The sequence below is a fragment of the Homarus americanus genome, unplaced genomic scaffold, assembly GCF_018991925.1.
Source record: "Homarus americanus isolate GMGI-L3 unplaced genomic scaffold, GMGI_Hamer_2.0 scaffold36791, whole genome shotgun sequence".
Lineage (NCBI taxonomy): Eukaryota > Metazoa > Arthropoda > Malacostraca > Decapoda > Nephropidae > Homarus > Homarus americanus.
In genome coordinates, this window is record NW_024741379.1 from 146,364 (window position 1) to 218,452 (window position 72,089).

General features: G+C 40.8%; 1 protein-coding gene across 2 annotated transcripts; it reads right to left on the reverse strand.

The window, feature by feature from the left end:
* Nucleotides 1–2,927: 2,927 nt before the first annotated feature.
* LOC121875869 (cyclic AMP-dependent transcription factor ATF-6 alpha-like) lies at nucleotides 2,928–38,495 on the reverse strand. Of its 2 annotated transcripts, none has more exons than XM_042380582.1 (14): nucleotides 38,369–38,495; nucleotides 33,888–33,946; nucleotides 29,752–29,866; nucleotides 28,879–28,982; nucleotides 27,022–27,135; nucleotides 25,475–25,688; nucleotides 22,760–22,909; nucleotides 20,853–20,977; nucleotides 19,167–19,271; nucleotides 16,589–16,729; nucleotides 14,176–14,324; nucleotides 12,333–12,545; nucleotides 8,496–8,762; nucleotides 2,928–5,052 (listed from the first exon to the last, which is right to left on the reverse strand). In XM_042380582.1, the coding sequence occupies exons 1-14, from the start codon at nucleotides 38,478–38,480 to the stop codon at nucleotides 4,626–4,628; spliced, it is 2,295 nt and encodes a 764-aa protein (XP_042236516.1). In that variant the 5' UTR covers nucleotides 38,481–38,495; the 3' UTR covers nucleotides 2,928–4,625. The 2 variants fall into 2 exon arrangements, with proteins under 2 accessions (XP_042236516.1, XP_042236515.1); XM_042380581.1 differs by having other exon boundaries at nucleotides 20,853–20,980.
* Between the last annotated feature and the right edge of the window lie 33,594 nt (nucleotides 38,496–72,089).

The following is a 72,089-nucleotide window of genomic DNA, read 5'->3' on the forward strand; positions in this document are numbered from 1 at the left end:
TATCTCAAGAGGGCACTACTCGGTTGAATGTACATACATGGAGCTGGCGGATGCCTGCCCCACAAGGGGTCACAGCCACAAGTCCAGAAAACAGAGAGGGCAAACTTTTTTGGAGTGAGAATTGTGAACTCTTGGAACAATGTGGTTATGATTATTATTACATTTTTGCCCCCAGGCCCCGATGTGGGTCAGTGACCTGTGCCCGGGTCAGTGACCTGTGCCCGGGTGGGCTAATCCCCGTAAAATAGAAAATGTTGTGACGGCACCAAGTGTGAGCTCTTTCAAGGCCAGACTTGACCAACACTGGAGCAGGTTCCGATATACAGTACAGGTATTCATGAGCCAGTTCATGCCCAGTACTTGCCAACAGTGCATAACAGACATGTGACTGACCACCCAAGTGGCTAACAAGCTTATCAGTGGCGAAGATGATAGAAGTAAAAAGTAAAGTAAAAAGTATGTCACCACTTCTGGTATGCTGCCTACACTTTGGTGGGTGCTAGGTGAAGCTCTCTTGTTGTCTCCCAAGTTCTCATCCTTTGGAAAAAAATCTGCTTGTTAACTAAATAATAATCATCTTGTTGCCTTCTTAAGTTGTGATAGGCCTAATGTCTTCGAATGAGTTTGCTGCCCCTTCGGCTTGATTAGTTAATCCCAAAAATTACATTTAAATTATTTACCACTGAATTTTTTCCAATCAAATTGATGTTCTTTCAGTCTTCCCATGGCGTAGGGATACAGTAATTTTTTATCTCAACCATTGCTTAATGACTCCAGTTCAGATGATAACATGTTTGCTACATTCCTTGGATATCTCCTTGACACTAAGGGAACTGTCATCAGCTTGCAACAAAAATTTAATTAAACACCATTGGGCATTTCATTTATATACCATAGGAAGAATAAAGGTTTTAAGACTACGATAAGTTATCGACCAGGAGGCTGATTTGGTATCATTAGCTTTAACAGTACCGGGTATGTCTCCTGTAAAGACTTAAACCAGTCAGCAGATCTAATTCCAGGAGTTTGCAGTTTTCACATAGTGTATCATGATGCATATGTCGGAGGCCTTCTGAAAATCTAATAGCAACCAGATATGGGGCTGAATTTGGCTTCGACTTTTGGAAGGTATTTTTTTGGCTAAGTTTCAGCTTCAAAGCCAGAGGCATGGCACAGGCTTTGGCTTCGGATTTTCTTCTTTACTTTCATATTGTTAATATCTGTAAACGACTGTTCATAGTAATGCAAGATATGGAATGCACTGTGCAGCTTGTATGAATTCCACCACATGTGGGGATCATTTAAATGAAATGGCTGACAAATTGGCAAAAGAGCTCCAGAAAAATAGATACTGTTAGCAATGTAAGTACAGCACCGTACAGTATAAGAATGATAAAAAAGAAAATGAAAAGAATCAGAGATGAACGAGAAAATGCCAGAAGAGAAGTGATTACCATATGTAGTGAGAGTTTTCATCATTATAGTATTTGTATGTTTTACAAAATATCAATGTAACTTATGGGTCTAATTTAACATCTATTAATAATGTTATAATGAGACTAAGATTAATATACAAATATTACTGGCAGATAAGTGGAGGGGCAGGACAGCCTTGCCAACTTTGTTATATGAGGGATGCACATATACTACTGTACAGCATTACACCTGACCCTCGATTTATGCTAGGGTTATGTTCTGCAAAACTCACACAACTCGAAATCGCATAAAGTGAATTTTCAATTTTATGAGGAAAACCATAACCATTTCAAGAGGTCCCCCAACCTTAATTCTGGCATTTTTTCATAACTAAAACACACTAAAAGACAACAGTAAACATAATGCTATATAAGGTGTGGACAAATCATTCACTACTCTAGTGTGTTTAAAAAATAAAGAAAATATAATATAAAACTACAGTATAAGATAAGAAAAATGGCAACATGCCACCTCACAGGCCACCTCATCGCCAGGTTTCCCCTTCCTATACCTTACACAGAATGCTTAGTAGCCAAAAAATTTTGCATTAAGTGAATTAGGGGCAGAAGGAGAGTCCTTGCATAATTGTTAATTCGCATATAATGAGTGCGCATAAAGCGAAAGTCAGGTGTACTTGAAAAATCCAACCATACAGTAACAGTGAGGTCACTACTCTAAAGGAACAAGTTCGGTGGATGATTAATAATAGAAAGATTAAGGTAATTCTTGCAATGTACAAAAATTTTGCACAGGTCTGACATTAACTTTATGCAAGTCTCATAGAAGACAGACAATGGCAGGAGATTACATTATTCTGTCCTTTTAATTGCTTGGGACAGAAAGTTTGGTTAATAGTGCTAGTCAATTAACAGTCTTTCCACCTTCTGGTTTTGTTAATTACACATGCCTGGAGGGTAGAGATTCACTATCATTGATCTAATTGTTTTATCTGTCTCTTGTCATATGGAGTGATTCACATATAGATGATAGCTAGTTTTATGTAGCTGCTATGTTTAACAGAAGACTGTTTGATAGGGTTACAAGCCCTATTTTCTAAGACATGTAATTTTATGTAGGTATGCAATATTTTCCTCCAGAAATTGGAAGCATAAGGTCATCGTCGTGTCTCTTTGTTAGCCATATAATTAATGTTTGGTCTTTAACTTTTCAACTATTGGAGGAATTCAAATAAAGGTTGACAAAATATGTTTAATGTATAAGATGATGTCACTAAAAACAGCCATGGCCTAGGGACAAACACCAACTGGTTCTTGTCTAGTAGAGCATCACAAAGAGTTTTACTGACCTTGATTTATAAAGAATGATTGGGAGTAATTCAGTTTATTTAGATACTGACAAACATATAAACATATCAGTGGTAATAAAGACATATTTATAAAAAAAAAAATTAGTGTGTTTTTAGGGTCAATGGTATTAAAGAATGAATTATGAAATATGCACAATTTTATTTTTATCTCCATAAGGTTAAATTATAAAAGTGCAAAAGCTTTTGCTTCTCATACATAACACTGAACAGTCTCTTAGTCCTGTAATACACACACAGCATTAAAGTAAAATACATACTTTCCAGTAAGACAGAACACTCAGGGCACCATTCACAAAGTCAAGAATCCTTAAACAATTAAAATTAAAGACAAATTACTTTACATGAATTCTCTTCACATAAAAATGCATCTTATAGCAAAAAGGTGCCTGAAACCTCTTGGAGCCCCTTGGGGGACAATAATCAGGCCCTCAATACTGTTGATCACAACACCTACAACTAGAAGAAACACTGTCCTTCAACCATTCCAGTTCAGTATTCTTGCACCAATAGTTAAATGTAAACATTTTCTATCATGAAAGGTTGTTTAAAGAAAGTACAGTATTCAACTAGTCAAGATTTTGTATGTTCAGTGTTTTTACAAAACAAAACAGTAAAATTTGTTAAACAGCAATCTAATTGTGGTTATTGTTTTGATTAGAGAATTTAAAAGTACAATCAAAATATTGCACTATTCTCTGAAACAAAATATAATGGCCACTGATCACATCAAAATAAAATAAATTCTGTAATTCACATCGCCAGATGTGGGAAAACAACAAAAATCACAGCCATAACATGTCCTATAGAAAACATTCTAACAATAAAAATAATAAATAAATATTTACATAAAAAAGCAAATAAGTTCTCTATCCTTTGAATATATTTCTACACTAAAACAAAAACCTCAATACCAATGCATTGCTGTCAACCTAAAACAATCCTGGTTTTTACACAATACAGTATAAAGTACTTTATGAAGAGAGAGAGTAAAGTTCACTATTATGAGATTATGTTTTAGTGATAAGAAATGGGTAGTTATCTACCAAAAGGAAAAGCAATCTGAAAATTAGCTTGATGATACACAAAGGTGTATCATACATCCTCATTACAAAAGAAATCATCTATCTTGTACTTCCCCATCAGTGACAGCCTTATTGTTAAACCCTACACCAGCACACAAGAGAACATGGGTGCATGTTGTTGCTTACTGTAGTTCACAAATTAACTATTCTAAAAGCACCTGAATGTAGGCACAATATAACTAGATAATCCACTGCACTAAACCAAAATAATAAAAATATTTCTTTTAATTTGCATATTTACTTATCTGATTACTGAATTACCAGCATCATGAAAGAATGGAAAGGAATGGAGAGAATTAATTCTGAGATCATGGAATGTTTTACATCTTGAAAGATTACATCATATACAACAAAAGTTTTTTATGTGTAACCAAAAACAAACTCTTTACTATCTAACAGCACTAAGCATCATTAAAATGCATGGTTAGGTAATTAAAGCCTATAAAATTGTCAACCATGTTTACACAAAAAGTTTGTACAACAATTCATCGTTACAGCTACATGAACATTCAATTCTAATTTGATTTCTAAAGATATATCAATGGTAAAAGGCTAAAATATTTCCACTTCTTCTAACATCGTGCAAAATTTTGATCAAATACTCATAAATTTCCTTTCTCTTCCTTGTACAATTTAAATAGCTGAAAAATCTAGATTTACTATATTTTTCTTTACATTTCAAAAGTAGGATTTATTGTTATGTACAATGATAATCTAATGCTTTAAAAATATCATGGAGACTATTTGGTTGGATAAGTGGGCTTTGAGAGAAAAGGCCGAGATCTGGCATGGCCACTACGTCTCTCCTGACGGTCAGTGGCAGAACCCTCCGGAGATGGGTGTGATGCGTTGTTCCCTCCGGCACGCAAATGAGCAGGCACGACTTCCTCAGACACATGGACAAGTCGGGTGTGGATAACTTCACAATCAATCTGCATCATTGCAATATGAGCATTGGGGGGTGCAAGAGACTCATTCATTGGACGAGGTGTAGGCATGAGAAGGGACATACGAGGTCGGGCAGAATCATTACGTGCAGTGGCAGGTACCAGCAAATGGTCAGGGGAAAAAGAAACAACGTAATACGTGTCATCACGACGCTGGATAGCTTCCAGGAAAGAAGACAATCTTGGTACTGTTGTCATAACTGCTGTTTCCTCTTCACTACTGTTGGAGTAAAAAAATATTAAACTTTATCTTAAATTCTCTTGAATCACTTTTCTTTACCCACTTCAACCATTAAATATATATCCATTTAATGAACAATGAATCCAATCAACACTGAAACAAAGATTTAAAATTTTGCACACCTTATAGTGGAGAGGGAATCCCTACTTAACATCTCCCCATTCATCATTGTTAAGTCCCTTATGAATTAAGGAAGGTGTCTGTTTAGCATTGCTATGATTCGTTATACTGTCATTGGCACTTGGTGTTGCACAAGCTGTATGGCAGTGCAGAAAACTTAGGAATCCTTCTCACCTAATTTTAGTATGGTTGTGGCATTGTATACATTTGTACCTCACAGAAATATGAAGGATTAGTTTCATTTTGGTTCATCTAACTCCGACATCATGACTCCAAAACATCCAGCAAGTGATATCACAGTGCCTAGCACAGTATGTATTTGTTTTACATAAAAAAATATAACACATATTAATAAAAAAGAAACATGTATATTCAGTACAAAAAAAAAAACCGCCAGCAATTAACCAAGCACACCTTTCATCAAGAAACAGCAAAAGAGTGTAATTTTAAATGTGGAATTAGACTTTAATAAATGATCAGCTCTGAGAAGGAGAATATGATGCATATATTTCTCAGTATATCCTTCATTACCATATCTTACATAATTCATTCATACGTCCTTTGAATTATTTCATACTTGCTGATTTAAAGTCAAAAGATTAGTAAAAATAGGTGTACAGTATGTGCTGGCTAGCTGATGCAGGGTGGTGGAGATTGTTGTGGGTGGAGGTGGTGATGGGTGGTCAGTTGAATACAATGTTTCTCAATAAATCTTTCATTACCACATATTATATAATAAATAATTTTATGAATTCTTCAATTTGGCATAAAAAAAGTGTTTGTCTAATTTGCCAGGCCTTTTATCAAAATACAAGTAAACTAAACCCTTCCCATTCGTGGGTTTACGATTCATGGTAAGCAGCTGGTGGCTCGGGTGGCTAGCATGCGAGCCTTTTCCCGCACCACATCGAGTCACCCCACGTGCCTGTGCCGTCTCATCTCGCTCTGTTTGCCCTCACCCAGTACCCGTGACCTCACATCCCGTGTTATACTCTCAAAACTTTTGTGTTTCTTTGTGAAAATGGCCCCGAAAGGTGCTAGTGATTCTAGTGGAGTGAAACATAAAAGGCAAAAGTCAATGATGACCCTGGCAAAGAAAATTAAATTATTAGACAAGTTAAAGGATGTTGTTTGGTGTGAATGAATCCACAGTGCGGTACATAAGAAAGTATAAACAAGCAATTCGTGATTCTGTTCAAGTGAGTGTTCTTGCAAGTGCTAAAGTGGTGCAAGTTGTTCGTGACAAGAACATAATGAAAACTGAGAAAACACCGAGCATTTGGATTGAGGACCAGCACCGCATAAGTACTCCGATTGACAGCAACATGATTCGTAAAAAGGCTAAAAGTCTTTATGCTCATTTTTACGAGTCAACAGGTGGTGAAGGGGCTAGTGCAGTGACTAAACCAACTTTTAGTGCCAGTAAAGGTTGGTTCGAGAATTTTAAGAAAAGATTCTCGCTCCATAATGTGAAGCTGACTGGGGAGGCCGCTTCAGCTGACCACACAGTTGCAGGTGCATTTCCTGCCAAGTTAAAGAAAATAATAGAAGAGAAAGGCTATAGACCAGAGCAAGTGTTTAATGTCGATGAATCTGGTTCATATTGGAAGAAAATGCCTGGTAGAACATACATAAACAAGCGGGAGAGGCGTGCCTCTTGGTTCAAGGCAGCCAAGGACAGGATGATGTTCAACTTCTGTGGCAATGCAGCTGGCTACATGATCAAACCTGGCTTGCTTTACCACTCGGCAAACCCTTCCATGGAAAGCAGCTTTAAGATGGTCCGAAGAATCAACCAGGTGTTGTTTCCCTACCAGGAAATGTTTAAAGACCTCAAAGCCAAAATGAAACAACTATCAATCACCATGTTTATCAAGAAAGAACCAGCTACTACTGCTGCCACACCACCCTCCTCCTCCTCCCAGATACCTGCCACCTCACCACCTGCCTCCCGGCCACGCGCCACCTCCCGGTCGTGTGCCACTCTCCACCAACCACCACTGATTCACCATTCTCCACCAGTAATCCTGATGATCCACCTATCCTTCAGTAACCAGATGTCTCCCTCTGTACAGTACACCACTTCATCAAGTTCCAGACTTCCACATACTAATGTAAGTAGAGTATTGTGACTTAAGTTTCTCATATACAGTAAAGGTATACCTGTATAATAGTGCACTAAGGTATTTTATAAGTGGCTATTCACGGTTTTGCCAATTAGCGCCATTTCTTGGAACCTATCCCTCGTAAATGGCAAGGGTCTACTATACTGTATAAACTCTCGAGTGATAAGTAAGCTACCTCAGCCCCCGACCAAGAATGTTAACTTGGTAAGATTCTTAAATTAAATTAAAAGTATTTCACTTGTTTTCTTTGTTTAATAATTTATGGTCATACACAGTTTATACTGTATTTCATTTTGGAGTCATCTGAGAACCAGTGTGTCATGGTTTAGTCCAGTATAGGATTATTATTGGCTAGAGAAGTATTTAGACAACAATGGCACATCCTGATGCTTATGTAAACAAAGGTGGGGAGCGGTGCTGGCACCAGCCTTAGTATCTTTACTTTATCATTAGAAAAAAAAAATTAATAGGAAAAGTTCTATTACTCCATTAATTTGGTTTATTCTTTAGACAAGAAACAACTTTTCTTCTATAAATATTTTTGTTAGGTGGCTAGATAACCCAAGGTACTGTTCTTAAATATTATGATCTTGATGTTAGTTACGTCCTCATTCCTAAAGGGTTAACCTTTAGCATGCAAGATGCAGGGTGAGTTTAGGAGACTTTTTGGAAAAAGTGGATCATAAGAGGCAAAAAAATCTGGTAAGTTAAGCAATATTTTAAAATCTAACTACAACAATTAGTTAACTTAATTGTTTAATTGGCAAAAAGTTCATTTAACTTAATCAACCCAACCCTGTAGTACAGTATGATGCAATCCCTGGGTCCACCAAAACCGGGCCACCAGGAAGCTTGGTCAATCAGTGAAAACATGAAATTTGGCACAGACAATGGATTGACAAAGAGGCTGTGTAATGTTACCTTAATGTGAATGTCATCATATCAGATCATGTAACATTAAATAATGGAATTTAAAACTGTCAGTCAGTCCTAAATTGGAAAATCTTTTAAGGATGTTACTTTTCAGGGAATGTTGAGAATGGGTAACTGTTTAAGGCACCTTTGACACACAAAACAAAGCTATTCAGTTTGAACTGGTGTGCTTATATTGTAAATTTAATTACTAAATAACTTAAAAGATTATTGTAAACGAATACAACAAATAATCAAGGTTACCTAGTTGAGGGATCCACCTGTAGTACATCTGGGTGAACATATCGGTAGAGTCGGGTTGGTGGTTGAGAGGGAGGGACCAGAGCATTCCAAACTTCATTAACAACATGCTTTTGTTTCTCTGGAATCAACTGTCCATGACTGAGGAGTCTGTTTCTTCCCTCTTTAGTCTTCAGGTGAGATGTGTGGGGCTTTTCATCTTTCTTCTTTTCAACCTTGGAAGAAGGTTTAAACTTGTGTTCAAACCAGCCTCGGAGCTCAGTTTCTAACCTGAAAGATACAGGGACTATGAAATAGAGTGAACTTAGACAAAAAATATATACAGCATACCCTTAAAATTCGCAGAGGTTAGGTTCTCAAAATGGCCATGAATTACATTTGCTGACGAAGCACATTTAAGGGAAAGGGGTGGCTTGAATAAGTACTTTAAATCGAGAAAATACTGTACCTACTACCTTTACCTGATGACTTATTTTTTACTTTCATTTACTGTATTTTGTCATTCTATTTCTTCTTTTCTCTTAAATCCAGTGATTTTTTTATGTATATCAGGACTTAGGCAATGATATAGTGAGATTTTAAACATTGTTCTGTAAGTACAGTATGCACATAAGGTATGTGTTTTGACTTAAGTACATTTTCGATTTAAGAACGTCTATAGGAACGGAACTCGTACGTAATCCAGGGACTGCCTGTATAACAAATTATAGAATGGAAATTAATGTATTACTACAGCAATAAATTCATTATAGATGCTAGCTTTGCATTCTATATTGTTCACTTTGTTTCAAATTTCACACTGTTTCTCAGAAGTACAGGTATAAAATTACAGTATTACTGTACTGCATATACTATACAATAGTCTGCTTTATGTTTATTTTTGTCTTATAATCATTGTGTGCACCAAAAATAAATAAATAAAAACATGTTTTGGGCATTGTAAGACATTCATGGATTTTTTACATAAGAATGCATCTTTGTTTTTATAACGGGAGTCTATGTGAAAGTGTGATCATATTTATGAAAAATCAAATTACAGTCAACCCTCGCTTTACGCGGTCCCACATTACGCGTTTCCACGTTTACGCGGTACCCTGCCGAAACCGGAATGTTCACTTTCCGCGGTGCGTGTACCCCTTTACGCGGAGAGCGGCTGGCGAGCCGCGCCATTTTTGGATCCAAACCTCCCGCCATCTCTCCCACCATCCGCCATGTAGGTTGCGCAGTGTGTGTCTTTGTTGCGTTATCAGTGACGTCATATGACGTATTGGACTGTAATTGGGCCATGCATCCTTACCTCCCTCCGCTGCTAGCTGTGATTGGTTTAAAGTAATATGACGTGTCCACCCGCAGGAAGGAGGGAGGAAACGCGACGCTTGACCTAGCCGCGGCAGTTTCATCCCTCCAGGCCACACCGTGTATACGTGATTCCATTGTTCTGTAAAATGGCTTCCGCCGGACCACCGCCCCCAGAGAGAAACCTTTCCTTACCTGGACCCAGCCGCCCTAAGCCAAAGAAGACACGACGTTCCTTAAGCTACGAAATTAAGTATAAGATCATACAAGAGTTGGAGAAAGGAACATGACAGGTTGATCTCGCGCGCCAGCATGGTGTTAACGAGTCTACGATCAGGACAATTAAGAAGGATGCAGCCAAGATAAAGGAGCACATGAACATCACAAAGTCTACAGGTGCTTCTATGATCAAGTATTTCCACAACCAGGTGCTTCTCAAGACAGAAAAATTACTTGTGAGCTACTTGGTGCGTCAGGCGCGACGGAACATGGCTGTGGACACGCGCTCAGTTAAGGAGTACGCACGTGAACTGTATGCTGCAGTGTCACGAAAGATGGGAATTACAGAGCCCAAACCCTTTAATGCTTCCTCTGGCTGGTTACAGAGGTTTAAGAAGAGGAACAAGATCACCAATATCAACATTGGTGGCGAAGAAGCTAGTGCTGACCGTGTTGCGGCTAGGGAATTTCCTCCGTTTTTACGTGAGATTATGGAGGAAGGACAGTACACCGACGACCAGGTGTTTAACATGGACGAATCTGGTCTTTTTTGGAAAAAGCTACCTTCCAAGACCTTCGTTGTGAAGAATGCCAGCAAGTGTCGGGGCCGGAAGTTGCAGAAGGAGCGCATCACCGTCCTGTTTACCACCAATGCCTCCGGTACCTGTAAGCTCAAGTTATCGGTGATCCACACAGCACGCAAGCCGCACGCCTACAAGAGCATGGACATGACCAAGCTAAATGTCCACTGGCTGACCGCACGTAAGGCGTGGATGTTCTCTACACTGTCCCTCTCCTGGTTTGATGACTGTTTCGTTCCCGATGTGAAGAAATTCTGTGAGCAACAGAATGTGCCATTCAAGATTTTGTTGCTGCTGGACAACGCACCAGGACACTCGCCCCTACTGTTAGATCGTCACCCCAACGTAAAAGTGGTCTTCCTTCCTCCCAACACTACGTCTATATTACAGCCCATGGACCAAGAGTTAATCTGTAATGTAAAAGCTGCATTCTCTACTAAAAAATTCAAGCTCCTGAACGACTACACCAACACCAAGGAAGAGTTGCATAACCTGAGTGACACCAACACCGATAGCGAGAGCGAAGACGACGAGGATCAACAGTTGGCAGAGCAAGAAGTACTTTTAAAGCAATTCTGGAGAACATTCAACATCAAGAAAGCTGTGGACTTCTTGGTGGAGGCATGGGATCAGCTGTCTGTAGCAACTGTTCGTCACGCATGGAGACATGTGTTGCAAGGCATTCCGGCCATTAGGCAGAGTCAATCTGTGACTGGTGAGGTTCAGACTGTTGCAGTAGCAGTGGACCTTGCCAGAGAAGCTGCGCAGAGTGTTACAGCTGCAGGCTTCTCCGAGACCACCAACGACGACATCCTGGAGGTGATAAGGGATCCTGATGTGACTACCGACGAGATGGTAGATGATGATGACGTCAGTGAAGAGGCAGGTGGTGCGTCATCCCAAGAAGAACGCCGCTTATCCCATAGTAATGTTAGGGGTGCCATCGAGTGTATCGAGAAAGCCAAGCTCCTCCTTTCCGACGACCCTGACGCAAACAGGTATGAAATCTTCACTACCCAGCTGTTGCAGACTATGGAGCCCTACATCAAGGTTTATCACGACAACATAAACACCAGCCGTCAGCAAAGCATAACAGAGTTCTTCGCCCGCAACCCACCACAGCCAGCCCAAGCCAGTGATAGTGACAGCGGTAGAGACAGTGACGATGACTTTGAGTGATTTGTCAGGGAGGCACTAGTAAGTGTGGATGACACCGATGAAGACTCACCTGAGGGCCAGTAGCCTGCCCTCTGCCTCGGAACCAGCCTCCATTCCCCTACGCCGACCCATCTCTTCTACTCACGTAAGTCTTAACCCCAGCCTTGTTTTTTCTAACCTAACCTTCATTTTATTCTTCTCTTATTGACTGTTCCCTTCTATATTATGTGTGGGTGAATACCATCATAAAGTTAAGAGGTTATTTTTAGTAAAACGTACATACTGTATTGTGTCGGGAAAAAGTGGAGTTTGGGGGTCGGCCCGGTCTCTATTTCAATTAATCCCATATGTTATGTTGTTCACTTTATGCGTTTCTCACTTTACGCGGGCCGCCGTGGGTTGAATTAACCGCGTAAAGTGAGGGTTCACTGTATGAAAATTTTTCAGGAATGGGACCCCTTTATTAATTGGGAAATGACTAACTATTTTGCCAAGAGGAAATTGATTTCAACTTAGGATCTAGACATCTGACCCAAATTCAATTTGAAGTCTGCCTTAAATTTACAAGGTAAGTTAATTTTCTTACCTTAAACTTTCTGTGGCATTGATGTACATGGGGCAAGTATGAGAGCTGTTGGTGGGTAGCTGGGGTGAGCTTCCATCCTCAGTTGATCCTATGTCATCACTGGACCAGAGGAGTGAGCGCTGATGAAATCCTGAGGTGATACTTGATGTCTTGCTCCCATGCATCATTGTCTTGAGTGACTGTAATTTTGATTCACTGCTGAGAAGAACACCGCTGCAAATAAAACAACAATATATATTCTTATATCTGGAGGTACTGTACCTATAGATTCTGTAAAGATACATAATTAAAATTTACAATACAGGGGTGTATAAGGAATGAAAAGAGGGTTCAATAGGCATGACTGCCTGTTAGGGACAGTGTGGATACAGCTCACTATTTACAACCACATCTATGGTGACTGTGACCTCAGGGATATCATAAGCATTTCTAAATTAAAAAAAAATATATCTATGTTGCCCAGTTTTGTGAGATTTAAATGGATAGCTTTAGATGATCATGATTATAGTGAGAAAGATTTATAATGGATAGTGAGGGTGATGCCGAGAACACATGTTGCTGAATAGTAAATATACAGTATACAGTAAAACCCCGCTTTACGCGGTTTCACTTAACTTGTTTCCACGTTTACGCGGTACCCTGACGAAAACACGGAATGCTCACTTTACGCGGTGCGTGTACCCTTTTACGCGGAGAGCGGCTGGCGGCCCTCTCGCGCCGCGCCATTTTTGGATTCAAACCTCCCGCCATCTTTCCCGCCATGTTGGGTAAGTGGAGCGAGTAGGTTGCGCAGTGTATGTCTTTGTTGCGTTATCGGTGACGTCATATGACGTATCGGGCTGTGATTGGGCCAAGCATCCTTACCTCACTCCCCTGCTAGCTGTGATTGGTTTAATGTACTATGACGTGCCCCGCCGCGGGAGCGTTCAAGCCCCTTGACCTACCCGCGTCAGTTACACCCCGCCCGGCTACACCATGTATATCAGTATCCATTGTTCCATAAGAATGGCTTCCACCGGACCACCACCACCACAAAGAAACCTTGCATTACCTGGACCGAGCCGCCCTAAGCCAAAGAAGATACGACGTTCCCTAAGCTACAAAATTAAATACAAGATCATCCAAGAGTTGGAGAAAGGAACAAGACAGGTAGATCTCGCGCGCCAGCATGGTGTTAACGAATCTACGATCCGGACAATTAAGAAGGATGCAGCCAAGATAAAGGAGCACATGAACATCACAAAGTCTACAGGTGCTTCTATGATCAAGCCCAAGCCAGTGATAGTGACAGAGACAGTGATGGTGACTTTGAGGGATTTGTCAGGGAGGCACTAATAAGTGTGGATGACAGTGATGAAGACTCACCTGAGGGCCAGTAGCCTGCCCTCTGCCTCGGTACCAGCCTCCATTCCCGTACGCCGACCCATCTCTTCTACTAACGTAAGTGTTAACCCAAAACTTGTTTTTTTCTAACCTAACCTACAGTATATTATTCTCTTATTGATTGTTCCCTTCTATATTATGTGTGTGTGCATACCATCATAAAGTTACGTATTGTGTCGGGAAAAAGTGGAGTTTGGGGGTCGACCCGGTCTCTATTTCAATTAATCCCATATGTTATGTTGTTCACTTTACGCGTTTCTCGCTTTACGCGGGCCGCTGTGGGTTCAATTGACCGCGTAAAGTGAGGGTTCACTGTACAGCATTAAGTAAAATAGTTTCAGTTATATGTATACTTCCTATTTAACATCAAAGTAGAAAACCATTTTAAATATTTCTTAGGTTAGACAGTCCTAAAACTTCTCACATTCTGAGTTACAGTATAGAAAAAAAAAGTACTTACGTTAAGGGCCCGAGGTTGAGAGAGAATAAAAAGATAATTGCAAACAATGCAGTTGTGGTCTTTCTGCTTGGGTTCCGGCTAACTGACTGTCGTAAACTTGCACACTGAGCCTCCAGTGAAACAACTCTCTGCTGTAGACGTGAGTTTTCCTGAAAGAAACATTATTACATCAAGATCCATTGGGGGATTTCTCATATAATCATCCCCCTTCCTCCTACAATTTATATAAATCAGAAGAAAAATTTAAAACTTCTCAAGTTTGGAAGAAAAAAAATTACAGCCAGTAATTTGAATGAACAGTATTGTAGAAAGTCCTTTCTGACTAAATGTCACGAGTAAAGTTTTCTCTCTGACTTAGTGTTTCCTTTGCTGCCACTCAACCACCCTTTTTCATAATTAAATTTTAAAATTTTCTGTTTTGTTAGATTTAAATTTAATCCTGACAGTGAGGTCAGCTAAGTTCAACCTTCTTGTGTCAGAAATGCTTCTCACCTCAGGTCATCATCAAAGAGACCGACAGGGCCTTACCGGGCACAGCATCCATTCTCCTGACTGAGACCTAACAGTTAGGTCAGAGTCAACACTTTACAAATCAGGCCATCATCAATCCCCCCATGAGATGTGAGAGCTAGTGACATTGGGGTCAACCTGTTTCCAGTCACAAAGGTTGTCACAATAATGTTGTTAATGTTGGCATCATGGGCCAGCCTGTCAGGTCATATATAATAGGGCAGTCCAAGCAATCCGCTTCAGTTTTAAGAGACATCATTGTGTGAACTTGTGAAGGTTAGATTGATAGAGAAAATTATCTTAATGTAATACTGTGTGCAATAATACCTGTAACTAGTAATGTAAAAACTGAACAGTCTCTGATTTTGAGTAAATTTGAAAAGGGGTATAAGGGAAGTGAATGTGGTTTTACCCTCATTGTACTGCTAAAATACTACTGAAACTTATAAATGATACTGTGTGAGTGACAGCTTTTCATGCTGTTCACTTGTTTATTGTGTTGAGGTCTTGAGGATGAGATGTTTATGTAAGGAGAGAATATGGCTGCTAGAAAAGGGTAGTTGTCCCGGCTGTCAGTCAAGCTGTTAGATGAAGGAGATAAATAGACACATCACGTAGAGCATCTAGTACTGAAAATATTGAATTGTAAGCAAAAATAGTTAATATTTTTTCATGTTTTAAGATATCAGTTTTGCCACCAAGTTGCATTAATTTCATCCCTTTGATAGTTTGCAAATACTAGAGGTCATGGGCCATGAATGGGGGAGTTATCATCATCATCGCTTTACGGCTATTTTTCATGCTTGCGTGGATTACCAGATGGTAGTTCTCCTTGTTGCACGGTCTCTTGCAGTCTCTCTCTTGTCAGGTTCCTAACTCTAATGTTATTTCTTACAACCTCTACCCATGTCATTCTAGGCATTGCTCTTCTTCCCTCCACATTTACACATGGGCCTCTTGTCCCAATTGGTCTTATCCATTTTCTCCACATGCCCAAACCATCTCAGCCTGCCTCTATGCAGGCCTTCTCCAAACTCTCAATACCCAGCCAACCCCTTATCTCTGAACAGGGCCTCCTGTCTTTCAGTGTCACATTTCACATCCACCTCACCATTTTCATTTCGGCTTGCTCAAGTCTTCTTATGTCATCCTATTTAAGTGTCCATTTTTCAGTGCCATACATCACATTTCTCACACCAACTACATACAATCTGCTTTTCATTTTTGAGGGAAGGTCCTCTTGTCATCAATAAAGGCAGCAGCTCCCTAAACTTCCTACAGCCACTTCTGTCTTTTGTAACTGAGCAGGCTTCAGCACCCCCACCGGCACTGATCATGTCACCCAGTCCAAGGATAGGGACCTATCTCCAATGTTGAGTTTCTCCAACCTTGCTGTGGGCACAAGGTTACCTGCACATACAGAACACTTAAAAATGAGCAAAATCCCACAGTCTACCATCTACTCCACTGCACCTCTTGTGTACTCACCTTCCACATTCATTGCATATTATTGAGCTGCTGCTGCCAACACCTTTCTTGCAGACAGCATATGGCCATTTTCCACCATATGTCACTCACCCACACCACTAATGGTCATGCATTACATCTTGTCTGTCCACAGTTTTGAAGATACAGAGTTAAAATTTGTTAGTGAGGTGCAGATGGACTAGGGGATGCTCATACACCATCTTCTGTCCATCCAGGAAGGGCAGGTTGGATGCATTTTCACAGTTTTGAAGGTAAAGCCCTAAGGGATGGCCTAAGGGATGGTTGTGTACTATCTCCTGTCCCTTCACCATACATACTGGCAGAATGCAATAATTGTGCAACTAAATCTCACTCAACTACACAAAAATTAGAAGAACAGCACTTTGAATGAAGTGGTGGATAAATTGTTAAATACCTCTTTTAACTTTTGATTTTCTTTTTGAAGATCTGTGATGTTTCCTTCAAGGGCAGTCAGGTATTCTTTTTTCTTTTTCCGAGACAGACTTGCAGACTCTCTGTTCTTGATCATCCTTTGTTGTCTTTTGAAGGCTTTCATCTATGGGGTAAATTGAAAAATTTTATACTTCTTTTTTTTTTAAACACAATTATTACCACAGATTAGGGGTAACAACTTGTGTAATATCTAAGGTGTTGGTTAATACTGTAAGTACTCTGATTGATTGGCAAGCATGCACAATCTTTCATACAGAACGTGATTTTTATTTTTTTATGATACTGTAGCAAGGTAAAAAAATTGAAGAGAATAAAAGAAAATTTGTCCCCATGAGTTAGTATGGACTGTGGGAGCGGGAGGGGGTCAAGTGTCGGTATCTCAGCCCGCCAAGCAGTGAGCTGCGTTATTGTTATTTTTCAACTTGCAACTTTGGGTAGATATACATAATTTTCCTCATTCATACAGAATGTACAAAAAATAAAAATAAAAATCATTACAGGATTAAATGTTTATTACGTGTAGTAACTAACAGAGAGCAAGGGAGCAGCGTTCCCTCGTGGGTCCGCTGTCCCGTGTGTAGTGACAAGAGTATCAAATGGCAACACATTTATTTATTTATTTTTATTTACCTTTAATATTTATTTATTCTTCATATTTACTGGTACAGTATATATTATTTTATGTCTAAGGATTAGTTTCTTCCACATGCAAACCATCCTCTGGACAATGTGACACAGTTCAACTGCTTAGCCTGGCAGTCACCGATACTGGCAGAACCTCCCACTTATTCCCCGTGGGTCGCACATGTTACGGCATTCCGAGATTGTTTCATCACATCTCGGAATATTGCGAGTGACTGTACATAATTTTTTCATAGCAGTGACAATGTAGGAAAAGCATTTGGGTAGTGACCATCAAAAAACTTATCTCTAGTCATTACATAGTGGTAAATGGTGTTAATTTTTTAACACCGTAAAATTTATCAAGGGTATAGTACAGTATGCCCCCCAAGTTTGTGGATTTTTACTTCGCCATTCTCGGTTATTTGCGGATGACACACCTGGATGTACCCAAGAATGTCTGTGAGTAGTTTTAAAGTTGCCGGCATTTTCGTGGCTGGGACAGGGAGCCATTCGTTCTAGAGACAGTAATTTCCTTTACCTGCATTGTAAATATATGTGTGTGTGCGTGTGTACACACACACACACACACAAAACACTTACAAATAAATAATAATTGGAAAATCCTCTCAAGTAATCAGAAACAAACTTATTACAAATGTGATAGTCTACCCTCGAGTCCGTGCTTTATTACTTTACTAAGAGAGCTCGGACTTGAGGGTAGACTGTCACAGTTTTAATAAATTTGTTTTGGATTAAAGTACTTGAGAGGATTTTCCAATTATTATTTATTTGTAAGTGTTTGTGTATGTGTGTCTACACACACACACACACACATATATACAATACTACAGGTAAAAGAAATAATTGTTTTAAGGGCAAACACATAGAGGGAATATACATTTCTTTGTACACAAGTAACAAATGTACACCCCCCCCCCAGTCCGCAAATGTTATTTGCGGATTTGGCGATTCGAAGCCATTTTGAGAGCCTAACCTCCATGAATTTGGGGGGCCACCTGTATATAGATCCATCATATAACAGTTGTTGCCTCTATATCTGAATTTGAAAAGGTTTCATACTGACTTGATAAAGTATTATTTAATGTACAGTATGTGGAAAGTCAACAACTCTTTCTAATGCTTTCATGTTCCAATTACATAAAATTAGGATACAAGTACAGGGTATTAGAAAGAGAGTAACCACCTGTTTATTTCCTTGACCTCAATAATGGGAAAATGTTCTTATTTACCCTCCTAAATCTACCATATAAATATTATATTTTTATTATGAAAAAAAAAGGGTAAATAGTTATGGTCAAGTTAATATCAGTAAATTATTTAATAATATTAAAATTTTGAGCGTTTTGGAGATAATAGGTACGGTTCACTGACCATCCTTTCTTGTAAACAAACTCAAGGGTAGATGACATGCAGAGTGATGATAATAATGGTGGTATTGTTGGTAATTTTGAATTAGGGTGAGGTAGTAATGGTGGTGGGGAGTGGTTAAGAGGTGGTGCTACAATGCACAAGGATTTATAGTTATAGTACAGTACTTAAAGATATTTTTGAGGCTTTACTAAAATTTGCATCTAATAGTAACCCTCATCCCTACATATCTCTTACGTACCAATAATTTCGCTTAATGTTAGGTTTTCAGGAACGCAACCCCATCGTTAAATGCGGGATATCGTTATATTCTTTTGATTAGCCCCTTCAGTGTGCTGTACAGCACTCACTTTGAAACACCAAAGTCATATTGTTAGCCATTTTCATTAAACAAGTGTATACCATCTCTGTACTCAATTTAATGTTCTGGCTACCAGGACCTTATAACAATGGACCTCTCTTGGATTCCTTCAAATTTCATTCCTCTTCCTTAGAATAAAAAAAGGACCCAGACAATGTTCACTTACATCAGGCATGCTGCCATGCTTCATGCCAGGAGCAAGGGCTGGAGCCAAAGGTGTCAGGGGAGTGGATGGTGGTGGTGGTGAAACCACTGTTTGTTGATTTCCAATCTGCAAATAATAAAAAGAAAAACTAAAATACTGACAATAGGCTACCATAGAGCCACATCTGAACACTCCTGACAATTTGGGCAATATCTAATGTTTATAACATGAGAGAATTATCAAGAATTATCAGAAGAATCCAAACCTTTCCCTCACCTCAAGCTATCAATATGTTGGTTTAGACCTTTACTCACTTTATACAAGGTGGCCAGAAACAAGAGCAGGACAGTCACTTTATAAAGTTTTCACCTCAACCTTTCAGAAAATGCTTTAAAGGCCTCAGAATACTGTTTCCAGAATGGCCCAAAAATCATACAACCAACTACCCACAGGAAGACCTGGCTCTTCTGGCCACACTTGTGACCACCTTCAATAGGATTCAGTGAACACCATCTATAATAATCATTATAGATGAAAACTGAGCTATTTGTCATATCAACTGCAACATAACCCAGGTCAACCTCCTGATTGGATTGGTCAGAAATTACAAATTCTAGTCCAGTAAGTATCTATTTACTGTACTAGAAATTATAAAAACACACTCCATCTCGGAAAAACAAAAGCAGATGAATCAATCCATTCCATGTCAGCTGTATCTAGACCCCAGTTTAAAGGTGAAGGACAAGCTAAGATTAACAAAATCATTCATGTTTCTTATTCCCAGCCACAATTTGGTGACATGACCTCTAGATTTGCAAAAAATTACCGTTTGGAGATTCACATGTCTAACAAATTGTGATGGCTGCAAACAATGTATTTGTGCACTGTTACGCTTGTTTGCTAAAGTGTCTCATTTTCAATACTTCTAAACTAGAAAGATATTACGTAAGTAAGAAACAAAATACTGTACAGTACAGTAGTCAAAGGAATATTCTTACAATATCATATGGCATGTGTCATTACCTAGAAACAACAAAATCATCTTGTGAGAAAATTCTCAGCTTATGCAGTGAATACAATACCTTTGTTGGGCATGGAATCTGAGCATCTTATGAGTACATGTGTCAAGAACTCTTCCCAAGATGAGGTGTACCCTTCACTGATCTTTAAGAACAAACAGCAAGAACAATGTATTTGCAACAAAAACAGCTGTTCAAAAGAGGCTTGAAAACTGACCACCATATCTAGACTTGCCTCAATAGTCAACAGACAGCCAAGCTGTGGCAGCTGAGTGGTACTTTCACACAGAGAAGAGACACTAGGCAACAATTTCTTGGTCTTCTTGGGTGTGGCATACAAAGGACTGGCTGCTGATTGGCATGACTGGCACTCTCACTTGGAGCTTAGCCCTGTCCTGTTGCCTGTCAGGCATCAAGGTATGCCATGACATAAATATCAATGTCCTTTATGAACAATTGTAATGAATCTAATTGCAATGCAAAATCTCATGACCCATCAAGTTTTCCCATGTGTCTTTTATTTCTTATATTTTTAAGCACATAAACCTTCTTCTGCTACACATGGTGCAGGTTGACCACACAGGTGTTGATCTCATGTTGTTCTTACACCTTTCACTGTCATAGATTTCTCTGAAAAATACTTGCTTGTATGCTTTAAAATTAAATAAAACCCTCACTTTTTACTTACTTGTGTGGTAAGGATTGATGTGAGTGGGTTGGTGATGGTGGTGGTGTTGGCAGTAACTTGGGCAGGTACAGGAGGCACCTTTACTTGCACTATTCTTGTACCTCCAGCAGGAATAGTTCTTGTTACTGCTGTGGACATTATAGTGCTTAACTTAAAATACACAATCCTTTGTAAGTTTAAATATGTCTACTGGGTCTATAACACTTAACTGATTACCTGTACATATAAACAAACGTGGCCGGACAGATGGCCGACGGACTTTTCACCGACGGACATTGAGCCGACAGACATTTGGCCGAACGGACAATAGACCGAATGGACAATTAGCAGAACGGACATTTGGGCAAATAGACATATGGCCTTTTTAATTTATTTTTTATTTTTATTTCTTCTTTGCATTGTATTTGCTTTATAAAACACAGGATTATAGGGATAACTATTAGAAATTTTTTAAATTATTTTTTTTTCATTCTATTTTTGCTATGTTAGATTTGTTAATTTCTTTCATTTTTATATATTTTGTTTATATATACGTATATTTATTGTTAGGTTAGGTTAGGTTAGGAAATGCAAGTCCAGTCTTCGACTTTGTTTTTGTTTATAGAACAACAAATTTGGCCAGTTGTCCATTCGGCCAAATGTCCATCCGTGAAATGTCTGCCGGCCAAACGTCTGTCGGCCAAGTGATCGGGAGCCTAAACAAAGGGGTGTTGGATAAGGGGATACAGATTTTGAGTCCTTTCCATGTGGTTGCTAGTTATGAATAGGTTACTAACTTTACAAATGGGAAAGTAAAGGCAGTCCAGTTCATTGCCAACCACTCTGTTTCCTCCTTTTGTGTGTGTGTGTTAAAAATATATATATACTGTACAGTAATAATAATCAAGAGACACCAGAAATCAGTGACAAGATTCTTCCACCTAGAGGCAAGGTATGTGGAAAGGATCAATTTAATCAGTGTAAGGAAATCCAGGTTAATATTGATGACTAACCCGCTGCTGCGTTATTTGTTTTGATGTTTCCTACCATATTTTCATCAGGTGTGTTGTGATACCCGTATAATCATTTCTTGTGCAAATGCTTCATTTGGTAGATAATGTGGTGCCTAGGTGCACTCTATGTGGTCTTTCTTTGCAGTGATGCGGCGGTAATGCCGTATCCTGGATGTAAAGAGCCAATTATATTGAAGTACAACATTTAAAAACACTGCGCCGCCAGGGCCGGATCGACGCCGATGCTCAGTGTATGCTTAAGAACCACACGATACTTTCTGTTTAATATACCGGGGGGCGGAGCCCCACAGCCAGGAAGTTAAGTAAGGTTAGGTAGGTTTCTTTGGTTAGGTTGGTGAGGTCTTCTAACAACGCTTCTGTAGCTTGTTTTTCTTATCGACTAAGGTTAGGTTAGGTTAGGTTCAATTTAACCATTCTTATCGACTAAGGTTAGGTTAGGTTAGGTTCAATTTAACCACTTTTTAACACATTTGCACAAACTAAGACAGTGTCCAATATCAATACAGTGAAACTGCGACATTTTTAAAATCGTTTTCTATGAAAAACTGGCAACGGGTCAGTCGTCAATAATGGCCTTGAACTTTGACCAAAACCCCAAAATATATATGAAATTTGCTCTCCCTTTGGGTTAAGGTGCCTAGGCAGTATCATGCTCACTAGTGCATGAAAACTGAAGTTCGGTGACAAAACAAAAAGTCAAACATACATCACAAATGGCAAGGGTGATGACAATATAGTACTGTACAGTATATATTTTTCAAAAATTAATCAGAGGTAAGAGGATGTAACTGAGAGAAATTGGAGCCATTCTATCTAAGATTCAGCAAAAAATCCAAATTTTTGGTAGCACTGAACTCACAATTTCCATGTTTACTATTACTGTATTGTACTTACCTGTCTTTGGTAAGGTGAGCTTTTGGCCATTAGAGGAGTTGACGATGCTAATAACCTGAGGCTGTGTTGAAGTGGTGGTGACAACTTTGGGCTGGATCTTCATTGTTTTGGTGATGCGACCTCCTTTTGTGGCTCCCGGAGCATGAGATCCTAGGTTGTGTGACAATTATTGCGTTATACATCAGAGAAAAATAGATTAATAATACAAAAAATGCAATAATTAACTTGATATATCGCTTGGTAGTTTTTCATGTCCCACCCAAAGATATGATGAAGGAGTTTGAAAGTGTGTGTACTTTAATTAACTTAATAGCAGTTCTGAATAAAAGTGAGGTGATGAATAATAGCCAGAAGAGGAATATGGTACTATAGTGCATTTTTACTCAGTTGAGAAAAGATGCCCCGTCCCCTCCTCAAGAGTTACAGCTGATTGGCCGTTGCAAACCTGTCCGATTTTGTCCTGAAGTAATGATGTACAGTATTTCTAAATGAATTTATTCATAATCTTTAAGATGACCGTTTCTGACGAGAAAGACATTTAGCTAAATTATATAAAGATACACACATTCATTATTTCAAACATAAGCACGTGGGAAGTTTATCAGAAGTATTATACATGAATTAACTGTTAAACTCTGGTAGCAAATTCATGCTTTTGGAGGATCCATTTAATATATACTTATTTTTACCCACAATAAGGCATACTAAGACAAATTATGTATCAGTAATACTACATCATGCAAAAACAACATTTTGAAAGATCAGAATCACATTGAAATATTACATGACCATCAGCAGAGGCGGGAAATATGACTGCGAACAACTTCATATTTTTCCCGCCTCTGCAAACACACAGGGAAATCACCGAGCCAATATCATAATTTGGGTGTGAAGTGTGGACTCAGATGTTAGATGGATGAAGCAGTTGAAAAGCAACAGAAATGACATAGTTGATAGCATTAGGTGAAGTGAACAGGTTGAGAAAAAAAATAAAGAAAGATGTATGAGATGGGAGAATGAAAGAAGTTGGACAGAGAGTACAGTATATCAGGGTTTGTTCAGAGGGCATAGACATACTGTACTGAGAGAATAGTATAGAGATTGGTTCAGAAGAGTAAATTGTACACATCAGAGGCAGATGGTTGGATGATAAAAGGGAAGACAATGATTGAAATGGAAGGATGGCTTAGAGGAAGTACAACTGCATTACAAATGGTGTAGACTGATACACAGAAAGCAGCCATGCACAAAAAGACAATGTTGAATGGTTTATAGGGAAATCACAGCAGTTATTGTGAAGGGTGAGCAAAAATGAAGAGACAATCTGAGTTGGCTCTTGATTTAACTATCTGGTAATACAATATAAAAGGAAGAGGTTTACAAGATTACACACACATACATATATGGTATACAGTATACCAGGGGTGGCCACACTTGCTTAACCTAAGAGCCACATACGATAATCTTCAGACATTTGAGAGGTGCAAGACTTGAAGAAAATATAAACATGTTTTTAGTCTAACATATACATTTTATTACAAAATTATGAGCAAATATTACAAAGAAATACATGTATGCAGTAATATTTACTAAGGTATGTAGTTGATAAATTTTTTAATTTTATGTTTCAATAATCAGGAGTACAAATATTTACCAAATGTTATCAAAATCTTGAGTGATGTTTGTTTTAACGGTGTTGAGCATGTTTAATACATAATGAACTACGGGCAAATCTCAGAAAAAATATGCAAGTCTGCATTTCAGTAACATTAAATGGGATTGTTGAAGGAAAAAAAAATTGAAAATATTTTCAATTTATATATTTGTCTTAGTAAACATTTGGTCAAAACTTGGAGGAAAATATAAAAGAAAAATAAGCAAACCAATAAAATTAGAGACATGTTAATCAGATACCATCTCATAATGCTGTGTAGTGAGTGAGTGACACATTGCAGATAATGCACAAAGGTTTACCTCCTTTAACAGTAAATGCAAAATCATCCTTCCCTTCTGGCTTTAAATTTCTGTTTTCATCTTCATACTTTCGCGTCTTACGACTAGAAGATATCATCTCCCTTCACAGACACTGCTATCAAATAAATTTAACAGTATTTAAAATCAACTTATTTTTATGAACTGTACCAGGTAGATCTGGACAGTTTATTGTCTTGTTACACTGAGTTAATGTGTCAGGTCATAACGTGAGGCTGTGCCCCGTGCTCTGCCCCTCCCTCCGACTTTCCTACGTAATCCCTGACCTGAAATTTACTGACCTGACTCAACACTGATGAATGACACCTGACTAAATTCTAGAATTAATTAAAATTAAGATTTAAATTCTTAAATATTTCTACCTACCTTGAATATTTAACTTATGTTTTAATCCTGTGACCTCTCACATTATAAACACAAAGCTCGAACTTTTTTTTTTACTGGTACCTTTTATATTGATCATAATGCAAAAAGGAGTTCAGCCAAGATATTTTCGCGGGCCACACATTAAGTGCAGCTCGCAAGCCGCATTTTGACCACCCCTGGTATATAATGTGCAGTATATTCATGATTAAGCACATATGTTCAAGATTGTTTTTTTTTAAATTTTCCTTGCTAAATGCTACTTATTCTAACAACAGCAACAAAGAACAATACTGTACGGTAGTGTCTAAAACTTAATATTGTGCAGTAAACCATATGATTATGTGATCTTATACTAACCATTCCTTGTTGTGATGGTAACAACTTTGATAGGTTGAGATATTTGATTTGTTGAGCCACCATTTCCTGCTTGTCTCTGTTGCTGGTGTTGCTGTTGATGTGAGGGAGAGAGCACCAACTGGGTGTTGGTAAGACTGACAGGTGACAGAGGCTGCGGACTGTGTGGGGGCGAACTCTCACTCTGGGGTGGTGTGACCGGTGGTGTGTCCAGTGCCTGTGGATAGCACCATACAATCTTGATCATTTACTCAAGGTTATCTATTAAGATATCTAACAGGTTTTGGGACAGTGACAGAGTGGGCAAAAAAGATGTAATTCATTTCATAAAGATTGGAAATGGAAGGTTCAAGGTGAATGAAATTCAAAGAACCAGGAAGGATGTCTGTGCTGATAAAACGAGGAAAGAGAATCTCCTTGGGGCCGGGTTCAGATGGGCCCGAGTTAAGTGGGCACTGGGCAGTCCCCGAGTTACTTACAGGTTATGTTCCTGGACCCTGTTCTTAAGTTGATCTGTTCGTAAATCGGTAAAGTGTTAATTCCATATGTTAGGTTAAAGCACAACCTTGCCTATACAAAACAACATTAATATCCCATACATAAACAATAATGTAAATACTGTAAATAAAGTGATGTTAACAATATAAAAAAATTAATTTTATGTAAAAAATGGGATTTTTGTTACAGATTATTCTGATAATTATAATGGTATCCCATTCATATGAGCTAATGTTCGTAACTCAGGGACTGCCTGTAATCCTTATAAATGAGTGAATGAGAGGAGTAAAGGGGAAGGCATTGAAGAATGATGGGAACAGATAATAGAGAAGGAATGAGGGAAGGTAAGGTTGACAGTGTTGATTAAGGAGAATAAAAGGGCCACTTAAGGAAAATAAAAGGCCACTTGTAAATACAGAGTGTAAAAATGAAGGCAGGAATACAGGGAGATTAGAAAAGAAGCAAAAAGAATGATGAAAAAAATGTAAAATAAGAGCAGATGAAAAATGGAGGAAAGGTTATCAGAAGGTTTTGAAGACCAAGATGCATCCTGGAAGGAATTATAGTAAATAAATGTAGTAAACCAATAGAACACAGGGAAACAACAGCTGGGAGAGGCACAGAACTAGAGGAAGAGCTCAGTTCATTCAGAAAAGGAAGGTGTGTGGACCAAATGGGTGTTTAAGAAGAAGACTGAAAAGTTTAAGGGAAGAGAATGAAGTTTTCTGCAGTATTTACGATTTTAGAGAAAGCACACATTCCATTTATTATTTTTATTTAATTTATTTTTTTATTAAGGATAGTGAAGCTTGTGTTACAGAGTTTGCTAGGAAGGAGGACACAGGTTCCCAGTGAAAGTATAACTGCTGTACATCAAGGAAGTATAGGATCACCATTGTTGGATAAATTTTTTAATAAGGTTTTCAAAGTTTACTCAAAATTCTTTAACTAATTTTCCAACTCTCTGAGGTTGACTTACACTGATAAACATGATAACACAGAAAGCATGGCACTGAATATACTGTATATGACCCTTTCTTACATCCACTTACCCTGACACTTGGCTTGACATCTGAGGCATAGAGCAACTCCCAAATGTCATGATTATCATCTGGGGATGGTGGCATCTGTAGGAAGTGCTGCGGAGAACATGGTTCATCTTTCACCTGCAATTCACACAACAATTACCAGGGAGTTCACCACTTGTCACAGTGCTGACCACTGAACACTTTCATGCTAAAATACAAAATTATTAATTAATTTTCATGTTTTTCTTGCCGTAGTTGTATATTAAAGAGTCCCAACTATATACTGTACTGAATCTAAAAGAGAAAGTGGGTACCATGTGCCTGATGACAAAAGAGGGCACTGTACTCAACCACCTCCACTTCCTCAACTAAAGTTAGGTATCCAATCACAACTGGGTTGACTGGGAGTACCCTAGGCATTGAATGCTGTACTGTATAAACTTAGCTGCCATACCACTAGCATGAATTTAAATTTAATGTCTTACATATGGAAAACTACTTGAGATTTATTCCCAGATGCAATAATTTGAACAGTATTAAGGTTTGATACTGCTAACTTTAAACCAATCAATACTTCCATTACTTCATGGCACAGACAGTATTTAGGAAATGTAAATACATCACTCCAACCAACTTACAAGGGAACCATAGTAAATGAGATCTAGGTCTCATGTCATTGGATCGTTATAAAATGAGTCGGGATCAAACCTTTATTTATAAAACTTTATGACGACACTTGAATCAAAAGTCAACGATCAAAACAGGCAGAAAGAAGCTCCAGATACAATGCAACAAGCTTATCCAATAAAAGTTTGGTCCCTACAAAACAGAGGGAAACAGGCACAATCCATACAAACTCCCAATTACCTAAGTCAGGAACATGAAGACACCCAGAGAGATAGTCTTGCAGAGTGAGACCCAGAGAAGTCAAACAGAATTTCAATTGATATGGTCCATACCAACTGAGAAACTAGGGTGCCCCAGACTCTGACCTGCCAACAATACCCAACTAACCCCCCAAAACAAGGTAGCCAGAAAACCTAGAAAAACCAAACAAAGATCTTGTACTTGGCCAACAGATCAGGTCTCTGCCTGCTCTATGAACAAACATCACTCCTGTAAAAATTCATCTAGCAAACCAGGGTTCACTATCTTAATAAGGTCACAAGCCTATTCATTAAGAATCATAAGGAGCTTATAAGGTTGCCTGACCCTGCTAGGACTACAGTCATTTTTCTTAGGTTAGATGTCTGTGAGCTGTCAAACAGTACCAATGGCAGGTGAGGTCTGTTAAGTCAGGCAGTGTCTCCATGTTGCTAAGGTTCAGAAAGACCAGACCTGACTTGAACCAAGTTATAAAACGTTTGACTTATGTCAGGTTTATCCTCTCTAAAATGGAATTCATTCATTCAGAGACACAGTGACATCTTATTCTCACAGCAACAACTGAACAGTCAAAATATCTCTCTCTAACAGTAAAACCATTCACTTTGTAGCATTCAGTTAAGTCGTCAAAAGTAATAACCGAAAATGTATAGTTTTATATCCAGACATTGGTAATTACTAGAGCCCAGATATTAAGGCACTTAAAATCTTTAAATTAAGGAAAGACAAATGGTGATATAGGTAAAAATAGGCAACATAAAACTAAAAAAGGCAAATGAGGAACAATTTCATCAGTAAGAAGTACAGTGTATGAGGTGCACATTGTCACGACTCATTACTTAGAGAACACTGTGAGCCAGGGACGTGAGTCTTCTCTGAATTATCTTTATGCAGCACCATGGCCTGAGGAACTTAGTGGAAAACCCTGAAAAGCCTGGCATACACATTCAAGGGCTGCTCTGAACTGGTACAGCATTACATTAAAAAATAACTTACTCTACTTCCAATTCTTGTAGAGGTAACATTGTGTGTGTCAACAACAGTTCCAGCAGCCAAATTTGGGTAGAGAGCTCGAGTCAGTTCCTCTGCTGTGATATCACCTGAAATATTTTTGATGAATCTGAGCCTTAAAATATTAGTAAAATAATGGACTGCTATTAATTTCAATCTACTACAGTATCCAAAGTATAAAAATTATGAAATCATGATCCTGGATATAATATAAACTAAACTACTAATAGCGGCACACATAATGTACATAAAAACAACATAATTACACAGGGCATTGAAAGTACAGTACAGTATTTAGAAGTTTAGCTTCACAGAGTTAAGTTCTTAAGTGGAAATTTTACTTCAACTCATCTCTATGGTTACCATAACAGTTTCGGTCAATCACTAGTTTTTCAACATCTACTGTATGTCAGGGTGACATACAAGCAGTCGTTGCTGTATGACTGGGATGAATTCCAATAAAGATCAAGCTTAAGAGAAAATCTGTAAAATGAGCGATTTTCATAAACATCATCAAGGTCTATGGCCATTTTCCACACTTGCTGGGGTAAGACTGTAGCACCAGACAGGAAGAAATGACTCGATAAAACTTCCATTCTCTTCAACTCATTACAGTGTTTGCCTCTAACCTCAATTTCTAAGGTCAACACAGTTATCAAAAGCAAGGATGGAAGATCATAAGGACAGTCCGTGTCTGAAATGACATGGGTCAAGTGTCCTACAACTGCCAGTCTAGTCAGCATTATTATGAAGAACTGATTGGTGTGGGGTGTTTGATACATAAAATTAAGGCTGTATTGTACTATAATTTGTATTCTCAATCTCCACTTAATAATTATTTTCAGTTTTACTACTTACCTTCAGACTTAAGAAAATTAGGTAAATTGTCATTAGTGGTGAGTGACTGAAACATATCTCCAGGTTCAGGTGACCATGAAGACACTGGCTCCATGTCATCCAGGGCCAATGGTAACTGAAGGGGAGAAAATTACTCTTATCAATAAAATATGCCTGAACTTCCTCTATTAATCATATATCATAAAGTAAAATACTTAAAATTATCTGAAAAGTTTTACAATAATGTATGAGTGTACAGTAATGAGATGTAGGACCAAATTAAAATACACTGTATATTTTGTTAAGTGTGGCTCGACTAAGGGCCCAGCCAGGCATGCAGTAACATGGTGGTGGAATGATGAAGTAGACAAGGGTGATAAAGGAGAAAATCGGATTGTACAGTTTAAGGCCTGAAATCTGGGTGGTGACGAGGAAGGGTACCTGAAGGCCAAGTACAGGGTCAGAAGATAAGTCTACATGGCTAAGACGAGGGAATAGAATGCATTTTCAGATACTGGGTGTGTTAAATAATGTAGATGCTAGAAGTGAGGTACAGTACCTTTATATAACGGCAAGATAAATAATGGGTAAAAACAAGGACACAGTTGACGAGCAGTGTACGAGGAGTGACTAAGCCTCAGGTAATGTGGTTGTTGATAATGAGGAGTTTGAATAGGAGAGGGGCAACCTAGAAGCAGCAGTGCCAGGACAATCACCATTTCCAAGGATTAAAAGACAATAGGTGAAGAAAGCTTTTGACAAAATGTGGAATGGAAAGGCTGCTGGTAGCTCTGGAAGAGTTGAAGATGATGTTGAAAGCATCAACTGGTGTTGGCATGGCGACAGTGGCTGAATTGATTAATGCATTGATGATGGAATATACAGTACTGTTCCACATGACTGGTTGAAGAACATGATTGTGAATAATAACAATGGTAAAGGAGATGCACTTGAACATGGAACTAAAGGGACCTGAAGATGTTAGATTAGGTTATGAAACTTGTGGAAAGAGTGATTGAGAAATTTATGAGGGAGATAATGAACATTACTTACATTCGGTTTGGATTCTTGCCAGGTAGGGGGAATACAGTAGCAATATTTATGGCTTGGCAATTACAAGAAAAATATCTAAGGAAGGAAAAACTGCTGTTCTGTACTTCGTATTTGTTCTTGCAGTAATTCAATAATATGCAGCGAGTGTGGAAGATGGGTACACAAGATGTGAAGTGGCACAAATGGCAGATTGCAGGATGTTGCTGACATAAGTGCACTGCATGTGCAAGGAATTATGAGTCTTGGCAAGGCTGGAGAAACTCAATATTGGGATGTATCCTTGAACTACGTTGATGAGTTCTGCTACCTGGGTGACAGGATCAGTGTACTGAAGCTATCTTAGTTGTAAGAGTCAGACAAGTTTTTCCTGAATGTAACCAGGTATAAAAGTTGAACCCTTATCCAACTCTACATCACTAAACCCCACTAAACCCTACATCACTAAACCTCACTAAACCCCACTAAGCCCTACATCATAATCCTAAACACAGTCTTGCCACCTAAGAACTGAGGACAAGGGCATAAGAACTCATCCTCTCACAATACCTGACTCAAAGAAGAAGTTGAAACTGGTAGAGGATATGGATGAAGTTGAACAAATTAGAGGTCAAACCATACTGAACCCATAAAGGTGCTAACAGAAAGTCAACTTCTTTATATTGTCTCAGAAATGACATTAAAACATAAAAAAGGGGGAAAAAGAGAGAAATCTGATCCCATATAGTACAGTATTCCAATTCAAAGAAGAAACATCCACCACAGCTGAGCCTTCACAGGGAACACATGAAAAATATATACGGTACAGTACTGAAGGATGGAAATTTCCCCGGATAATTAAAAATATTGTATACTTTTGAATAAACCCCCAGGAAAATAACCCAAGAGATTGAATTTATCCAACAATAACAATGACTGAGATTGTTTAAGACAGTTTTGACACCAGGATGAACCACCATTTATATATCATATACAAAATAATACTCTTTGTAATATATCTCCCATTTGATAAGCAAGATTGGAACAACCATTTCTTTTCAAACTGACAGACATTCTCGACACATACTTTATATATAATTTCCGCCAGTTATCAGCTTACTAGCCATTTGGGCAGTTGGTCTATCCAGTGCTGGTACAGGAGGAAACTCCAGGAAACATATGGATAACACCCTTCTCAGGTGTGTCCGGGCCGAGGCTTGAACCCTTGCCATATTGGTGTGAGTTACGTGTGTTACCGCTGTACCACCAACCCCTCCTACCTTCAAAATCTTCCAAGGAAATGAAAAGCCCATTATGTATTGGAGGCAAACCATCAATTCCTCGAGTCTCCGAGGAACAGGGAAAAATATACTGTACTGTGAAGTTCACCTCAACACAGTTGAGGTTCCAAGGGACCAAGACTATCTTCTCTTTTAATCTAACTTTCAAGTCCAAATTCACCATGATAATCACAATCTGCATGGAGATTCCTGTCTCCACAAAGGCAAACACCCTTACCTCACACCACCTGTGAGGAACAGATCTCTTAGACAGCAGAGAAAAGATCTCCCTGAGAATGAACTGTAATATTTTCTCCATCAGAAGCCTAACTCAACTCATTCTTAAATTTCCAGAGGAAACAGCCACTGAAAACTTTTCCTAGAAGAGAAGCTACACTTATTCTATTCACTCAAAAACTCAATTTGTTGGGATATGAATCACAATTGCCAATCAATCTCCATAGATATGGACCCAAGACACTCTTAGCATATAAAATACACAAGACAAAAAGTTCTATTCTATCCTTAGAAATAAAGTACGGTATTAGTCGTAACACCTTAGAAAGATTTTTGAAGCAGAGAAGAACTACTGTACCTCTAACTAATAATTGGCTTAACCTAGACAGAAGGTTATGACTAATCTAAAATGTCTGAATATAATGGCACATGCAAGGTGGCATCATATAAGTCAACAGAAGTCAACTGAAAGTTCCTCTTTAAACACCATCTAACATTTTTAATGCTGCTCACCTTACATTTAATGCAGTAATGTATTAGGAATGCCTACATTCATTCAAGTTCTGAAACTATCTTACCTTACAACATCTGCATTATCTCAAAATGTGAAAAAGTCTCAACCTGAAACAACACTGAGCCACTGACTGGATATTTTTTCTTAACATTTCAGCCACACAATTCTTTAAGTTAAACGAATTCCTCTTGTTATATAGCATGACATATTTTCATCTCCCAACTTAACCCATCAAAAACTCTTATGGTAAATATCCAAGAATTTCGTTCCAGAATCCTTAAAACTATCGCCACCCATTAGTCTCTCGGGCCCCTATGATCCCTCTGACACCCTACTGGATAATATGACTTATCAGAGGCTATGAAAGTGTAATATTGTAGTGTAGTGTACTGTCGTGTACTATGAAGAGTTGAGTGACTATGAGCCTATACAGCTGCTCCCCGACTTACGACCTACTCGACTTACGACCACCCGCACTTACAACCTGCCTTAGTAGTACCAAAATGTTGTCAAATTACGTATTTTCGAGTCCTAACATCAGTACACAGACAAAATTTTCGTTTGTAATTCACTTTAAAATGGCTGGCAAGCTTAAAAGTGAAAGTTTTGTGGTGCTGAGAAGAAAAAGAGACACCCATTTTAGATTTTCTATGTATTATTTAAGCATTTTCGACTTACGACTTGGATTTGGGTCCCTAACCCCATCGTAAGTCGGGGAGGAGCTGTATTTCAGTTATTTAAGTGAAGTGATCTCTTTACTAAGTGAAAAAAAACTGCTGTACATGCATGTGTATGTGTGTGTGTGTGTGTGTGTGTGTGTGTTGAACCAATACATCAATACATGAAAGTGTTAAGGGAAATCCACAGAGAAATAGAAGGATTCCATTACTCATGGTGAATCCCCCTGTATGGGATTTACTGCTGGATTAAAATTGTGAAGCATAACAAGGATCTCACCAAAGTCAAGAATGAGGGCTGTTCATCAGGTAAAAATGACCTGCCAGAAGATCGCCCTCATAATTAAGATGGTCACATAAGACTTACTACTGTATGTACAAGTGCACTAAAGTGATTACGTTAACTGCAACATATCATACCTCCAGATCATGTGACAGCTTGTGGATAAGGTCATCATCACTACTTGATTCTGACACATCTGAAATGGTAAAATAAACACAAATTAAGACAAATCATTACAAATACTGTACAGTACTTTATGGCCATGATAGTAAAGTAAAAATACAGTAATGCTAAAATAAGGAGATGGTCATTTAATAAAAAAAATAGCAGGTAAACAAAAAACCAACAGCAAAATTTTATTATCATAAGTACTGTACTGTATGACACTACAGGTATACAATACTCTACATGCTAAACTTTGATTTGGCATTAATAAAACGTGTTACCAAAACTTCTAATTGTTTCAACACTTATCAGTTTGCTAGCCATTCAGGTTGTTGTTCTGTTCCTTGTTATTTTGTTATGTCCTTTATTGTTCGGCGTTGGTACAGGAGGAAACCTGCTACATTACATTGCAGTATGTTTGGTAGGGTCACGCTGGATAATGCCCTTCCCACATGTCCCAGGCCACGACTCAAACCCAGGACTTAGGGTGATATATACTGTATACACATTACTGCTGTAAATACTGTACCATCCACTTGTTATGGCTATGACCTATTTATTAATCGAGATAGGCTTTAACCCTTTGGCTGTGGGAGGTTTTCCTAAGCTGAATATAATCGTCTGGCGGTGACCAGAATAAAATCACAAGTGTGGGAAATGCAACAAAAGGGTTAATTTTACATGAAAAATATATACCTGTACTGCAATGTTCTTTACTTCTTAACTGTTGATAATAGCATTTTTCCCAAAACCCGGGGAAATACCTTATTCCCATAATTGCCAATTGTTGTTAATATTAATATACAAATACTGTACAGTATTGTACTGTACTTTACGATAGACTTCTAGGCACACAAGAAGCCCTATGTTTCTTTTGGAGAGGTAACTCATAGCCAATACAGTATCTGTGACTACACTATCATCTAGTACACTATATCCACTACACCATCATCTACATCCACTATGATATCACCCATTATAGTAGTTGTTTAAGACTGGGAGTTACAAGATATGGATTTCAATTTCTGTCCTCAGGTTTATGAACTATTGTACTGTAGTAAGTTTAAATTCTTTCAGTATTCCTCATCAACCAGTGTTTCAGTTGGATATATTTTTATAAGGGGATGGCATTCACACCTTGGGTTTCTCTGCTATTTTCGGTTTGCACAATATTGCTCATATAATGTTCTCAGAGTAGGTTTCAATACTGTACTCAGTCTGTGTATGGGAGAGTGCTAGCCATACTACAAGAGGCACTGGGCATCAGTTGAGCAAGTTCCCTCCAAGTCTAAGAATAACACCAAGGAACTGTGGGACATGGTCAGTACTTTTACTGGAGACCTTCCTCTCTGTAGAAGCTAGGTTAACTCCTCTGAAGGGCTGCATACAAGCCTGGCCTTTGGTGCTTTTGTAGTTCAACCTTCTCCCAACATGCTAGCTGGGTGAAGTAATGAGTCACTGGCAGAGGGAGGCTGACCAATTTGACCAAACAAGAGGATTGATCCCCACATTCCTCCTATTGGTCAAGGCCATAGTTGAGTGACTCTTGCATTTGTGAGTAGTGAGTGAGAGAATAAAATAGAGGTAATCTTGACTCCAAGATAGCAGTCCATCAGCTGTGGTTAGTGTGTATACCAGTCAAGAGTACATGACTCTATTAGACCTGCCTCTATAAGGCACCTTTAGTTCAAATCTCCCCTTTATTAAGGGTGTTATTTGTGACAGGAAGGAGGCAGGGCTGGGTAGCTGTAAAATCAGTTCCCAGATACAATCGATGGGGTTTACTTGGGTCTCAACCTGGCTACAAAAGCTCCCTGAGTACAGGTTCAACCAGAATTTTTTTTTTTTTGATAAATCCTCCAATTTTCTTAATGGTCTCACTCATCAACTTTTAAAAGTCTTTACTTGTACAGTCATTCCAGTAAATAATAAAACCATTAAATTCGTCTGAAAATACAATGTACAGTACTTTATTGTTTACATATTGTTTTGGGTAAGGAAGCAATACCATGTACTGGATATTTAAATAGCAAGACACAATTACAACTCAACACATTTGTAAGTCACCTTGAGTCCACTAAATCACATGCAAGTGAAAAACAAAGATTAAAAACAAAATCCAATTCAAGAGGTGCAAATTTTTACTATTGGATGACAACACAATAAAAAAATACATCTACGCAATAATGCTTGATAGTACAGTATAGGAACAGTCCCCTTCACTAGTGTGCTTACAGGGGCTTGTCAGAATTTGTGCAGTGAGGCAGGCCTGTGTTAGTTTACATTCGATGGAAGGAAACTCCCAATAGTAAACATACTATGGAATCAAAGTAAAACAATATTTAAACAAATATCTAAATGTAATGATTTGTGAAATGTTTTTATGTAAATTCACTAGTGAAAGGGACTGTACATGTACAGTATTATGTTTGACAAAGCCAAATCGGATTTTAAAATGAAAAAACAAAAATTACAAGTCAACACAACCAAAAAATTCTAACATATAATTGCAACTACAGTACAGTGTATGGTTTCTGTCACCAGAAAATCTACTTATTGAAGTAAAATATTTTTTTAAGGACAGTAAGAACTTGTATTTCTCGAGCACCATAGACTGGAAAAATTGCGCCAAATTTAAATTTTCCTAATGCAAATACATAAACTAATGGGAAAAATAACAATATAGACTGGCCACTCTACACCAACCTCTGATTTTCCCATTTATAACCTCCAAATGACACAAATTCTGCTTTTATTGACCTGATTGTGCTTTCCGGAAACTAGTTTTTAGACTTTCCTCAAGTACTGTAATTTAATCACACGCTGCTTCTTCTGCATCGAGTACAGACATGGCAAACTTAACTCCCTTATGATAGTCCTGCTTCTCCTTTTCCATATTTGGCCACTTAGGTGGGTCTGTCCCACCCCCACCAGCACCACTAGGACCCCCAGTAGAGGTAGAGGCCATTATCTTGACACGGCAGGTGGTAGCATCACCCAAAAAATTACACAATAGCAGCCCGGGAGGTCGCTAGGACCACGATAGTTGCGTTCTCGTAAACCTCTTTTACGTTCACCACCGGCAATTCGATCACCAGAATCCTTCTTGGAAACATTCTTCTTACCCTGTCTTTCCATATTCATCGCTAACACAACAAAATTGGAGAAAACAGTGAAAATCACAAAGCAACTGATCACGTGATGTAAACAGAGAGCGTTGGTGTAAAACCGTTATTAGTCCACACTGTGAAACATTCTTTTTACATATTCTTTTCATACAGTATTTATGGGTAACAGCTAAATTTGCAAAAAAAGAATGAAATTTACAGAGTACAGTAACTCTCAAAAAACACTTCACAAACAAAACACACGAATCAATTGAACATGTGATGTCGAAAGTGAACTGTAAACATTGCATAGCCCCGCACCACGTTTAAAACATTGAGGATGGAATCAAAACATTGGGGATGGAATCGCACTATAGCCAACATTCGTATGCAAAAGTTCACGTTTTACAAACAGCGATCCCATATTCGGCAATCGCGTTACAACCAATTCGTGTTGACAAAACACGCGTTGTAGCAGAAATGACGAACTGGTATGAGGGCTGTGACGTCATTCAAGATGGTGGCCAGCATTCAGCTTGCTGGATCTCGCGTAAATCACTATATTTTACGACAAATATAAAACTTGGTTACATGAGGTAATGCTAGCGAAAGTAAAAAAATTTGAAATAAAATTGAGCGAAATATGAGTTCTTACTGTAGAATATTTTACTTAATTTTCCACATGAGAGTAAATGAAGAAAAATTGGACAATCAGCAACTGGCTGAATGACTGAGTGATGAGTCTATTTGTTTCATGTGAGTTTGCAGAGTAGGTTATATGGTGAGTGTAGGAGAATGATGACACATTGAATAAACTTACTTGTAATCTTAATAATACTGCACTTTATGTACTGTATTGTGAGTGTCTGAGAATACTGAAGCAAGTTTAGAATAAGTTAGTGTACTGTAGGGGTACAGTACAGTATTTGCAGAGACTAATAATACAGCCAAGGTGACACAAGTACTGTACAGTACTCTGGTTTATTACTTGCTTTCACTGGACACATGTTCATAGTAGTACAGTATCCACTGTGCATACTGTAAGTATCCATTTTACAGAAGCCTCCTGGTCATAAACTTATCAGTTGACAGATATTTTACTGTAGCTACTGTACTGTACATTTATTAAATCAGTTTTAAAACCAAGAAAGTTCCCAAATGAAGACAGTACTGTACAGTTTACATAAACACCGCCCACCCCCAAAGAAAAATCAGAACTAAGGACATAGTTCATTCATGAAAGTCATTCACAAATACTGTAGAGCCAAAAACAAAAGCTTTCACACTTCTTTGCCACCACCAACTTGGATTCTTAGCCCTGTCCACAACATATAGTTGGTCTTAACCTTTGACAAGTGCAGCCAAGTCCATCTGTAAGAGAAAATCATCGTGGGGTTCCTTGGCTTCTGGGCAGATCAGGTTGTTTGTTGCAGTGGTATTGGAGCCACAGTTTACCATACTAGACTCTGGGAAGAGAGTTATTATCCACTTACACTGTAGTTATAATAAAAGCACAGTTCGGTAAAGCCAAAAGAGAAAGAGAGAAAGAAAAGTTTCCCACTGAAGCTCTGACAACATCTGACCACCTAAACAAGCCCCAGACAGTACACCACAGGTTGGATCTTCCTACTCTGGATTTCTATGAACCAGAAACTCCCATAGTCCAGAAACTTTTATAAAATATATTAATACAATACATAAAAATTATAATACCTGAAAATTATAATACCTGAAAATTTAACTTATTACAAAAAACTTTACTTCCACACTTTAAGAGTAATAAATGCAAAAAAAATGAAAGAAAATGAATTATTGACTTAGAAAAAAAAATATGAAAATTGTCTCAAATGACAGTACTGTACTATGTAACAGGTAAATTTTAAAAGAACACAAAAGTGTACAGTACTGTACATTATACTGGTACCGTAGCTATTCATAACCATCAGCATTTTATGGTGGATAAAAACAATGGAAATACCTGTATGGTGGATACAAACAATGGATATTATCAATAGAACTTCATCAACTTTATTTGCACATCATTGTACTGCATTGAGAAATATTGTACCTGTACAGTATACATTTCTCAATCTACAACCCTTCTATTATACAGTACAGTATGTACAATACAGGGGTATTGTAATATTGAGAGGGTAACAACACTCTTGTACTGTACTATACAGTACATTACTCTATTAAATAAAGTGCTAAACCTCATAGTTAGAAGTGCAAGATGATAAATAATTACCAAGAACCTGTACTGTACAGTACCGTGGCTCTCTAGGTAATGTTTACCTTGAGCTTCCATGAATCAGAAAATTAAGTGAAGCAGCTGCCTAATCGCAGAGGTTCAACCTGTACAGAATTGTCATGTGTCGCATCATTTAATGATGATCATGATGATCATTATTAAGGAGGCTAACACTGGTAGACATATTAACACCAGAGGTACAGCACATGCAATAAAAACTTATAGTTGCAGTTATTCATACAAAATAACATTATCTACTGTACTGCTGTACTGTATATCTAAGATAAACAAATGATATCTTGGTCTATTGGTAACTCAAAGCTATAGAAGTAGAGATGAGAAGTGATACAGGATGATGTACAGTATAAGAAACTAAAGGACAGCAACTGTATGAAGCAATGTTCAAAAGGATTTCTTTTATCAGTTAAATTGGATAGGGATTGATACACATGGACCAAAAAACCTACCCACTGTGGTCATGGTAAGAACCTGGAGCCATTATGAGTACAGGTATTTAATAGTCACTTACTATCATCGTGAGCACATGGGATGGCTCTCATGGGATTCAATTAACATCAATATTAGAACCTGTGAATAACTTGGCACAGTGGCACTACAGGGCTCCCTGTTATAAGTGGTTAATAGGGACCAAAAAAAAAACACTGATAATGAAACCATTTATAAAGGGGAATTAATAGTACACAATGGAGTCTAATTGGGACCATAACATTGTGACACTCATAAAGTTTAATTTGATATACAGTCAACCCTCGCTTTACGCGGTCCCACATTACGCATTTCCACGTTTACGCGGTACCCTGCCGAAACCGGAATGTTCACTTTCCGCGGTGCGTGTACCCCTTTACGCGGAGAGCGGCTGGCGAGCCTCGCCATTTTTGGATCCAAACCTGCCGCCATCTCTCCCGCCATCCGCCATGTTGTGTAAGCGGCGCAAGTAGGTTGCGCAGTGTGTGTCTTTGTTGCGTTATCAGTGACGTCATATGATGTATCGGACTGTAATTGGGCCATGCATCCTTACCTCCCTCCGCTGCTAGCTGTGATTGGTTTAAAGTAATATGACGTGTCCACCCGCGGGAGGGAGGGAGGAAAGACGACGCTTGACCTAGCCGCGGCAGTTTCATCCCTCCAGGCCACACCGTGTATACGTGATTCCATTGTTCTGTAAAATGGCTTCCGCCGGACCACCGCCCCCAGAGAGAAACCTTTCCTTACCTGGACCCAGCCGCCCTAAGCCAAAGAAGACACGACGTTCCTTAAGCTACGAAATTAAGTATAAGATCATACAAGAGTTGGAGAAAGGAACAAGACAGGTTGATCTCGCGCGCCAGCATGGTGTTAACGAGTCTACGATCAGGACAATTAAGAAGGATGCAGCCAAGATAAAGGAGCACATGAACATCACAAAGTCTACAGGTGCTTCTATGATCAAGTATTTCCACAACCAGGTGCTTCTCAAGACGGAAAAATTACTTGTGAGCTACTTGGTGCGTCAGGCGCGACGGAACATGGCGGTGGACACGCGCTCAGTTAAGGAGTACGCACGTGAACTGTATGCTGCAGTGTCACGAAAGATGGGAATTACAGAGCCCAAACCCTTTAATGCTTCCTCTGGGTGGTTACAGAGGTTTAAGAAGAGGAACAAGATCACCAATATTAACATTGGTGGTGAAGAAGCTGGTGCTGACCGTGTTGCGGCTAGGGAATTTCCTCCGTTTTTACGTGAGATTATGGAGGAAGGACAGTACACCGACGACCAGGTGTTTAACATGGACGAATCTGGTCTTTTTTGGAAAAAGCTACCTTCCAAGACCTTCGTTGTGAAGAATGCCAGCAAGTGTCGGGGCCGGAAGTTGCAGAAGGAGCGCATCACCGTCCTGTTTACCACCAATGCCTCCGGTACCTGTAAGCTCAAGTTATCGGTGATCCACACAGCACGCAAGCCGCACGCCTACAAGAGCATGGACATGACCAAGCTAAATGTCCACTGGCTGACCGCACGTAAGGCGTGGATGTTCTCTACACTGTCCCTCTCCTGGTTTGATGACTGTTTCGTTCCTGATGTGAAGAAATTCTGTGAGCAACAGAATGTGCCATTCAAGATTTTGTTGCTGCTGGACAACACACCAGGACACTCGCCCCTACTGTTAGATCGTCACCCCAACGTAAAAGTGGTCTTCCTTCCTCCCAACACTACGTCTATATTACAGCCCATGGACCAAGAGTTAATCTGTAATGTAAAAGCTGCATTCTCTACTAAAAAATTCAAGCTCCTGAACGACTACACCAACACCAGGGAAGAGTTGCGTAACCTGAGTGACACCAACACCGATAGCAAGAGCGAAGACGACGAGGATCAACAGTTGGCAGAGCAAGAAGTACTTTTAAAACATTTCTGGAGAAAATTCAACGTCAAGAAAGCTGTGGACTTCTTGGTGGAGGCATGGGATCAGCTGTCTGTAGCAACTGTTCGTCACGCATGGAGACATGTGTTGCAAGGCATTCCGGGGGTTAGGCAGAGTCAATCTGTGACTGGTGAGGTTCAGACTGTTGCAGTAGCAGTGGACCTTGCCAGAGAAGCTGCGCAGTGTTACAGCTGCAGGCTTCTCCGAGACCACCAACGACAACATCCTGGAGGTGATAAGGGATCCTGATGTGACTACCGACGACATGGTAGATGATGATGACATCAGTGAAGAGGCAGGTGGTGTGTCATCCCAAGAAGAAAGCCGCTTATCCCATAGTAATGTTAGGGGTGCCATCGAGTGTATCGAGAAAGCCAAGCTCCTCCTTTCCGACGACCCTGACGCAAACAGGTATGAAATCTTCACTACCCAGCTGTTGCAGACTATGGAGCCCTACATCAAGGTTTATCACGACAACATAAACACCAGCTGTCAGCAAAGCATAACAGAGTTCTTCGCCCGCAACCCACTACAGCCAGCCCAAGCCAGTGATAGTGACAGAGGTAGAGACAGAGATGATGACTTTGAGGGATTTGTCAGGGAGGCCCTGACAAGTGTGGATGACAGTGATGGTGACTCACCCGAGGGCCAGTAGCCTGCCCTCTGCCTCGGAACCAGCCTCCATTCCCGTACGCCGACCCATCTCTTCTACTAACGTAAGTGTTAACCCCAACCTTGTTTTTTTCTAACCTAACCTTCAGTTTATTGACTGTTCCCTTCTATATTATGTGTGGGTGAATACCATCATAAAGTTAAGATGTTATTTTTAGTAAAACGTACGTATTGTGTCGGGAAAAAGTGGAGTTTGGGGGTCGGCCCGGTCTCTATTTCAATTAATCCCATATGTTATGTTGTTCACTTTACGCGTTTCTCACTTTACGCGGGCCGCCGTGGGTTGAATTAACTGCATAAAGTGAGGGTTCACTGTACAGGGTATTTTAACATTTATATATACAGTGGGGTATGCTGTAACGAATCTAATTGGTTCTAGAACCTTGTTCGTTATAGTATTCGTTCGTTATAGGATTAATCCATTCCAGGCCCCCAAATACAACCACTTAACACTGAAAAATATAATATAAAATTGTAAAAATTGTAAAAAAGTGCATAAATATGCATCTAAACCCCTGAAATAAAGAATATCATTAATATTTGTAATAAAAAAAACAATAAATTAGAAAAAAAAAATTTAAATAATGTTCGTTGTAGGAGTTTCGTTCGTTATAGAATTCTCAATTTTATAGGTAAAACCGTTCGTTATAGGAATATTCGTAGTAGGATCCGTTCGTTATAGCATACCCCACTGTACCATAGAAATATTTGTTAAACATTTGATTACACATTACTTTATGAAATTATTTCACTTTATAACCTTTTAAGGTACTTAAAGTCATTTGGGGTCGGTGTGTTGATGCGGTGCAAGCTACCTAACCACACACTCATTTCAATGAAGGCGGTTCATTGAGACATGCTCACCACTTTTCTTACGACATGTAACTTCTAATTTCACGTCCATCCCATGGCTACTACACTTCCTTTTAGCCACTATACCACCTTGCTTTGGTTTGGAACTGAAGGCTACAAAAATAGTCCACTAATATCACCAAGGACACAACAAGGTTGATAATTATAGTTCTTGGAGCACTTCAAAATAATGCCTGTGGATACAGGAGACTGGTACTGAGCACACATAGCACAGGTGTGAAGCATGAACTTTAAGAGAATGAGTGGCGGGTGGACATTTCAATCACTCAAATGCTTGTGCTCACAATGATTGACAGATTTCAGCCTTAGAATCCTCTAAACTTTGGGGACTTTTTACATGTACTGCTCTCATATCTGGGGCAGCTCTTGTGTCCAACTGTTAGATAAGGTGGAATCAAAGGCATCAAAGGCATTTCATCTTATTACCTCTTCTACTTTAGTTGATAATTAATCTCTCTTCCCTTTCTATTTGCCGCAATGTTGCTTCACTCTATTTTACAGGTACTTTAACGGGCAATGTTCAGTTCTGTGTGGATGTCGGTCACACTAGATTAACCTGTTATAGTACATCCTTCTTTCCTCACACAGCCAAACTGTGGAATGCTCTGCCTTCTTCTATGTTTCCATACTCATACAATGTCTCACTTCAAAAAGCTGGTTTTCTGGCATCATCATGATGTACATTAATATACGTTTTTTCTCTTTATATTTAATTTATTTTTACTGTTATTCCTCCTGGCCCCACCTGTGCCCGGGTGGGCCATTCCCCATAAAAAAACAACCTTATAATGGGGCCTCCTGTATAAGCATAAGGTAAACACATTCAGCTTTGTAGTTTTGAACTACAGTACAGTATACTGTACTGTATTACGTAAGAAAAGGGGGAAAATAACAGGTTCCTGATGAGTCTAATGTAATATGGTGGCTTGAACCTCTTCATATCACAACTACCGTATCAACACCCTACAGGCATCCTGTGTGCAACATGTACAGTACCTGTCCTATCACATATACAGTATTTAATACAGTCTCATAGACTTAAATGCAGTAATCAGTTCAAATACATATCAATGTTAAATTTAAAATTTTAAGTGAAAAAGTTGAATACTTAGTAAATTTGGCAACAACTTGTGATCGATGCCTGAATATGAAAATTACCCATACAGTACAATACAATACAGCATACTGTACTGATTTTTGATACGGAAACATTTCACCGAGTCAGAAAAATACAGATACAAAGTGGACAATAATAACAATACAGTACAGTACAAGGTATTGGCATGGCTGAGCCAATTGAGAGCCTAAGCTCTCTCAGTATGGCAAATATTTTGTCAGATATATCCGAAGGTAAATGTTATTCCCTAAAAGGCACCAATGGCAGGGATGTGTGATCCACCCATATAATTTGTCAATACAGTACCCTGGACAGTACTGTAATTCAGTACAGCAAGTATTTTCGAATAGTGAAAATGTCTGCAACACTTCACTTAACTGGTATGTCAGTACAGGGGGGATAACCTCTTATAGATGCCACATAAAACAGGCATTAACTCTTATGAATACTAAACCTAAGAGACTGATTGACTCTCAGAGAGAACTTTTTGCCTGGCCCACACCATCCACCTCATGCTGATAAAGTGTACGACTAATTGATCACTTGGATAATGGCTGCTGACAGCACAGTGTATTCAGGGGCGGATCCAAGACAGGGGGTCCTGGGGTCCAGACCCCCTTTTCATCAGAAAATTCCAATACAGGTACATGTAATTGTTCTTTCATGCATTATTGTACTCAGGCATTTTTGTATAGTAAAAAGTAATTACTATTAACCTCAGAATATCTCCTAATATCAAGTGCACATGGTTTCAAAATGCCAATGATATTGGTCAGATTTCAAAAACATTCTAGAGGAGGGGGGTTCCCCCCTCCCAGCTGGGTGGGCTCGCGATGCTCGTCGTGTTCCCCCACCCACAACTTCTTGGACCCCCCTCCTTTAATATTCCAAGATCTGCCCTTAGTATGGTACACAGTACAGTACTACTGATTTTTTTTTTTACTTTATGGAAAAAATACAAATAAAATTTATCAGATCAATCAAATGCAGTTGTACTATTACAAATTAAAATTGCTTGAAGCTCATAATTCACATCTGATCATATCTGTCAAAATACAGTGCAGGACACACAATGATCAAAATATGACTATCTATATATGTTCCTTAAGGCCCCCAATAGGTAGAATAAATTGTTGTTGTATTGACCTTACAGTGTAATACAATATTATGGTGAATGACTGTTAGTGAGTAAATTACTACTAACTTGTATGAATGTTCAGTAAATTTGGGGAAATCGTGATCCAGGATTGTGAACCTTTGATCTCTTTATTCTGCTCCCTATTTTTTCTGAATTCCTGTTACAGTATAATCCTAGTTGTCCAACCCTGCACGTGGTCATATAACAATTACAATGAATACTGTCCAACCCTAGAGGAGGTCACACAATAATTATATTGAATATATACAATACAGGTACTGTACTGGTGTGGCAAGAAGGCACAGTAAAGTCTTAAGCCTTGGCAACATACTCACCCTTTATAATATAAGTTGTGGTGCGCCATCCTCATGACATAAGTGTACAGTACAGTATTAGGTGAACGATCTCACTCACAGGAGTTCTTGAATATGTTCGTTATGTGAAATCTTGCCAAACGGGACCCATTTTCCCATTGAATTTAAGTTAAAGGCAAACGTGCTCCATCCCCATCCCCCCCCAAAAAAAATCCCAAAACCCATCTTATAAACTGAGATGTGTTCCAGCCTTAAGAATTTCAACCCTCAAAACCTAACCTAAAAATATCAAGAGTTGATTACTGATATGATAGTGGAAACCGAGTCTGCTGGAGTCATCAGAGCTGAGGATCTGTGCTGCTTACGTTGGCCTGACATTGATGGTATAAAAAACGTGCCTATGAGTGCACTAGACAGGTTCACGATCCTTCACTGATAAAGCACGTCTACCGTCAGCCGCCAAGCAACTTATCTCCGGGACCAGACAGGGTGACACTCCAAACAAGGAAGCACCTCACATAATTATGAGAGGCATTTCTAAACAAAGGATCCTACTGGAAATATGCTTCTGATGGCTTGGTTGGTTATCCTTGGTCAAATTGGCTAACTTTTTACTGTTGTTGTATACCTGCAATATCTACAATAGGTGCATAGGAAACTGTTTATAGTATCTCCATGGTCTATGTCCAGTCTATATACGCACAAGCTGAGCAATATACCTGCACAGTGTACATATATGACAAATCAATTATAAACATATATGGCAGTTTTAATGAATAAAGATTATTATTATTGCTACTATATTATTATTATTTCAAGGCAAAAATGAATGTGTGATCTTGAGTCGTTGCACCCAAGACGTGTGACTGGTGTGAGGCGACACAGTAAACACAACTTTTCCTAAGTTTCTGTATCTATGACACAGGTAACTACTTCTGTCAGTAATAATAATGATCAAGGATTGAAACAATTTATGATTTACGTTACCAATACAGTACTTGATAACCGTAAGAAGCGCTATGAACCACTACTGCACTCTCCCTCCGGTACAAACACGCAAAAAAAAAATTATTCTATATCCACAATAAAGAATTTTACCTACATCACACACTATGGATTCTAGAAAAAAGTAAAAGTATGTATCTGAGCTATCCATAATGTAAGTGCTATGCACACAGTACTAAATTGTACTGTAATATCAGCCATGCTATTCAACTATTTTAATAAACGTGCTTTTCCAGATGTCATTCAAGGAACCTACAATTCTTAATAAGAATATTAGTAAATACTCGTAAATCATCTTGTAAAAATATAATGTTAAGTTCTCTAATGGACATTAACTGGTTTTACTCATATCAATGACAATGAGAATGGAGCAAAAAATGTAGGTCCTTAAGGTTAAATGAAGGAGAACATGTGTTGTAACCTGTTCATCCGGGCCCTCACTCACCCCCTAACACACACAGGCGTATTGACCCCCCACCCTACCCCGCCCAACCCCCGTCTGAGACAAATTCCAACTTTACACACCCACACACCTTCCTAATACAGTCCGAGTCCTACCTGCGCATGACTCATACACTCACGTCGATTCTACACACACACACACACACACACACACACCAGAAAGAATCTTCATCTTTCATCACTCATCAGGATAAAGCTCTTAGCCACCACCATATAAAGTATACCAAGCCATCACCAATACCATGAGGGCACCAAACCACTCACAACAAGTATATGATATTGTGTTTACTTTCCTGTGGTGGTGTGCAGTGCTGCAGGGTGGGCCACGTGGCTCTCGTTCCTTACATGATGGGGCTGGGTGCTCAAGGTCGGTCGGTCGAGGACACACACACACACACAGACATTTATTTACACACACACACAACCAAACGACACACTTAAAAGCACACACATAATGACACACACACAGTCTACCTCATTATTGCATGAATGAGACGAGAGAAGGAAGATAAGGAGTGAAGGAGTCTTTATGTGAACACTTTAAAGATGAGGCTCTGTCCATTACCCACCTCCGCTCTGACCCATTACCCACCTCCGCTCTGACCCATTACCCTACAAGACCAACACTTCCATTATTAAACATTAACTTTCTGAGAGTTTGTTCACTGGAGCTGAGTGTTTGTTAGGAGACAAACGCTCGACTTGGATAGTCCCTTTATTAATATATTCATGTAAAAGAAAAAAAAAAGAGACATTACATTAAATAAATGATTTAAAACTATAAGATTTTTGGTAAATTATTCACCAAAACAAGGAAAGAAACTTGTGACTGATAGAACATTCATATATGTTTATTATTTTCAAGATACAGTACTCGTATTGTATTTCCTTTTTTTCATAAATATTATGATAAAAAATACAAGTAGTCGCGTTTTACATATTTTTTTTGTCCTCCATTACCACTGAGAGATATGATGCCCTACGTTAATTCGTATTGAAACCTGGCTTTTTAAGACTGTTTAGTTCATTACAACCATCTGTAGCTGGTGTGTGTAATAGTAATAATAATAATAATAATAATAATAATAATAATAATAATAATTAACGGTATATTGAAAAAAGTTCAGCAGCCCGAAAGTTGAAAATATACATTTGACAGAAATGACTTATTACATACAAAGACATGGGGTGGGTAGGTCGTTTAACAAAAGATGTTATTACTAAAAGGAGAAGGAACATGTATTGAACATCAAAATTAAGTTTATAGTTGATGGCCCGGGCTGGTCTCTTGCCCTACTCTGTGTGTGTGTGTTGCGGCCTTGAAAGAGATGTTTTATGTAGGTGTTTCAAGGTCGAGGGTCACTAAACTTGGTTCATTAAGTCAGTTTTTGTACTAGAATATTAACGACTTTCGATAACCAAGGTTTCAGTGTACTAGTGTGTGGGGAGAAAAGGGGGGGGGGTGTTAAATGAAGGACAGAGCGAGGGTGAGAGAGGCGCAGTACGGGTAGGAGTGACCAAGACCCTGACAACAGCTACGCTACACCACCACACACCGGGTCACTCACCCTCTCATCCTATCTGATGTTCGCCACCACACACACCTTCATTCGCCATCACACTCGTACACCTGCGCATTAAAACGTACCCCAGCTACACCATGACATGTGGCCTTCACTTCACGTTATTATTGTTCACCAAATACGGTTATTAGTTTCACAAAGATAAGTACTAGGTATACTGTTCAAACTTATTTACGGCAGCATGAAGGACAACTGCCAGTGTGTTGGTATAAGATACGTGGATCTGGGTATGGTGGCTACAGAGTGCGACTATAACGTGCGGTCTACATATTTAGGTTAGGTTAGTTAGGTTAAGTCAGGTTAGTTAAGTTAAGTCAGGTTAGATAAAGTTAAGTTAGGTTAGACTAGACCACACGCTATAGTAGCACAGGCTACTGGGTGTCAGCAATGAAGTTCAGTATCCAAGCTTATTTCACCTGAAGGTTAACACCATAACGCTACCTGGAGGATAGGTTAGATTACGTTTGCGTTAGGGTGCTTAGTAGTTAGTGTTTCAATGTTCACACTGCTCCCCAGGCCGTAAAATAAGGATGCGACATGACAACGTTAAGTCTCATGTATTGTTATTGTCTTTATGTAAGACACACGCAGTAGCACTTGAGGTTTTACAAGCTGTTCAATCATCGCTCGGCAAATATTGCACTACACTAACTAAACTAAACAAAACAAAACAACCTATCATGCCTTCAGCTTGACTGTGACAGTTATAATGTTACAAACACCTGATTTCATTTGATCACATAGTTTTACATTAACTGGATAAGATACTAATTGATTGTTCATCCTCTCACACGCCTCTTTATATGCTACTACCATATTTTCTCCAAATATTTCACCGCCCAAGAAAAAAAAATTAAATAAGTATATATAAACCCGAGCAAATTGTTATCTATGATTATACATTCACTGTATTTCAAAACCTTTATAATTGTGTTACAACATGAGAGCCTTGAAGATGGAGGGAGCCTGTGAGTTCTGACGCAGAAAGTGACACGCTGTAACTGTCAACACCACCACTCTCACTACTCTCCCACACCACTCTCACCCACACTGTCACTACTAAGAACATGAGAACCTTGAGTACAGACACAGATTAAAGCATCTTAATTTGCACTCCCTCGAGAGACGTAGAGTGAGGGGCAATAATTATGATCGAGGTGTAGAAATGGAAGTCAGGGTTAAATAAAGGTGATATAACAAAGGTACTCAAACTATCCAACCAGGAACGAACTCACAGCAATGGTTTTAAATTAGAAAAATTTGGATTTACATGTGAGATAAGGAAACATTGGTTTGGAAATAGAATAGTGGGTGAATGGAACATATTACCAAACATCGTCATTAACTCGAATACGCTGGATAGCTTCAAACATAAGTTGGGTGGATATATGAGCGATAGGTGTTGGGTGTAAACGGGACTGCCTAGTATGGGCCAATAGGCCAGCTGCAGTTTCCTCCATTCTTAGGTTCTTATGTACACTCTCACGCTGCCTCTACACTCTCACTCACGCTGTCTCTACACTCTCACACCACTCTCTCTCACGCTGCCTCTACACTCTCACACCACTCTCACTCACGCTGTCTACACTCTCACACCACTCTCTCTCACGCTGTCTACAGTACACTCTCACACCACTCTCTCTCACGCTACCTCTACACTCTCACACCACTCTCACTCACGCTGCCTCTACACTCTCACACCACTCTCTCTCACGCTGTCTACAGTACACTCTCACACCACTCTCACTCACCCTGTCTCTACACTCTCACTCACCCCTGTCTCTACAATCTCACCTCACGCTGTCTCTACACCCTCACACCACTCTCACTCACCCTGTCTCTCACTCGCCACGCTGTCTCTACTCTCTCACACCACTCTCACTCACCCTGTCTCTACACTCTCACTCACCCTGTCTCTACTCTCTCACACCACTCTCACTCACGCTGTCTGTACACTCTCACACCACTCTCACTCACCCTGTCTCTACACTCTCACTCACGCTGTCTCTACACTCTCACTCACCCTGACTCTACTCTCTCACACCACTCTCACCCACACTCTTACTACTCTCACATACACTTGTAGAATAGTATACCAGCGCCTCTCTCTCTCATTTTATGACATACTGAAACAAGGAGTGGGTTGTTTGACATACGAGTATTTAATGCTTTCAGTACAAAAAGGAGAAGAAACATGAAGTGACCGGACAGGTGAATCATTGGTGTGTGTGTGGAAGGGTAAGCCTGCTGCGGAGAGAAACCGCATTTATGGAGTTGGCTTTGCCATCCGCCAACGCATCCTACACAAGCGAACTGAAATGCCTATTGGGATCAACGAGCGCCTCATGACCCTTCGAGTCCCACTGAATCACTTACGTCAGGCCTTTTTCATCAGTGCATAGACCCTACCAGGATGTAGGGGATGACATCAAGGAGGCCTTTTAAGTTGACCACGACAGAGCTAAGCTCTATCCCTAGAGAAGATAAGGTTGTACTCCTTGGTGACTTTAATGCCCGAGTTGGCAGGGATGCTGACATTTGGCAGGGAACCTTAGGGAGAAATGGACGAGGCAAGTGTAATCCCAACGGCCTACTCCTCAGCAAGTGTGCTGCACAGAACCTCACTATCACCATTACGTTGTTTAGGCAGGCCGACAAGTTCAAGGGTTCGTGGCAACACCCACGATCCAAACACTGGCATCTCAATGACTACATCATTGTCAGAGAAAGAGATCGCCAAGATGTCCTCATCACCCGTGCTATGCGTGGCTCAGACCACTGCACCACTGATCATCGGCTCGTCAGAGCCAAGCTCTCACTTTACGTCGCCCCAAAACAGCGAAGACAACAAGCCTCCAAAAGAGGTTTTTAACACGAAGCGTTTGAAGGATCCAGTGGTAGCACAAGCTTTCAGACAGCAGCTCGAACATGGGCGGATAAACAACCCGACAACAAACAACCCAAATCCCAGTGCCGAATGGGATATTCTCAACATTGTCATTACAAAAACCTGCAGAGACCCTCGGCCAGATCTAATGAATACACCAGGACAGGTTTGATGAAAATGACTCGGTAAACAATGTACTCGTCGATGATAAACGTGCTGCTTTTACTGACTGGCAGATCAACCCTCAGTCTCTGACCAAAGCTGATACCTTCCTCAAGAAGAAAGCTGCAGCCCAACGGGAACTTTGCAATCTAAAGAACGACTGGTTTAAAAATAAAGCATGTGAAACACAAAAATTTGCAGATCAGCACAAGATGTGCGAATTTTTCAATTCCACTAAAACATTTTATGGGCCAATCACCTTTGGTGCAGCCCCCCTCTGCTCATCCGACAGATAATTAAAGACAATGAAGGCCTACTTCGGTCCTGGAAGGAACACTATCATTCACTGCTAACCCAAACACTGATGTGGATGTCCTTACTATCAAACAGGTCCCTCAGCATCCAGAGCTGACCCACCTCAGCTACCTTCCATCCCTGGATGAGGTAGCTACTGCCATCAAACAAATGAAAAATAACAAAGCCACAGGGCCTGATGGAATCCCAGCCGAGGTGTGTAAAGCACGAGGACCTCTGCTTACCAGCCGTCTCCACTCTCTCCTGGAGAATATATGGGAAAAGGAGGAGACCAGTCAGACTGTGGCAATTACCGAAGGATCTCGCTGCTGTCCGTAGCTGACAAGATTATTGCCCGAGTCCTCCCAAACAGACTTCTTCCCGAGGCGGAAAATTTCCTCCCAGAATCTCAATGTGGCTTCAGACCATCACGTGATACCACTGACATGATCTGTGCTGCCCGCCAGATACAGGAAAAGTGCAGAGAACAGCATCGTGACCTGTACATGGCTTTCATCGACCTTACCAAGGCCTTCCACTCAGTCAACAGGGATGGCCCCTAGTGGACCCTCAGCCATTTTGATTGCCCCCCTAAATTTATCACCATTGTGAGACAAATCCACAAGGGCATGAACGGCAGTGTCCTGCACAATGGAACCCAGTCTGAGTTCTTTCCCATCCAAATGGGGGTTCAACAAGGGTGTGTACTGGCACCAACTCTCTTTTCCATTTTCTTGGCTGCCTTCCTTAATTGTGCCAGTACCAATTTAGCCGATGGGGTGAACATCGAGTACCGGATGAAGGGTCTTTTCAACATAAGAAGACTCCAGGCAAGAACAAAGGTGTCGGCAGCCTCAATTACTGAACTTCAGTATGCAGACGACCGCACCCTTGTTGTCCACAGTGAGCGCGACGTACAGGAGATTCTGAACACCTACACAGATGCATACGCACACTTCGACCTTGAGGTGAATGTACGTAAGACTCAGATTCTCTATCAACCTGCCCCTGGATCAGACACACCTCCACCATCCATTCAGCTTAACTGTACCACCCTCTCTAATGTTACCCACTTTCGGTATCTCGGCTACCACCTGTCCACCACCGCAGATATCAATGAAGAGATTCAGCATCAGATCAGATGTGCATCTCAAGCCTTTGGCAGACTCAGAAACCATGTCTTCTGCTGTAGGGAGCTGAAATTATCTACAAAATTACACGTATATGGAGCAGTAATCCTCCTCACCTTGCTATATGGCAACGAGACATGAGTCACATACAGGAGGCACCTCAAGGCACTTGAAATCTTTCAACAACGTAGTCTACGTTCCATACTCTGAGTTCGCTGGGAAGACAAGAGAACAAATGCCAGTATTCTTGCTGACACCAACTGTAGGAGCATCGAGGCTACCATCATCCATGAACAATTACGCTGGACTGGCCATGTTACCCGCATGGACGACAGTAGTCTACCAAAGCAGCTAATTTACAGTCCCCTAACGAATATTAAACATAACGCCGGCGGGGAACTGAAAAGGTACAAGGATAGTCTAAAGACAAACCTGAAAAGTGCCAAATCGACCTCCTTACCTGGGAGACGATTACTACACATCGTAACACTTGGAGGAGCACCACACGAGGTGTCAATACCTTCGAGTTAGCCCGACTGCAAACCGAGGCAGACAAGCGCCAACGCCAGAAAGGCGTTGCCACCGTCCCTCCCGCACTCGATGTAGCCCTCCACATGTGTAAAATCTGTGGACGACTCTGCTGGTCCCGTATCGGCCTCTTTAGTCACCTCAAAACTCACCAACCTAGGTGACATCCCTAGTAACTCATATCATTGTATCATAGCTGGATGATCGTCAAACTCGATTCCGAGTGACAGCAAAGTAGAAGTAGTAGAAGTAGTAGAAGTAGAAGTAGTAGTAGTAGTAGTAGTAGTAGTAGTAGTAGTAGTAGTAGTAGTAGTAGAAAAAAAAAGTAGCTATAGCGCAGGAGGTGGGCGCCTCGAACTGGTTAACTACGTTACCGATAAGGGCAAATGGTTTCAGTCTTAATAAACAAGAATTTACAGATGCCATTGCTCTAAGGTACGGTCGGCCAGTAGAAGGTTTGCCCTCCCAATGCGTGTGTGGCTCTTCCTATGATGGCGATCACGCCATGGTGTGCAAGAAGGGGGGCTTCATATGCATGAGGCATGACGAGGTAAGGGATCTCACAGCAAATATGTTGAAGGAAATCTGCCGGGACGTCATGGTAGAACCGACCCTCCTTCCATTGGATGGCGAGATCTTCCAACACAGGACTTCAAACACATCTAACGAAGCCCGTGTGGACGTCAGTGCTCGAGGATTCTGGACGCGGGGACAGCGAGCTTTTTTCGACATCAGGATTTTTGATCCCATGGCCGCATGTCACCGTAACCTAGCTCTCGATGCTGCACATAGGAGGAACGAGAACAAGAGAAGGGCATATGGGGAGAGAATTCAAAACGTTGATCAAGGCAGCTTCACTCCTCTAGTGTTCACAACCTCTGGTGGGATGGGCCAAGTGCAAGATGTTTCTACGCCAGACTCGCGGAGTTGATCTCCGAACAGAAGCAGCAGCCCAGAAGTTATGTTACAGCCTGGATGAGATGTCGACTGTCTTTCTCTCTCCTTCGGTCGGCTTTGCTCTGCCTCAGGGGAACGAGAGCTTCTGCCCCAACTCCGACAACTGCTGCAGATATTGACTATGAGGCTACAGTCACTGAATGCCGCATAGATCTGCGGCTCAACTAATTTAACACAGATAGGATAGCTTCTTATGTATTAGGATATTTAATATTAAGGTAATTAAATGGTGGCGAAGGTGTGGCTATTGGGGGAGGCTGGAGGCCACGTTTAAAAAAAAAAAAAATAGTAGTAGTAGTAGTAGCGGTGTGCGCGGCGTGGGTGTTGTGGAGCGTCCTCCCCGATCTATAGTGTTATTGGTGGGGACATACTCGCTGTGTGGGAGCGGGAATTTAACAATGTGTCGGTGAATATCTGATGTCACCCTAAGCTTTGTCACCCAAGGTTTCTTCTCATCCCTTACGGCATAAATTGTAAATATTCCGTGTGTTCACCGGCGTTCACCAAGCGAGTAGTGACCTGGCGGTGCTGGGTCGGTGGTGGGATAATGAGGAGGCTTGGAGCCAAGGTCAGTGTCGATAGGCCTACTCTGACAGGGGTGTTCTGGAGACTTTCGCCCCTATGGGGCCGAGAGTGCTGCCCACGCGGTGGCCTCCCCACCACAGTAACGGACACTTAATGTACAGTAGGGTCTCGACGATCCAAGTGAGTATATATAACTGATATTACACCAGTGAGACCATATATATAGTGGTTATTTGTGCCAAGGATATATAAACAAGTGCTTGGTGTGACAAACTCTTGTCCATAGTGTATCATTCTGATGTATGGATGGTCGCCATTAGGGGGGTAGCCTACACACCCACGCGCGCACGTATGCCCTTACTACCTGGACACAGCAGTCCAGCCTGTCACCTCTCCGTCCTTCCCTCATAAGAACCAGAATTATCTTGTGCCTGGGACCAAATCATATGTTCGGAGGCGGACGTAACTGCCGCCCAAGATGCAGATCATTATGCCGGGTGACAGACATTGTTGTGTCTGTTCTAACCAGTACCAAAAATGCACTAGCTGTGTTTGTGTGAGAAACAACCGACCATGTGTGTCTTGCATAAAGGGAAACAATTGCCGCAACCCTTATAACCTTCATGGCAGGGAGCTGTCACAGGAGGCCACATTGGATATCGCCGGGACCCAGCAGCCCGCTGATATCCTAAACGATAGCAGTGAGTCTACTCAACCTGAAAATGTAGTACCAATAAACGCTGCTCCAATAGTAGCTGATGTCCACGAGGTGAATGAGAGACAGCCACCACAGTGGAATGGCATGTCGATGGAAAATGCAGACATATGGGTTAAAAAAACATACTCAGAAATTGTCAGGTGGTCGCCAGCAAACCTGTTTGAACCACCCAAGTGTGCGGCCACCAAAGAAATGATTCGGGAGATGATTAGTCTCATAACTGAGTACACTCAAGACCGCCTCCTTGCCCCGTTAGCTCTTCATATACTGGCAATAATACCACATCTATTCTGTCAGAGGACACACACAAAGACTAAGCACAAAGAAAATGCGGCAGCAATGAAGAGAAGACTGACATTGTGGCAGAAGGGGGCCCTTGATGATCTCCTATGTGAAGCAAGAACACTGCAGGAGAGACTAAAATATACGGGTGACGGAAAGCAAAACACTGATGATGCTGCAAGGAAGTTTGGAAACAAAATGCGTGTGGGAAAAGTGTCTTTGGCGGTAAGATCTCTCACAGAGGAATCCACCGGTGGGGTCCTGCCAATAAACAGAGAGACTTTAAAACAACTGAAAGAAAAACATCCCTCTGCAAGTGATGACGAAGGCATCAGGTTTCAGGGTGCCTATATCCCGCCAAATGCTGTCCTGTTCGAGAAAATAACAGGAGGGATGGTGTGGAAAAAGGCACTGAAGACTCAGGGAGGTGCCGGCCCTTCAGGTCTGGATGCAAACGGATGGAGAGTCATCCTCAGCACTAACAAGTTTGGCCCCGCAGCAAGTGATCTCTGCACGGCCATTGCCGTCCTTGCAAGAAAGCTGGCATCCTCATGCTGCCATCACCTTCATGCTCTGACGGCCTGCCGCCTCATTCCCCTGGATAAGAATCCAGGATGTAGGCCAATAGGAGTGGGGGAAGTGCTGAGGCGAATCATCGGAAAATGCATAATGGAGGTGGTAAAGGACGATGCCAGGGCAGCAGCAGGGAACCTGCAAGTTTGTGCTGGCCAACAAGCTGGAGGGGAAGCTGCCATTCACATCATGAGAACGATATTTGAGCAACGTGATTGTGAGGCCGTTCTCCTGGTCGACGCTTCAAACACATTCAACATACTTAACCGCAAGGCTGCACTGCACAACATCAAGATCAAGTGTCCAAGCTTTGCAATGTATGTTGAAAACTCCTATAGGAATCCATCAGACCTCTATATAGTAAACAACAAGGCCCTAAGAGGTGATACCATCTTACAGTCAATCGAGGGAGCAACACAGGGGGACCCTGTTGCAATGGCAATGTATGCAATAGGTCTATCAGTGCTCCAACAAGAAATAAAATTTGAAACAACTGGGGTCAAACAAGTGGCGTATGCTGATGACCTTACAGGAGCAGGAAAAGTGGAGGACATCAAAAAGTGGTGGGACTTGGTAACATCGCGAGGTCCACAAATAGGGTACCACCCAAACGCCAGCAAGTCCTTCCTCATCGTGAAGCCAGAACATTATGAACGGGCAAAGGAGGTTTTTGGCAGAAGTGAAGTCAAAATAACTAAGGACGGCCAAAGACATCTAGGCGCAGTAATTGGCACTACGGACTTCAAGACCGAGTACGTAGCGGGAAAGGTGAATGAGTGGGTTAGTGAAATCCAAGCTCTGTCTGAGATTGCTAACACAGAGCCACATGCGGCTTTCGCTGCATTCACCCATGGAGTCAAGCATCGTTGGAACTACCTGATGCGTACTATTCCTGGTATCGGACCCCTCCTCCACCCTCTGGAAGAAGCTATCAGTGTCAAGTTCATTCCCAAATTAGTGAAACACACTCACTTAACCCCAACAGAAACAGCACTTCTTGCACTTCCATCAAGACTGGGAGGGATGGGACTAACCAATCCAGAGGAGATTGCAGCCACCGAACATCAAAATTCACTTAAGTTCACGGCAGCCCTCACGGACCACATAATAGCCCAGAACGCAACAGGGGAGGTCGTGACCGGTGAAGTAAACGAGATTCGTAGGTCCATTACGACAGATCGACAGCACTGCCAAAATGATAAGTTGCAACAACTGTTGCTGCAGGTTCCAGAAAATTTGAAAAAAAAAGTAGCTATAGCGCAGGAGGTGGGCGCCTCGAACAGGTTAACTACGTTTCCGATAAGGGCAAATGGTTTCAGTCTTAACAAACAAGAATTTACAGATGCCATTTCTCTAAGGTACGGTCGGCCAGTAGAAGGTTTGCCCTCCCAATGCGTGTGTGGCTCTTCCTATGATGGCGATCACGCCATGGTGTGCAAGAAAGGGGGGCTTCATATGCATGAGGCATGATGAAGTAAGGGACCTTACAGCAAATATGTTGAAGGAAATCTGCCGGGATGCCATGGTAGAACCGACCCTCCTTCCATTGGATGGTGAGATCCTCCAACATAGGACTTCAAACACATCTAACGAAGCCCGTGTTGACGTCAGTGCTCGAGGATTCTGGACGCGAGGACAGCGAGCTTTCTTTGACATCAGGATTTTTGATCCCATGGCCGCATGTCACCGTAACCTAGCTCTCGATGCTGCACATAGAAGGAACGAGAACGACAAGATAAGGGCATATGGGGAGAGAATCCAAAACGTTGACCAAGGCAGCTTCACTACCTTAGTGTTCACAACCTCTGATGGGATGGGACCAAGTGCAAGATGTTTCTACGCCAGACTCGCGGAGTTGATCTCCGAACAGAAGCAGCAGCCCAGAAGTTTCGTTACAGCCTGGATGAGATGTCGACTGTCTTTCTCTCTCCTTCGGTCGGCTTTGCTCTGCCTCAGGGGAACGAGAGCTTCTGCCCCAATTCCGACAGCTGCTGCAGATATCGACTACGAGGCAACTGTCACTGAATGCCGCATAGATCTGCGGCTCAACTAATTTAACACAGATAGGATAGCTTCTTATGTATTAGGATATTTAATATTAAGGTAATTAAATGGTGGCGAAGGTGTGGCTATTGGGGGAGGCTGGAGGCCACGTTAAAAAAAAAAAAAAAAAGTAGTAGTAGTGGACTCCATCCCCCTACAAGGGACGACTGAGCCCCGGCGCGCCTACCAGCCAATCAGCGTACAGCCAGCGGTGCCGGTAGAGTAGTAGTAGTAGTGGTGGTGGTGGTGTGTGTGTGTGTGTGTGTGTGTGTGTATGTATGTGCGCGTGTATGTATGTGTATGTGTGTTCATTTATGTATGTATGTATGTGCATGTGTGTGCATTTATGTATGTATGTATGTGTGTGTGTGTGCATGTATGTATGTATGTGTGTGTGTGCATTTATGTATGTATGTGTGCGCGTGTATGTGTGTGCGTGTGCATTTATGTATGTATGTGTGCGCGTGTATGTATGTGTGCGCGTGTACGTATGTGTGTGCATTTATGTATGTATGTGTGCGTGTGTGTAGCTATATAAATGCACACATGTAAGAACATAAAACACCCGTCACAAGTGTTCAACTCTTAAAACAGACAGATCACGTTCCCGCCCGGACACACCACCTGTGGAATAGATCACACCACCATTAACTAACGTCTCATTTACAAGCTATTTTTTTCGCTTAATTTGGTCACTAAGTTTCGTCTTTAATTTATATCTTTTAGTGAAAGTCACTCCATCGAGGAACCGTATTAGTAATAACGGCAGGTGATATATATATATATATATATATATATATATATATATATATATATATATATATATATATATATATATATATATATATATATATATATATATATATATATATATATATATATATATATATCTTGATAAAATCACACGGGAAAATGGAAACAACGGAGTACCTTAGCTTTCGTCTTTATTCAAGACATCTTCAGAGGCAACTGGATTACATGGACAGAGAGAGGCTTAAATATACAGGGTGACCTAAAAACATGAGGTCAGGTCATAATGATGACATCCACTAATCCACACACCAACACACACGTAGAGGAGCTTAAGAGAAGGGTGGTGACGTGACTAGACAGGTCAGGTCAGAAAAAAGGGACCCACAAAATAACTATCATACATCAAGATCAAAGGTTTTCAAAGCATTTTTAACCTTGGGCCACTGACAAATAAATTTATGTAACATATTATCAGTTTTGAACTGACCATCACTAAGGTTTATTGATTTTAATTCCTTAATCAAACTAGCTTCAACCAGAAGTCTTTCTGTGACACAAGATGATTTGAATACTTCTAAGCTTTTTTCCCAAGCAATGGGGTGATTATTATTCCTAACATGAACGAACAAGGCACTGCTTTCAGATGCAGTTCTGATATTATACTTATGTTGTTTGATTCTGAGCTGCAGTGTTTTTCCTGTCTGACCTACATAATTACAATTACATTTGCTACATGGAATACAATAAACACTTCCATTTACATTCAAACTTGGGCTATTCCTTATTAACATATTGGTAATGGTCAGGTCAGGTCATCATTATGACCTGACCTCATGTTTTTAGGTCACCCTGTATATTTAAGCCTCTCTCTGTCCATGTAATCCAGTTGCCTCTGAAGATGTCTTGAATAAAGACGAAAGCTAAAGTACTCCGTTGTTTCCATTTTCCCGTGTGATTTTATCAAGATATATATATATATATATATATATATATATATATATATATATATATATATATATATATATATATATATATATATATATATATATATACACTGTACTCACTAATTGTTTGGATAATCAAGGTAAATATTAAACTATTATCTTGTGTTCTGTAATAAGTTTTACACGCACACACACACGCACACAACTAACAATTTGTGTTCCTCTGGTACGGGTGAGTTTGATGTCATTTAGCTAACTCATGGGTCACTTGGGTCATTATCAGCATTAGATAAACACCCAGAAACATTAAAAGCAATAAGGCGACATTACATTAGACACCCTTGACGCACCCGAGGCCATTACGCGCGCGCGCGCGCGCGCGTGTGTGTGTGTGTGTGTGTGTGTGTGTGTGTGTGTCATCCTGGGGAGAAGTGGTGTTAAACTGTACACCACCAATGCCCTCTGGCACCTGTGTCCTCTTCCAACACCTGTGGGGCTCTCGGTGCTCTTATTAAGATTCGTGAGCCAAACTGTATACGCCTGCGCTAGCAAACACTTACAGACACCATAACCTAATATAAAAATACCAAGATAATTTCAGCAACGTTGTACTACCCTCAGGCACTGGCGAGCGTGTACGTGGCACTTACTGACTTCAGGCACAGATGTACACCTACTAAAAAATTATTCGGCACCCTTATGGCGTGATAAAATATCACACGGGTGCCGAATAATATTTTAGTGGGTGTACATCTGTGCCTGAAGTCAGTAAGTGCCACGTAGATTTCTTCCCCAGGACAAATATTCGAGTGTTTATCTAAATAAGTAATGCCTCTGGATGGATCGACGATGTTCATCACTATTGTACTCAAACACCGACATGAATGACGTATACGAGAAATGTGTGTTAGGCTTCAAAGGAAATACATGGAGGGGGAGGGTAGATAGCAAGGGGGGGTTAGATAGCAGCAGGGGAGATGGATAGGGAGGCACGAGGGAAGGGGAGGTAGGCACGAGGAAGGGGAGATAGATAGCAGGGAGGGACACACAAGCGGAGGGTAGAGAGCAGGGAAGTGGGTGATAGACAACAGGGAAGGAGTAGACAGCAGCGGAGGGGGTGTAGAGAGCAGGGGAGGAGGTGGGAGACAACAGGGGGGAGGGGTAGATAGACAGGAAAGGGAGAGGAGGTAGACTGCAAAGGGAGAGGGAGGTAAACAACAGGGGGTGGGGAACCAAACAGCAGAGAGTGGGGGAGGTAGACAGCAGGGGGAAGAGGAAGGAAGACATCAGGAGGGGGTAAGGAAGACAGCATGGGGAGGGGGTAAACAACAGGGGGGAGGTACACAGCAGGGGGGGTCTTCGCTAGATGCCACATTAAACATTCAGCAGCCTATTGACTAGGTCACCACACCACCGCCCACCCAGTGCAGTACATTCCGCCAGTGTAATGTTTACACTGCCCCAACACGAGCACATTCGCTGTACACCGCCCCACCACCAGGTGTACATAGTGGAGTGCCTGTGTGCTAGGCTGGAGGGTTTATCAACCAAGACACGGGCATTGTACCGTACACACCGAGTGCTCGCACACACACACACACACACACGTCAGAGTTCTAAACCATTAGTGGCGTCCTACACCAGGGTAATAACACACACATTAGGCCACAGAACTGCTTTACGGTCACAAACAGAGTGAAGGAGAGTTAGACACCTTGGAGGTAACGAGACAGTGAGAGGCCCTGTCCTCTCACATGGTTGTCGTAAAAGATAAGTGAATCCTTAATCGTCTCGCATCAATGTTGAGGCGGCCACAACAACAGCCAGTACTGACATCAAATACTAATAGCTGAATCACTGTTATTTACAAGTCCTAATCATCTCACCCGACCGCACAGGTGTTCCCTCTCCGAAACGTCCAGGTTAAAAATTCATAACAGTGCCATGATGTGAACGGGAGCCGACAACTCATCTAACACTCAACACACTAATGACGTTCTTATTCAACGTAATTTGCTTCAATTCACTGATAATGAACTCTACTAGTACTGTACTCGGGTAACTCTGGTCCCATTCACTGATAACACAACACTCCCCTACTCAATGCATTCTGTATCTTCTCATTACCAGACAAGGGGACGAGTAGGGCCGGCACGCATGGCTGATAACCTGCGATACTCAATAATACAAACGGGTGGTGATGGATGCTCAAAGAAAACAACAATACACGGTTCAAGACTGAGAAAATGGTGACCAACACAAATAAGAATTAATAATGTTAGATGCTCGACAGATGTTTACTGAGGCAGATGTTTGATACTCGACAGATGTTTACTGGGGCAGATGTTTGATACTCGACAGTTGTTTGATGCTCGACAGATCGGTGAGGTTATAATGACGATAAATGGTCAAAAGATAAATATAATAAATTTACACAGGACAAAAGATTCCGACAGATGACACAATATAGTAACAAGATGTATCACAGAACACAGGACTGAATATGTGATGGCATGAGTGAGATGTGGAATGATATTACTAAAAAAAATACTCCAGTACATGATTAAAATATGCGAAGATATTTAGAAGACAATATACAGTATAGTAATTTGTGGTAAGTTGTATACTATAAGCACTCAATTCGCAAGTGGGAAGCGGCAGTAACTTTTAATTTTTACAGTAATAATAACAACACCGTAATAATAATAATAATAATAATAATAATAATAATAATAATAAAGAACCATAAAAAAATCAAAAGTGAGAAACAATATATGTATGTTGTGTTGTCAATAGCAAGAAAAACAATTGAGACCCTGCAACTGTGTGTAAATCAGACATCATTGTGATACCTACTGTACAGCCCTCCAGTTTCTCCCCCAAATAGGTTTATCAACAGACAAGAGCTCTAGGTGTCATTACAAGAGTATATTTGCGTTAATACCACACGCATACATACATACACACACACACACATGCAGGCGCGCACACACACACACAACATCAATCGTCGGCAAAATATTAAGTCACACCACGCTCGTTAGCTTGACACGAAACACAACCACACTGAACTCGATATAAAAGTAGAGTACTGTACTATAATGGCAGGAGCGGCGGCAGGTGAGGTGTTTACCATTATCGCTATGGTGACCAGGCCTTGGCGGTGTATGTCTTACCTTACACCTTCACAACAATTGATCATGACTATACTAAATTCACCAGTATACTACTTAAAGCACAGGAACAAAATATACCATACAGAAAAATTAGGTCAAATAAGAATGAGCCAAATGGATGACCAAAAACCTTAAACATGACATAGGAATAAAGAAAGGAATTTATAAGAAATTAAAGGGAGGGGAGGAGCATCTCAGAAATAGGCATAATGAACTATCTAGGAATGTTAAGAAAAATGTAAGAAAGGCAGAGGGACTACGAAATCAGGATAGCAAGAGAATCCAAGGCGAATCCCAAGGGGACTTTTCCAGGTATAAAGGACAAAGGTCAAGGACAAAGTGGAACCTTTAAAGTCAGAGAGAGGGGAAGTGATCGATGATAGTGACGAAATAGGCAAAGCATTAAACAGCTACTACTTATCAGTTTTCACAGAAGAAATTCACTAGGAAACGCCAAAGGTGGAACTGATATTTAGGGGAAATGAAGAAGAGAAACTAAAGGATATCACTATCAGAAAATAGGATGTTCTTAAGAAGATAAATAAATTAAAGAAGACAAAATCCCCCGGGCCGGATGAAATTTTCCCTCGAGTTTTGAAAGAGTGTAAGGAACAGACTAGCGGAGCCCTCATAAATTTACTTACAAAATCATTAGACACGGGAGTTGTGCCAGACTTGTGGAAACAGGCAAATGTAGTACCCATATTAAAAAAGGGAGACAGAGCATCAGCGTCAAATTACCGGCCGATTAGTTTGACGTCAGTAGTGGGGAAATTTCTTGAATCAATTACAGCAAATAGCATCAGATCGCATTTAGAGAAAAACAAATTAATCTACGACTCTCAACAAGGATTTACAACGGGAAAATCTTGTCTAACATATCTGCTGACGTTTTTTAAGAAAGTCTTCGAGGTAGTAGATAATGACGAAAATTACGATGTTATTTACTTAGACTTCAGCAAAGTGTTTGACAGAGTACCGCATCAGAGGCTTCTGAGAAAAGTTAAGGCTCATGGTATCCAGGGGAAAGTTTTAAATTGGATAAAATCATGGCTCACCAATAGAACACAGAGGGTCAGCGTAGATGGTTTTAAATCCGAGTGGGGCCGTGTAACTAGTGGGGTTCCCCAGGGGTCAGTTGTGGGCCCACTCTTGTTCATAAGCTACATAAACGATCTAGATACTGGGATCAGCAGTGACATAAGCAAGTTTGCGGATGACAACAAAATTGGGCGGCAGATTAATTCAGGGCAGGATGCAAATGCACTACAGGAGGATTTAAATAAACTGCAGGGGTGGTCAGAAAAATGGCAAATGATATTCAACACCAGCAAGTGCAGCGTACTTAATATTGGAAGAACAAATACTATCAATGTATACAGCCTTAACAACATCAACCTAGAGAAGTCGACTTGTGAAAGAGACCTAGGGGTACTTGTAAGCCCGGACCTACGGCCTAGAAAACAGTGCGTTAATGTTCGAATTAAGGTAAACAGAGTATTGGGTTATATATCTAGAAGTGTAAGTAACAAGAGTGCAGAGGTCTTATTGCAACTATATCTTGCGCTAGTCAGGCCGCACCTCGATTATGCGGTTCAGTTCTGGTGCCCCTATTATAGAATGGATATAAATTCACTAGAGTCGGTGCAACGAAGAATGACAAAAATGATTCCGGGACTTAGAAACCTTCCATATCAGGATAGGTTAAAGAAACTTAACTTGCATTCCCTAGAAAGACGAAGAGTGCGGGGAGATATGATAGAAGCATTTAAGTGGGTGAAAGGAATCAATAAAGGGGATATAGATAAAGTTCTTATAATATCCGAGCAGGATAGGACTCGTAGCAACGGATTTAAGTTGGATAAGTTTAGGTTTAGGAGGGAGATAGGAAGGAACTGGTTCACAAATAGGGTGGTGGACGAGTGGAACGCTGGAAAGTTTTAAAAGGAGTCTAGATAGGTTCATGGATGATAGAGAGTGGTAGTAACTCTCGACAGGAGCTGCCATGCACAGACCAACCGGCCTATTGCAGACTCCTTATTTTCTTATACCACAATATATCATTCATAACCTTACCTAACCCGACCTAACCTAACACAATATAATCTAACCCAACCTGACCTGACCTAACCTAATCTAACCTAACCCCACAAGAGCCAAGGTATAATATAATGGTCAGCTATTGTCTAAGTTAAGCGTGGTGACAAGAGCAATTCTTCTTCACCAACTGACAACACAAACCGGAAGGCATCTGACACTCGACCTATGAGTTATCTATCACAACTGAGAGCTATAGTTATGGACTGGCACTGATATCAACAACTTGGGTGTGTGTGTGAATATTAAGTAGTCACGACGGGAATAAGGCGATGTACTGACCTGATCTGACCTGACCAGACCATTTCCAGGGATGTTTTAACTAACTTTGTGATCTATGGTGGTCGCTAGAGAGGTAATCATTGTCACTTTTAACTGTGCAAACATAGACAAAGTACCCTGACCTTTAAAATAATAAGAGTATTACCAGACTTAATTACCAGCCATTATCATCAAGAACAATGAAATTCAAAATACTGCTTTAATTTTCAAGCTGTAATTCGGAAGCTTTGTGTGTGTGTGTGTGTGTGTGTGTGTGTGTGTGTGTGTGTGTGTGTGTGTGTGTGTGTGTCATGAAGGAGGGTGGTTGAGTCTTGCATGCCAGCTGTGGACACTTCCTGTTCATCTTTGTTAATCATCGAGTAATCCAAAAACAACGATCGGCGAGTGAAGGCCACTGCGATAACTCAACTAGCCTGAGTTTATGCTTCAAGTATACAAGTCTGAGGCATCGCCAGACGTTGATAAGTTTATGCTATTAATAGGTCAATAACAACGCCACATTCTTCGTACCTGAGCCGTAAGGTACAATTTGTTAACGAAGGCTGAGATCGATGGTTGGGCGGGGGCGAGGGGGGGGGGGGGTACACAGTCACATGGGTCACGAATCCAATGACACACAAGTAAACATGAATTATACCCCGCCCGCGCGCACACACACTAGCTGGGAGCCTCCAAGGTATGCCTGGCCCCGCGATCAATACTCACACATACAATATATATGTGTTGGCTATGTGTGACAAGTGGGTGATTGCACCGTCTAAATTAGGATATTGATTACCAAAGCAATCATATCAATGAGATGATAAAACTAATGACAACTAAAGAAAATTATCAACTCTGTATATTAGTAATAACTAAGTCCTGCTACAACATTCAAACACCAACTTTTATTTACAGTGTCCACATTACATGAAGCTGACCCCTGGCATGACCTCGGGTTCTGTCCTAACACTCGAGAAAGCTGGCCGCCGCCTCGTAAACAATTCATTCTAACTTGACAATACAAAAATTATCCGACGCTGCAACAACCTTCGAACGTACTCGCCCACACACACACTCACTCGCTGGGACCAAACAGGGAAACACTTTGGGATACAGACAACCTTCTCTTCCTGTCACGCCAGTCATCTCAAGCGCGCCGTGCCTCCACACAAGGCCATACATACCGTACAGTGTGTCTTTACCTTTGGGGAACACAAGGCAGTTATAACCTAAGGCCCTGGCCCCCCCCCCCTCTCACAAAAAAGGCCTGACAATGGCCGGTGGGGGTTAATTCTACGAAATAACAGTTTCGTTATATTTTAAAGTATAACAGCATTCCTTTATTGGTAATTTTGAAGTAATACTATTGCTTTACCTAACACAACTATTGCCAAGTAAATATAAAAATTTTATTACCAATAAATGTTGTTGCATTTTACCAGTTATTATTATTATTATTATTATTATTATTATTATTATTATTATTATAATACCGCATAGATCTGCGGCTCAATTAATTCAACACAGATAGGATAGCTACTTATGTATTAGGATATTTAATATTAAGGTAATAAAATGGTGGCGAAGGAGTGGCTATTGGGGGAGGATGGAGGCCACTATTAAAAAAAAAAAGTAGTAGTAGTAGTCGTCGTTGTAATAGTGGACGTCAGTGGTCGAGGATTCAGGACGCGGGGACAGCGAGCCTTCTTCGCCGCCAGGATATTGGAGCCCAAGGCCGCATATCACCGTGAACTGTCTCTCGAGGCTGTACACAAAAGGAACGAGAACAAGGCGTATGGGAGAGAATTCAGAATGTGGATCAAGGCAGCTTCACTCCTCTGGTGTTCACAACCTCTGGCGGGATGGAACCAAGTGCAAGATGCTTATATGCAAGACTGGCCAAGGTGTTATCTGAACAGAAGCAACAGCCTGGTTCAGATATCGGCAGTCCTCTCTGCTTAGGTCTGCATTGCTTTTGCCTCAGGGGAATGAGATCTTCGGCCCCAAAGCCAACAACAGTCACTGATATTGACTATGAGGCAGCAGTCACTGAACGATCTGCGGCTTAACTAATTCAGTTCGGGTAGCAAATGTTTTAATTAGGATGTTTTATATTAAGGCAATAAAACGGTGGCGAAGGCGTGGCTATTGAGGGAGGCTGGAAGTGACGTTTGAAAAAAGTCGTAGTTATAGTAATAACATTATTAATTATTATAATTAACATTATTATTAGTTTACTCAACTGACCATCTGCCTCCTTTACATACAACTACAGGGTCTCAATTGTTTCTCTTGCTTTGACAACACAACTTACAGTATATATCGTTTCTCACTCTTAATTTGTTTTTGTTTTTCCATTTCTGTATATATTTTTGGTTCAATTTATTTTCGCCACCAGGCAGCGATGTGGGTCGGTGAACTGTGCCTGGGTGGAATAGTCCCCGTAAAAGAAAAGAAAAAAAATCATATTATTCAAATCACTATCATCTAACATTAATACAATGGTCAGAAACATACAACAAAGAACTCAGTATGCACAATTAGTGACCACAAATACACTAAAGGTCATGAAAGGAAACCGATGTATACATAATTGTTAATAATGATCTCCATTACTGTGTGACATGAAAGGCCTGGAAGATACTACCTCCCCTCTCTAACCCCTCCCTCACCTCCCCTCCCTCACCACAGACTCTCCCATTTTGCTACCTTTATCCTGTTCTGTTGATCCCTCACCGCTCACACCATCTCTCTCCTCCCCCACAGTCAGACAGAACGGGCAGACAAATATATTCCCAATGCTGAAATCTGGCCCCCAGTAGCCTCCAGAGACACTGCTATTGTTGTTATCCAGGTGTGATATATATAATGTAGTGCAGGTATGTCCGCACCTGTGCCACAATTACCGTTGGTGTTGTCTCAGGGTCAGGGTTATGGTGGTGTAGTGTATCATGGTGGAGGTGTAGTGTTAGTGTATCATGGTGGAGGTGTAGTGTTACTGTACCATGGTGGAGGTGTAGTGTTAGTGTATCATGGTGGAGGTGTAGTGTTAGTGTATCATGGTGGAGGTGTAGTGTTAGTGTATCATGGTGGAGGTGTAGTGTTAGTGTATCATGGTGGAGGTGTAGTGTTACTGTACCATGGTGGAGGTGTAGTGTTAGTGTATCATGGTGGAGGTGTAGTTACTGTATCATGGTGGAGGTGTAGTGTTAGTGTATCATGGTGGAGGTGTAGTGTTACTGTATCATGGAGGAGGTGGTGTTACTGTATCATGGTGGAGGTTACTGTAGTGTGTAGTGTTAGTGTATCATGGTGGAGGTGTAGTGTTACTGCATGGTGGAGGTGTAGTGTTAGTGTATCATGGTGGAGGTGTAGTGTTACTGTATCATGGTGGAGGTGTAGTGTTACTGTATCATGGTGGAGGTGTAGTGTTACTGTATCATGGTGGAGGTGTAGTGTTACTGTATCATGGTGGAGGTGTAGTGTTACTGTATCATGGTGGTAGTGTAGTGTTACTGTATCATGGTGGAGGTGTAGTGTTACTGTATCATGGTGGAGGTGTAGTGTTAGTGTATCATGGTAGTGTAGTGTTAGTGTATCATGGTGGAGGTGTAGTGCTAGTGTATCATGGTGGAGGTGTAGTGTTACTGTATCATGGTGGTGTAGCGTATCATGTGGTAGTGTAGTGTGTATCATGGTGGAGGTGTAGTGTTATGTATCATGGTGGAGGTGTAGCGTTAGTGTAGTGTATGGTAGTGTAGTGTTAGTGTATCATGGTGGAGGTGTAGTGCTAGTGTATCATGGTGGAGGTGTAGTGTTACTGTATCATGGTGGTGTAGCGTATCGTGGTAGGGGTGTAGTGTTAGTGTATCATGGTGGAGGTGTAGCGTATCGTGGTAGGGGTGTAGTGTTAGTGTATCATGGTGGAGGTGTAGTGTTACTGTATCATGGTGGAGGTGTAGTGTTAGTGTATCATGGTGGAGGTAGTGTTACTGTATCATGGTGGAGGTGTAGTGTTACTGTATCATGGTGGTAGTGTTACTGTATCATGGTGGAGGTGTAGTGTTACTGTATGGTGGAGTGTGTAGTGTTACTGTATCATGGTGGTAGTGTAGTGTTACTGTATCATGGTGGAGGTGTAGTGTTACTGTATCATGGTGGAGGTGTAGTGTTAGTGTATCGTGGTAGTAGTGTTAGTTATCATGGTGGAGGTGTAGTGCTAGTGTATCATGGTGGAGGTGTAGTGTTACTGTATCATGGTGGAGGTGTAGCGTATCGTGGTAGGGGTGTAGTGTTAGTGTATCATGGTGGAGGTGTAGCGTATCGTGGGGGGTGTAGTGTTAGTGTATCATGGTGGAGGTGTAGCGTATCGTGGTAGGGGTGTAGTGTTAGTGTATCATGGTGGAGGTGTAGCGTATCGTGGTAGGGGTGTAGTGTTAGTGTATCATGGTGGAGGTGTAGCGTATCGTGGTAGGGGTGTAGTGTTAAGTGTATCACAGTGCTGACTAGTGTATACATTGTACAGCTGACACTCGCTTATGAATCCTTTAATGAATGTTTTACTTTTTCAGCGTTTTTCCCAGTGTAACATGTGTCTGTCTGTCTGTCTGTCTGTCTGTCTGTCTCTCTGTCTGTCCCTCTGATAGAGAGATGTGGTGTGGGAACATAAGCAACAATAAGAGAGGATAACGCTGGCAATATTACACGGATATCATTCATAGTTTCCATAAATGTTTAACGTTTCCGTGCCAAAAATAAAAAAATATATATGAATCAAACAACCTAAGTTTATCAAGTTTAAAAACTTTGTAATGGTTTCATCCCGGCATTACTATACTGAGACAACTGTCAACACACATCATCCGAGTCTGAATCATCATTATCGCCCATGGACAAGATGCTTAACTCACCATGTTTATAGAAGTCATCAGTTTGTGAGCAGCAGCCATAGGGAAGACATATTCCCTAAGTTGCACATATTAATGACACACACATCCTAACATAAGTACGTCAACTGATTCACGTGGGTTTGATACATATTTGCATTCTAAGACTCCAAGTTGTTGTAACACTGATTTCAGGGTAATTAGGCATGGTATAAACGTCCACAAACACACACACACAGAAGGGCTAATACGAAGGAATATTATGTAGCTAGTTATGAAGGCTGTTAAGTCCCGGGCAATTTGAGGAGTGAGGGGCCGCTGTAGTATTGTAGTGGTGTGGTGCTAGAGGAGTGAGGGGCCGCTGTAGTGGTGTGGTGCTAGAGGAGGAGGGGCCACTGTAGTATTGTAGTGGTGTGGTGCTAGAGGAGTGAGGGGCCGTAGTGGTGTGGTGCTAGAGGAGTGAGGGGCCTGTAGTGGTGTGGTGCTAGAGGAGTGAGGGGCCGCTGTAGTGGTGGTGCTAGAGGATGAGGGCCGCTGTAGTGGTGTGGTGCTAGAGGAGTGAGGGGCCGCTGTAGTATTGTAGTGGTGTGGTGCTAGAGGAGTGAGGGCCGCTGTAGTATTGTAGTGGTGTGGTGCTAGAGGAGTGAGGGGCCGCTGTAGTGGTGTGGTGCTAGAGGAGTGAGGGGCCGCTGTGAGTGGTGTGGTGCTAGGAGGAGGAGGGCCGCTGTAGTATGGTAGTGGTGTGGTGCTGAGGAGTGAGGGGCTGCCAGTGGTGGTGCTAGAGGAGTGAGGGGCGCTGTAGTGGTGGTGCTAGAGGAGTGAGAGGGGCCGCTGTAGTGGTGGTGCTGGGAGGAGTGAGGGGCCGCTGTAGTGGTGTGGTGCTAGAGGAGTGAGGGGCCGCTGTAGTGGTGTGTGGTGCTAGAGGAGTGAGGGCCGCTGTAGTGGTGTGGTGCTAGAGGAGTGAGGGGCCGCTAGTGGTGTGGTGCTAGAGTGAGGGGCCGCTGTAGTGG

Excerpts from the sequence above, each read along its gene's own strand:
- LOC121875869 (XM_042380581.1), bottom strand. The coding sequence starts at position 38,480 with ATGGTAAACTGTGGCTCCAATACCACTGCAACAAACAACCTGATCTGC. Across the intron at positions 19,272-20,852 it reads CATCAATCCTTACCACACAA|ATTGGAAATCAACAAACAGT; the intron begins GTAAGTAAAAAG and ends TATTATTTGCAG. Across the intron at positions 5,053-8,495 it reads CAGGTGGATCCCTCAACTAG|TAGTGAAGAGGAAACAGCAG; the intron begins GTAACCTTGATT and ends TTACTCCAACAG.